Below are 72,089 nucleotides of genomic sequence, written 5' to 3'. Positions count from 1 at the left end.
GGAAGCTTCTTGCTTTTGTGCCACCCTCTCTCTTGGCCACCTATCGGGAGAGCATCAAGGGAAGAAGGGCTGTCCAAAGAGAATCTCTCAGATGCCACCAGCCCAGCCCCTTGCCAGTGAGGTCATTAAATTTCCCTGTTTACTTCTTTTATGTGGAAATGGATTGCTCGGAGGTCATGGAGGATGCTGGGGAGAAAGGGGAGATTCTCTGGCTGAATGAAGCCACACAGAAAAGATTAAATTAGAGGTGTGAGCACAGAGTCTGCATGGATCCTGCCAAGAAGTTTAATTAAAGCCTCTTGCTGTTGCAGGGTGACCCAGTTTCATTCCCAGCTATCACATCAGATGTAATGCTTTATGAGATGATCTACAACAGCATTTCTATCTTTTTTTTCCCCTTGTTCTCCTCCCGCAGAGGAAATAACAAACTTGTATTGCAGGCAAAGATGTACTTTTTGTGTTGTAGGCCTGGTAGAAAACACTGACGTACCACATGGTTCCTCTGGATTTCAAGCTGTCAGTAGCTCCTTTAGTTTCATATTCCTGTTTCCTTTACACATAAAGTTTAAGTGAGGCACAACTCTACCTGGAAAATTTGGGTACCTCTCTCTTCCATTATGACATGCCTTATTGTATTTAGAATTACGGAGTCTTGATTACTCATTAAATCACATTCCCCACATCATATTTCTATGTGGGACACAACTGCATTACCCCTGGCTCCCCAGTGTGGTCATAGTAAAATATCTCTTGATTCTGGCAGCTTTCTGTAGTTCACTGCAAATCATTTTCGTCTATGGCACCACTATATCCCTCTACAATGGGGGAATTTTTTCCCCACCTGCTTTGATGTGCCAACAGAGGAGGCAATGGAAAATGATTCACTACATTTGCTGAACTGCTCCAAGAAATTTCCTAGAGCCATACAGACCACAGCCTTTCATCCTGTTATTCTTCCTAAGAATTAGGTGAGACATAAGAAATAGCAAGGTGGAAATAGTTGGGCTGGTAATTTTTGGATTTTAACAGGGGATTTTTTTTTTTGGCTGGGAATAAGTTTGTATAAATTACTTCTTCCAGCTGATTCCACACAACTGCTTAAGTTTAAATGGCTTCATCATTGTATGAGATTGATTGCTAATTGCTTCTCTGTCCTGAACCTTCCGCCAGGTTTGCTTGATGCAACCAATTCATGCCAGAAGAAGAAAGTGAATGGCAGAAAGCTCAAGGGTTCTGCAGCTCTTGCTATGGATGTCACTATAAATCTGACAGAGGCAAGAGCAGAGGGAGACAGGCCTAATAGATGGTAGAAATTGCAAAGGGCAGCCCATTGCCCTGGTGCAGTCTGGCCTCTATGGGCCAACCTGTATCTTTATAATTACATACAACTATCTTTGTGAAATGGAGGAAGTCTTTCATTGTTTTTAGCAATTCATTCTTGCTGCTTTGTGCCTGTTCTGTTTAATCAATATAATTAGAGCTGAAGATGTTGCAGGTGCCACTGATGTAATAATAGTGGATAACCACATAGCTAGCATTAGTATTTATAACTTGCAGTAAATCTCTATGCATATTAACATGAACTTGACATTTTGCTCTCATGTTTGAGACCTGATCTATGGGATCTATATTCAATGAGAGAACTGCTTTCACTGGCTCTTGAAACAGGCTTAGATAAGGCTGTGAGCTCTGCTTGCATTGTTCCACATGAGAGATTAATAACAGTAAGAGGGGTTTTATCACAGCCAGATTATCAACGAGACATGACAGAAACTATTTGTATCACTGAGAATGAAGAGGTTTTGAAAGCTAAAGATAGCAGTGAAACAGAGTAAATAGTAGGGACAGCCTTTTCTATCTAATATCCAGAGGTTTTTATGCATTAACTTACTTGTACCACATTGTTGACCCCAACTGCCCATATGGGAACAACACAAAGCTTCACCAGGAGATGTTCAGATTAGATATCAGGAACAATTTCTGTATCACTGATGGTGGTTAAACACCAGTATGGGCTTCCTAGAGAATGTTGATGCCCTGTGCATGCTAATGTTCAAGTAGTATTAGGATAATGCCTTTAATAATATGCTTTAACTTTTGGTTAGCACTGAAGTGGTCAGGTAAGACAACTTGATGGTCTTTCTAGGCCTCTTCTAATTGAACAGTTCCTTTGTATGCCCCCTTCCAATTGAACTAATTCTAATTATTTAAGTGCCAGATGCCTGATTTAAAGCAAATTGGGCCTGATCCCAAAGCCTGTTGGCAGTGATGGGAAATCATCCTTTGAGTTCAGCTGGCTTGGTCTCAAAATTGCAAGCTGGTCTCTCACAATAATGTTTGCACTACAGTGTCACTGACCAATAGTGATTATGTATTACCAGTCCTCTCCTTCTATTTTGGATTGAAAGCCTAGGCTATGCTTGCTAACACTTGTGGATACTTGTAAGGACTCCTTGTGTATCTGGCCTCAGTTTTCAGTACGAACTTGTGGCAGTATTGTTATTTTGAGGCTTCCACTTCTAAGTGAACATGCTTAAAATGAAATGGTGTGTGGAAAGAAGCTCATTATGTAATTGTGTGTTACAAAATCATGTTGTCACTCCCATTTGGTTCCAGCCCATGATGGGAACTTCAAAAAGTAGATTCTAAGGCCACGGAGAAAGAGAGAGGAAAAATCACAAAGCAATTGAATAGGCAGCAAAACATGGATGCTTCGGAAATATGTTTGGCATGTGCTGTGAGTCAGAAAGCCAATCTGCACATGCCTTTCCAAGCCTCCATGCAAGTTTATTGAGTAATGCATGAAAGCTGTACCATGATGTCACAAAATGACTTGCCTGTATGCACATACAGTATGTGTATCTGTGCATTTGTCTAACTGTCTCCTTAGAACTTAAAGTACCCCAGGCTGCAGGAATGATTTCTGATCTCCCTTAAAACTGTAATTCTTTATTCAAGGCATTTTGGCTGCACTAAGCCAGGGAATTGAATCTGAGGACTGGCTACAGGACCCCTAGACAGTTCTTGCTTCCAAATGACAGCAGCACACTCTGTATCAGTTTCCAAGAATGTATTTAGAATGTGAAGCAAATTAAAAGATAATAGCATAAAATTCATTATTGTTGGAGGAAAAAAAACCCATGACTGGAGTAAACTGAGAGTCACTGGAGAATGATGTGGGTGAAAAGAAGAAATGAAGTACCTGAGCACTCTCTTAGGATACTGACAGCTCCATAACAAATTTTTTGTGTAAAAGGCAAAAATTGTGACTCATATTGTTTCCTGCTCTGGCTTTAATTTCACCAAACTGCTTGACCTTCTTTTTTACAACAAATTTTGTATCAGTTTATTCTGTGCTTGTAGAATGAATTGCAGACATTCCCAGGAGCTGCTGTATAGCGAAGTGCCTGATCAACACATACTATTGTGGTAATTAGAAGACAACTCAAGTACAAATGGAACCAGCTCCTCTGTTCTCAAGCCTTCCATGTTCCAACCTGCTACATTTCCTGCACTCTCAATACCCTGCTGGTGAGTGATGCCCATCTCAGGGAGCCAGATGTAGGCAGAAGGCTTTTCTTTCACTTTGGATAAATTTTCGGCAACTGATTTTTTGGAGTCTCACAAATGAAGGCAGGCTTTTTCCTAGCCATGGAGTGAAAATTCTCTTGTTGACATTATAGTTAATAGCTCACCTTTAGGAATAAATCAGAATAACAAGGTGGAGCGAGCCATTTTCCACATTCTCCATCTTAGCAGGATGTTCCTCAGGAGGGAGATGCACTTCAGTGTGTTTCTGCTGCTATCCTACTTTCTCCTTTGTTGCCCATAAGGCAATTAATTGAATCATGAGATAATTTGGATGTCGCTGCTAACCTCCTGAGCCATCCATTTTGTGTAGGACATAGTGAGTGTAGGTCGACTTGCTGACATTATAGCCTGTGACTCAGGAAGATATCCCTTTGCTCATCAGTGAGCTTGAGATTGCCACATTATATAGTTTTCATGATGGAAAAGAATAAGACATTATTATAAGGTACTGTTATCTCCTGTCACATTTAATAAAATCAGTTTAGCATTCTAAAAGCCCTGTGAGAAAGGCGACAGTATAAAAATTCATGAGTGCAGATGAAGAGATGCTACTGAATAAGACCTTCTGTCCGTCATTACTCTGCAGATCCTTTTTAGGGAAGGAATGAGTAAGCTGGGGCTAGGGGACCTTGCTGTGTGATTTGCCAGGCATTTCAAAATGTCAACCCTACATGTAATGGCCAGAGATGAATGCAAGTTGTATTAATGAGCTTTGTACTGCAGCAAGGTGGGAGTATATGACAACGAAGTAGCTCTGCCAAAGATGATAGATGTTGATCACCAGGCCACAGAGGCTCCTTGCAGAGAAGTGGCTCTCATTAAGGGGGATATCTTCAAAAGGTTTCACAGCATGAGTTTTCTCATCGAACCTCATGTGTGCAAGGACAAGTTAGCAGCAGCCTCAGAGGTCCTGTTGAGCATCCCTGAACAAACACTAAGTAGAAAGACCTGACAGTTCCATAGGAGGGAGATAAAGCCTCTCATACTTGAATCTGGACTGCATGACTGAGGTGAGATCTCTGCGGGCTGAGAAAAGTCAGTGACTTCTTTCTGTTGTTGCTATTGACAGTGATATTTTCTTGAGGAGGAGCAACTCATAGCATCATTCCTGCTGAAATGGCTTATATTCTTCTGAGACACTTCATTATCATCCCATGGGAGAACACGAAGAAGAGACTGCCACCAAACTTTGTGGTACCTTATTCCAGCAACTGGACTGCAGTATTACTGACATATGGCCCCACAAACTGTGGAAGCAGAGGGTCTGATTGTTTGATGGCCCTGCTAGGCAGGGGTGTTGGAACTACATGATCCTTGAGGTCCCTTCCAACCCGGGTCATTCTGTGATTCTGTGTGATTCTGTGACTGTGGCTGTGATACCTGTGAGCTGACAACTACCTCAGCACACTCCCCATTTAAGCAAGAAGACTGTGACACTGGGATGTGAGGCTGCTTAACTCACTTGCCATGTGTGAGCACCCAGCAGTTACTACAAATGGGTGGAGAGAGCTGCTGAACTTCACTGAAGAATCTGAAGAATCTGGCACCTGCAAGCAGAAGGGTTTTTTTTGTTTTTTAATTGGTTTCCATCTGTCAGACTTGTCAGTGGTGAAATTGGATGTTTGCACAGAGAAAAAAACTCCTTCCCCCTCACCCACCCCCAACACCTCCTCCCTTCCTGCTGGTTTGTCTCCAGACTCCAATGCGGTACGTGAGCAAGTTTATTTCAGCATCCGCTGTCAGCAGGAGTGGAGGAGTTGTGAGAAGAGACATCCCACAGTTCTGATTACTAGCGGATATTTTGTGTCTCATCTGTGCTTGGGAATCATTTCCTTTGGGTACTGTTGAGTCTGTTGTGATGCTCTAAGCCTTTAGGTTCAAGTAGCTTCTGAGATGTGCAGGTGCTTTATGACTTTGTACATATGAGAAAGATAGAATGGGATTATCAGAATGATCTATCCTTCCTCAGAAAGTCCTGGGTACCACAGTATTAGTTTCTACATGATATTTGTCAGATAGAAAAGAGGACAAGCCAAAGTGTTTACTACAACAGTGGATGAAAGGGAAAGTGGGAAACCACATAAGGATGCTGCTGCTCTCAGAAGTGAAGAACATGAGGCAGCAGTTGTAACACAGAGAGCTTGTATCTCTTCTCCCTTGTACTCCAAAAACAAGTGTATGCTCATCTGTACCAGCAAGTGGGACTAACAAGAAAAGGTGTCAATAGAGAGGTCTGAAAGTGAACAGGATTCTCCTGTCTCTGCATGTTTTTCTTTTAATGAAGGAAGATGCATTTAACTGATGCTCTACAGTCAGCCTATGAAGATAAACAAGATGCTGAGATGGATCCATACAGACGGTTAAGGCAAAGGAGTTGTTTCCTGAAGATACACAGTGGCTGATAACATTCAACATTTGTTGTTTCCAGCTTTCCTTCAGATACCCATCTCAAGAGCTTCAAGTGTTTGAACGTGGCCCCTACAGCAAAGCTTCAATTCTCAGGGAGTTTGAGGACAGCAGTATGTGAACCTCAGTGAGTTCAGCACAGCAACCTGCAGCATCTGTGTTAAGTCATCTCTTCTAACCATGTCTCTCTCTCTCTAGTGGAAGAATATAGCACAGACAAGTGGGAAAAATTTCGAAGCAGGTAAAATCAGATCAAATCAGAGGAGGATATGGGAGGAAGAGTTGAGCCTCCCTGACCCTGGGGTATTCTATCTTTGAAATCATGAAGCTTTGCAGGCTTGCTCAGGCTCTTGTGAGTTCTTCTATATACTTTCTGGATCCCAGAAGCATGGACCACAGGTAGCTACTCCAATGTCTTCTCCACAGATGACTTCTCCTCTCATATCTTTTCCCTTACAGTAAGTAGAAGAAAGACTTAAAACTGAAATAAAAGGGAATCATGACTTCAAGTTATGTGGAAAATGCAACTTGCTTATTTTAAACAAAAAGAAAAAAAAAAAAAAGGATTTCCCCTTGTATACTATTGTCACCTGATAGAAATCTGCTTCCACAGAATTGCCTCAACTAGTGAGACAGAATAAATTGGTCTGGCTTTGTGCAAAAGGGAAACTGAGATGACAACATTATTAGTGTTCTCAGGTAAAACCTGTCATACTGAATTAACAGTTTGTAAGGGACAGGAGGGACTGTTCCCTCATGTAAACCAGAACTGAGACATCACCTACAGAAATAATTGCATTAGCTTTGAATCAGCAATGGAAATAAAGAATAAACTATTATCTACTTAAGTTCTTCATTGTTATTGGTAACATCGTTGTGCAGACTAACTGAATTTCCTTTGTCTTCCCATTTATCAGAGGGTTTATGAGACACACTTTCTTCCTTCCCCCCTCCTCTTGTAGTTGTGAACACAGATAGCCTCTGCCTCTAGATCTAAAGTGTGAGCATTGGTTCAAGGTGTCTTTGTCCCAGGTTACTTAATTCCTGGGGATGTTAAGCTTCTGGCAGAGGGAGTGGGTGCACAGGGGAAAAAATAAGGTTCCTGCCCCAGTATCCTATATCACCTTTTGAATTTTGATGAGACTGTCCTACAGAGCTAGACCAGGCCATTTCTAGTTGTTTTACCATCACTCAGGCTCCACACAGACAGTAGCTGGCTTGACACACTTACTTGACATCACACCTCCAGTCCTCAGCATCTGTGCCAGCAAGCCAGCAGGACAGAGCAAGGATGCTGCATCATGTGTTACCTTGTGCTTTCTATGTATTTATGCAAATGCCATGTATTTACTCATAGTATACAGCATTGCTTCCTCCACAGCTCATTATTTATTTGAAATGAAATCCACTTTCCTGCATCTCAGTTTTTCTGAGCACATCCAGTTAAGATGAGCTACATTTTCTAGCAGCACAGAACAGTTTAAGGGAAAATGAGGACTTTTAGCTATGAATATTTATGGTTAGGGTTGAATTGTATTTCAGACTGCTATTCATTACTGCTGGTAGAATAGTGGATAAAACCTAATATTTAATTTAATTGATATATATTTTCTTTTGTGCCTTGATGGGGGAACAAATTTATCTGAAATCTGTGCACTGTTAGTATTTAAATCTTTTTAAGGTAACAATCTTATTAAAGGAAATGAAGGTAGGAATAAATCTCTAAGGCCAATAAGCCAGTATTTCTGTTCACAAAGAATCAACATACAGAATTGACTCAAGCCATTTTATAGAACGGATACTTTACTGTGAAGAGGAAAACAAATTATCTTCAATATAAACATCCATTGGCGTGTAACAACAGCTGCTCAAGTGAAACTTTTACTTGATCGCTCAGAATAGAAGGAGCCAGTTGGAAAGAAGTGAATATTTGTGAAGGGGATTTTTATCAAAACTGATTTTAAGTGCTCACAATTCTTTTCCAAATGTTACTTTGGAATGACTGAGAAAATACCTGCAATTGAAAAGTTAGATGTGAAAATGGAGGCACTGGACCAAGATGGACAATCTCTGGAGCTTTCTTTGGCAGCCGGTTAGCAGGATTCTACCCACGTCCTGCCTTCATCCCAGTGCACTGGGTGCAGAACAGCTCACTTTCCCCTCCAGTTCATTTTGATGATTGTTCTCTTCTTTATTTCTTTGTCTTTGCACAAATAAATGGCCTCTGGAGAAATGCATTTTATACCTCACAAGAAATAGGCTCCATTTCAAAGAAACATGCAACATCCTCAGGTTTATTATTTGTCACCAAAAAACATCTTTCCCATCTTATCTGATTCAGTGTTTCATTTAAGTCCTGTAGCTCCTAATTCTCCATTACCCCTGGTGCCAGCTGCTAGGAAAGTTTATTGGGCTCATCAGAGTCTTGCTGTGACTCACAGCGCCTTCATACATAAAGCAGCCTTTTCATGTTGATCAAGACAACCGATCTTCAAACCCTACAATGCCTCCTGGAGAGATGGATATAAAAAATGGACAGACCCTGAGCCCCGAGGCAGTCCGTAAGGAAAACGAACAGCACAGAGGGATGAATTGTCATAAACGAGAGGAAGTGAAATTGTAGTTGAAGTAAAAGCTTTTGACTGGTTTGTGAATATGTGAATATCAGGCATGAGAAGAATGCGGGTTTTGTTTTCTTTCTTTTCCAGTGTTCTTCACTAGACGACGGCGTTGCAAATACAACTGTCCTCTCTCTGGAAAATGTCTGCAAATGCTGTTGATGACATGATGCATGACACTGAAAGCAAATAAGATTATAGCTGTACGTTTATTTCTCCCATCTTTTCTGATGACAGTTGGAATTCATTGAACCTTCTATCCTCCATATTAAACTGATAGAGCATAACCTTCCTTAAAGCTGAGCACTGAAAAGTCGCTACCTTTGGGGCTGCCATGCATTTCAACTGGGGCCAAATCAACATCTCCCTGTAGAGAAATTTTCTGGCTCTGTCTCCATATACAGAGATACATTAATTTTGCATTTGCCTTTCAGAATGACAGATGGAGCAAAGATAACTTTCCATAACTTCAGTTTTGGTGTTCATCTGTTGGCAGCTTTGCCTTCCCTGTTCACCACAGCTGTGAAGTTCCCACTAACAGTTAGCCAAATTCTTTCTCCAGCTCGCTGATGAAATGTTTTCCCAGTGAAAGCCAGTGCTACTTCCACAGGAACTGGATTATAACAAGGGAAAATCAGTGGGGCTGATGTATGCAAGTCATACTGGCACTGGAGCAAGAGGTAAAATTGCTGCTCATAAAATGAAATGTTGAAAATGAAATGATCATCAGAGAGACGGCAGAGAATGGAGTGCAATACTGACCTTCAGTGTGACACTGTGTATTTGCTAGGTTAAATCTGCATAGGTTAAATAAAGAGCTGGTGCACCATTCAGAGAACTGACTCTTGCTTGTTTATCTGGGAACATTGCTCTGGCTTTGATGAGGAGCTGGTTTTAACTGCACGTGAATGGAGTGAGAGTGGCTGCAGAGGAACAAGAAGTATTTTTCTCTGTCTCCTGAAGTTCATAAAAACTTATTAAGATACAAAGTGAAATCTGCAAGGGTGCTCTGTGAATGCCAGTGAGCTCCTTATGATAAACAGTATATCAAAAAGCACTGAAGCATGCTGTGATAAACGACATCCTTCCTTGCAGTTGTAATATATACAATAAGCAAGAGATATCATCCTGTATTCAATCAAAATGAAGACCAGAGTCTTTGTTCCTTTCACACATCAGCTACAAAATGTGATTTTTGTTTTAATCTGATCAGCGCCTCCGGCATTTAAGATTGGCCGTGGAGCTGCTAACATAATGAACTGCTTTATTTTTCCCCTGCTAAATGTTGTTTTAAAAAAAGCAAGTCATAGAAATGAGAAACAAAGATAGACTGGGTCACTTACAAACACAAATTGCGTTTCTTTTCAGGTCTAAGCTGATTTATACCAGCTGTGTACATGGGCCTTCATCTGGGTTTACAAACGCTCCCCAAATTGGTATTTGATTTTGTATCAAAAGTGCATAGGTTTGTGTTTACAGGTCTTGCTAAATCACCCTCCCCAGGAAGGTCAGACATTATCTGGACAAGAATATTGGCTACCTTGCAGTGGTGCCATCAGTCATCAGCTTCAAAATGCTTCTATCTGTGCTTGTCCAAATCAAGATCAAGCTCAGAGGAAGAAGAAGGGTTAAAAGTTCTGAGTCAGAAAACACCACTGGCTACCTAAGATGTTTTTCTGGAATGGTCCTGAAAACTCTAATTTCGTGCTTGTGACAATGGTAAAGGATGCATAAATCTTACCCTGATTCAGTAATGAAGTCTGAAGGAAGACAAAAAGTAATCCATTGCAGTAATAGAGCTTTGTAAGAATGCATAATCTGTGTGGGAGCAGCACTGAGAATGCTGCTGATGGTTGTGGCTGCTTTTCAAGTGGACAGAAGAGGTAGAACTCTCCATGGCACTGTTGAGGCCATTCCCATTTAGTAGAACTCATTCCTGTTTGGCTATTTTTGTGATGTAGAGTACAGTTCTTCACCTGTTGCAGTGTGTGTGTTTTCTGTAAGGAAGCAGACACCAAGCGTAGCATCACTATTCCAGCAAGAGTACTTTGAAAGCTGTCAAATGCTATGCCAAGGTTGTTGCTGTTAATGAAAGCAACAGGAGCTGCTTTTAAATGGTTGAACGTTGGCATGTTTGGCTGATATACCTCTTGAAATGGAGGTTATATATAGCTCTCAGACAGTGCTTATGCTGAATGAAGGAAAAGATGAATCAGAGCTGACTGGGCTGGAAACACTGGGGTTTGAATCGTTGGCCTGCAGAAAGATCTCATTAGAGACCCTGAGTGAATCTATTTTGTTCTCTGTTCCTGAAATCCATATCTATAAAATATGAGCAACCTTGAAGCAGCAAAGAGATGGAGTTTGTTAGGTTGTTAGCACGGTGCTAACACTGTTAAACATTGCTAATGGCTGCTGTTACATCTCAGTAATGTTCCTGAAATGTTGGGGTGCTGGTAAGTCCACAAGCGACTGTGCAATACATGCAGGCACAGGATAGCAAAATCCATGGAGTTTGCTCTCAGAAGAGCCCAGCAGTCTATTCCTCAGCAAAAATGATCTTGAGAAGCTAGTCTTACATTGTGCAGTCCATATTCTGGTTATTAAGAGTACCTATCACATTAACACCACCTTGGCTGTGTAGTATTTTTCCCTTCACACAGTTCTTGAATAAAAAATAGCTCTATAAACCTCCCTCGTAGCTCTGACTCTGGGATTCTTTCCTTACATATTTCTCTTTGGCAAGGAAACAAACCATGGGCCTGTTTGACCTAGTGCAAATACCTGCCCGATCCTGAGACATTTATAGGAAGAAAATGGTATGTGAATGTTTTCATTGGAATTTATGTAGTTAAGTAACAGTGATGAGTTGCAGAGGGCTCACACCAGATTAATTATGTTGTGTTTGAGCTCCTGAGGCTGAAAGCTGCATTGTATGCATGCTGGACATAGCCTTCCTAACAAATAGCTTCCAAAGACAGAAGAAAGAATAAGCAGAAGAAAGGAGCAAAGAAATTCTGGTCCAACTGTTTCAGCCTTTAATGTGACTGAAGTTGATGCAATGGCAAAGTGTAATGTGTCCATCCTTTGAACATCGTGCTGCATTTTGGTGGGACAAAGGAGGATGAAACAGTGCATCTGAGATACCGATGTTAATCACAAGTGAGGTGTTCATTATTCTTTCTGTATCTTTGGAGATCTTGAAACAGATCATCTGGGCCACATGTTCATAATCATTCCTTTTTGTACCTCACTTTATAGTGAAGCTGAGATTTTGCTTAAACAAGTATGTGGCTGTGGTATTCACACCTACAGTGGTATCTTGGCCATCTCTGAGGCAAACTTAAGTTTTTTGGACTCTCCTTCTCTTTTTACCATCCCAGTGGGCTCATCCTAAGCCTGTTGACACCAGTGTTTCTCTGCTGCACATTGCTGAGTGAGCCCAGCACCAGGCTGCCCAGCAGTCACTGCTGAGTGCTCACCATGCAGGGCTGCCCCCATAGTGAGCCCCAGTATTTTGCTGGGTACAGCCACCATCAGCACTCAGAGCTGTATCTGTGCTCATGTACTTGCGCTGGAAGGATTTTGCATGTGAATGCCCACAGTCTCTTCACACTTTGCTTCATACTTCACAGCCCACCTGGGACTTAGAACAATAAGCAGAATGTTCTGCCTTACTGCTTAAATACCCTCATGAATATACTCCAACCTGATCTACAGTTGAAATGAATTCAATAAGGCAGAGGAGGATTTAGAGACATTTTAAATAAATTAACTTTTGGATGGATGTTTATTAAGTTTTATGAAGCCATTTACTCAACTGCAATGTTTGTTTCAAAAAGCATCTGAAATTTTCCTCCTGTGAACTATGGATATTACCTTTATAATTGAAACGAGAAATAAGGGCCAAACTGAAAGAATTCCTTCTTGCTTGAAGTAAAGCCCTTTTCCCTTTCTAAAGCAGGAAGAAACTCATTGGCTATCCACAGTGTTTTGCTTTTCTTTGCATTGGTGGGGTGTGCTGTGATGCCTGATTGCACAAGGCTGTGAGGAGAGGTTTCATTGGTGGAGCACAGCTCATTGGTTTCTGAGAGTTTTGCTTTTTCAAGGCATCAGTTCTGAACTAGGGAATTCATGAGTAGAAGGCAACATTTTTCACCTCAGTTTGAACCAGGTCTGGGTATTCTGAGACTCTGCTGGGAGCATCCTGCTCTGCATGAAAATCTCATGCAGAAAAAAGGACATTGCTGCATATTGTGGGTTTTCACTGCTGAAGAGTTTAACTCCAGCTCTGTGGGCAGCTGACTGAAAACACACCTCCTAGCAGGGCAGGGCTGAAGACCAAATAAAACAATCCATCAAATAAATGTTCGGATTCAATAATTGATGCTGTAGGGACAACAGAAATCCTGTTCTCATTTGGAAGCAGCACTGAAATGCTTTTGGAGAGCCAGCACATCTCAGAGAGGTTTTAAAAGATGAAGTTTGTATCCATGAATGACTCAAAATACTTAGATGTTATTTCAGTGTTGTTTTCCAAGAACTTTTTGTGCTGCTAGAAATCAGAACAATCATGTGGAATGGCCCAAAAGTATGAAGATGTTGTGGGTTATCCTGCGCAAAAGAAAGAGGACGAGAAAGATGTCTGTCTTGAAGGCTGGAAGATCTCCATTCCCATCCCTCAGGCTTGTCACACTCTCAAAGCCCAGGGTTCAACCTGAGGGTGCAGGATGTGCAGGTTGGGCTGTGAACCAGCACAGACTCCCTTTACTTTTACCAGATCTAAGGAGATTTCACAGGGCTGGAGCACAACCAGCAGCCTGTTCTGGTGAGCAGGGTGTGTGACCCAGGCACATCAAGGGAAATCAACCCAAGCCTTAAATTTGGATATTTATTTCTTAGGTTCCAATTAATGACAAAATAAAATAAAATACCATACAGTACAAAGGCTAATATCAGGAAATAACCATTTCATTACAGTTTGATAGTAAACACAGTATCAATAATAGCATGTTACATAGAAAGAGTGTTTCCCATTGCTATACAAATGGATTTCACACCCTTTCCCTTCCCTTTGTCACAGGAAATCTTACAAAGGAGACGCTGACACACTTTGAACATTCATTTTTTTTTTCCCATTGCACAACAGGCCACAGAAAATAAAGCACATCAACAGTTTGTAGTTCAGAGAACAACAACAACAACAAAAAAAGGTGCACTTTAAGATATGTTTGCCATAAATACAGTATGTGCAGGACTATCAGGTGGCACAGCTGGGGAAGGACTCTCGATCACAAAGCCAGGACGCAGCACCATGAATTTTAGCAACTTCTGTTTCCCTACTGAACAAGTACAAACCGAAAACAGAAGTCGTTCATCTGTGATGTAAAGAATCAGAGCTCCAGCAGATAAAGATTTGTTTAAACAGCTACCAAACAACACAACCAGGAAGATACCAGACTAACAACGCGTTGCACACAGCGCTCTCAGCCCCCCACTGTGGGCACGCACGAATGGTAGCTGCACACATGCTCAGCTCAAGTCCACAACACAAAGCTGTCCGCAGCAACAGCAGACTTTTGTTTCACTGAATGTTTGATGCTGTCAATGCAAAGGTCCTGTGATGGTTGTGTTTCTAGTGTATGTCCTGCTAACCCTCCTCATCAATTTTTCCATTCAGTTTTCTTATTTACGGGCCCTGTCACTGAAGCGAGATCTCACGCGCTGAAGCTCAGCAGAGCGTTCAAACACCTCTGTGTATGGGGCCTGCGGTGAGAAAGTCCTGTCTGGGGGAAACTTCTAAACAGCATAATGACTTTGGAAATCTAATTTCACACACTGCCAAATAGACGGTCCTGACATGAAGACTGTGAAGATAAACGAAACCTCAAAAGTATATTTGAAGAGGTCACTCGATAAACTCTCCTCAGATGGGAATCGCTCTGAATCCATCTGGCAGCACTCCACATCTGTGGGTTCAACAGATTCTTTTTCAGTCGAAACAAACAGTTTGAAACACTTACAGGAAATTTGCATAGATTAACAGCACGCTGCATGAATGCTCACCACTCTGCCCCAAAAAGAGAATTCAGACAAGACAGGAATACAAAGATGTGAGGATGCATTTTGTTTAATGGCAAAAGCCAATTATACTCCACAAGGTTTAAAGCTAAACCCTTTTGTGTTAGCGGTTCAACCACTGTTGAAAGGTGTGTAAAGAAAGAGAATCGTGTCCTAGAAATATGCTGGGCATTTGGTACCTCGGTCTTCATGAGAGTACCATGCTTTTCTTCACAAAACCATGGGGTCTTATAGTGACTTATCCTCACTTCTTTGAGCTCAGGGAAAACAAAATTATTTTGAGTTTAGCAAAACTATGTGGGGGGTTAGGGGTGGTGGGGGAAGAGTATGAAATCAGCAGTAACTTCCAATACTCAACTCAGGTAATCAGTTTTGCCCAATGGAAGAGGTAGCTTTGAGCTGCAATCCCAAGTTAAGGCCATAGACTCTGTCCTGCTCCCACATTAAACTGTGGGAACAGAGCTTTAGAAACCAGAAGACTGCTTGGATAAATCTCCCATTGCAGGCAGCTCTTCCAGACTTGAGCTGTCCAACAAACACTTCATGATAAATTCATTTTCACTCCAGCTTGTTCTCATTTTCATGTCAAATCATAACTAAAGCCACCACCTTCACAGAGCTGTGATCAAAAGTTCCGTAAGCTGCCAGCGTATCTCAGTGATAAAAATCAAAACTAAACATCTTATGTGAGACTATTTCTGAACAGTGTTTCCTAAGATAACCAAGCACATTTCAGCAGGTTGGTGTTCAGTGAGCATATTAATAACATGAAACATTTCAAAGGTGAACACTGAAAAGCAACTGAGACACGCAGGTTGTTAAATCCAAATGGAAGTCAAAGCAACACACAGTTACAGCTTCCATGGGAGGTTTCAGAAACCACCTCACAGCTGTTGACTCTATTTAGAAGAACCATTAAAAAGTTTGGGTCCTCTTCAGAACTATTTAAAGGTTGTCTTGCCTGGAAGGCTGGCACTAAATGTGTGATATTAAGACTCCTCTTCCTCTGCTCATCGTACCTGGACTTTGCTCGTGCAGGAGGAGTGAGAGCAGTGAAGATAATTGGCTTTATAGGGTCTATTATGGATGATGTCCATGAGTTATTTATTTGTTGGCAGCTCACCTTTGTCAGTCAGCTGGAAGCTGTCAAGGTGCCACAAGTGCTGTGTCCCCCTCTCAGCTACAGTCATCTACAAACATCGTAAAAGTTTGAGCTGTAATGGACAGGCATTGGATGAAAGTAGCAAAAGTGAATAAACCAAGAATATACAGGTTCTGCTATTCCTATGTGATTTACATAGCCCATGGTGCAGGGATGTACTGATCCTCTACAGCTTCTCTTGCAGTCTGCCCAAGCCATTTCTAGCACACACACAGTGATGACATTTGCTGGTTCCTCACAAATTTCCTTGCAAAGAGAAGCCAGTCTCCTCTGTCCTTTTTCTGTGTATGTGTCCCTTTACTGTTTTTCCTTGTCAAAGAAGAATCAACTGCACATGAGCAACAAAAGTGCTTTGTCAATTGTAAACTCTGCCCTCTGTTTTGTACAACCAGGGCGAGAAATTAAGAGAAGGCATGACAGGACAGAGCCTGTAGTTTGGCGGAATCAGAAGGAACTAAAGCCCGACCGATTTCTGTTTTGAGCCCTTTCCTTTGGAGTAGTTTGTAGTAGGCATTAAAACAATCTCCTGTCCCTGCTAGGTGTGGTTGGAGGTCATGGCTGGCAGATGAACCATGCATCTAGCTCTGTACCACTGCCAATAAATGCCTCAGGAGCAGAGTGCTGTCACTCACAATGAACAGCAAATGCCCCAGAGGTGTTCTCTCCATGTCCTGAGCCCAGCAGGGCCTAACTGATGAGATGCTGCTGGTACTGAATGTATCAGGAGCTGATCTGCATTGCAGAGGACACTGTGAAGATCTGGAGGCCCACACAGCTGTACATGGGGCCAAAAGCAGAGCTAAGGGTCACTTCCAGTTTGTCATCATAAAGAAGCAAGCCCCCTCCGCAAGTGTGCAGGGATTTGCAAAGAGCCTCCTTTCACCAGAGCTCCCCCTAGAACTCTCTTTATGTAGAATCTCTTCATTTCTGTGTTTTCAAACAGAATCAACCCAACTTTCCTTTCCCACAGCCATTCTGAGCAGCAGAAACAAAGTCTGTCACCAGCAGAGAACAACCCTTCTAGCAGCAACTGCAGATAAGACTAAAATCTAACCTTATTACCAGGGCTCCAGTCTGCCCCTTGCCCCACTATGGCTCACCTCTATTTTAGAGCATGTTTGAATTCTTGCTAATGGTTTGTGACTGCACCACTTTGTAAAGGCCAGACCTTTAACAAAATGCATGGTTTCCCTGATAGGATGTGTTTGGCTCACCTTTGTGTGACCATAATTGGCTGTTGTGGAATGCCTCTGGCAAGGAGAATGTGAGCAGGGACAGCTTTGATTTACTTTCTACCTCTTTGTGAAGGGGGACATAAGGTCGCTAACAGTAAAATCACAGCACAGGTTGAACAAGATGATGGGTTGGTTCCCAGGTTCATGCAGGTCACCATCTGCTGCTATGACAGCCCAGAAAGCCCTTTAGCTTGTCCCAGAAGCCCTTGATGCCAAAGGCTCTTGGGCAGTTTGTTACATCTATCTCATAGTTGGCTGTTAGAGGTGGAACAATGCAAAAATAAACATCATGCTACCTATCCTGGTCAGCTGAGAAATTCCAAATTCAAAGCAATAATCAAGGGGAAAAATACGAGGAAGAAAATATATACTGTATGTCCTCTTATTTTGATCCTGACTTTTGTTCAGAACATCCTCATAGTCAGGATTCAGCACAACCCTGACTGAGCCAAACTGTCTGATTTGCTGTAAACAGGTCTCAGCCCTGTTCCTCAGACTCGTTAAAAGGAAGTTTGTTTTAGAGCTAGACCCTGTGTTCTTCACTATCTGAGGATTTGTGTATACAGATCAGTGTGCCAACAGTTTTGGTAACAAAAAGAAATGAAAGGTACAAAAAGAGGCCCCACTACCTACAGCCAGTAGCCTATGAGATGTCAGCTTGTGAAATAAATGGGAAGAATCTTGAAGTCCAACAGGACTGGGATGGTTGCTCTCATATCTGCAGGCTGGAGCCCTCAGCAGCCTGCTGTTTTATCTCCTCTTTAATGCAGGCTAGCTAGCTGTTTTCCCTGGCAAAAGAAACATGAGTTTGGCTGTGTGGCATAAGTAAGATTTTCCATTCCTGTTCTTTTTCAACACTCCAGCTGGGCACATTCTCTACATTCTTGACTTTGCCAGAGACTCTGTTACTTATAGGTGTTGCAATACCAATACCAGAGAGAGTGGGGCTCCCTGCACCAGGCACTACACATGCCCTGAAGTGAAAGATGCCTCCAATTCCCCCCAGGCTATCCTCACCCTATTCTAAGTAAGGCATCATCTGTTGGTATTTAAGTTCAAGGAGCCAGAATGGCTCTCTTGAGCACCCAGGTCTTATTTGTAAGAATTTAGATGTAATTCTAAAACACCCATTTGACTCCCTGAGTTTTCACTCCTTGCTCATTGAGTATCCATCCCATAGATGAGCATGTCCCTTTGCCAAAAACAAACCTTTCATTCTGAAATTGCTTTCTCCTCCCTAGACTCTGCTCAGTGCCACCAAGAGGCATGATCTCAAACCTTTGGATGTGAACATGGCATCTCTGCATTGAGATAAGGATGAAATACAGTATGAAGTAGCCTAAATTTAACATATACTGGCTTCCCAGTTAACACTGTACCTGGATTTACACCAGACTGAACTTACAAATCGTGTAGACATCACTCACAGGAGGCAAGGCCAATGCTTTAAAATAACCTCAAAGTTACTGGCAGAAAGAAGCCTATTTCTCCAACAAAAATGACTTTGCTAAACACGCTTTGTGTTACATGAATTCAGAGACCACGTATGAAAGTCACAGAGGCCTCTCTCAAGTTTAGACTCCATGAAATGCATTTCTCTTCCTCCTTTGGCTTCAGTATGTAGTTTCCCTTGTGACCTGGCTGGAAAAAGTGTGGTTGCTGGAGATGCTGTTGGATTTCCTGGTGAACGCAAGTCGTTTTTTCTTCTTCCTCCATGGCAGGCACACGAGGGTGAGCGTAGAAAGGAAGATCTGTCGGAAATTTGCGGACACCAGGTTGTATAGGATGGGGTTGATTGCCGAACTGACGTAGAAGAGGACATTTGTCAGCATGTAGAAGTAGTGGTAGAAGTTGAAAAGGAAACTGGAAGAACAGATGAAAGATAGAATTCTAAGTGGAGTGTGGAGAATTGGAATAATTCAAAGTCACAAGTGTGAGGAAAACATGAGCTTTTCTTGTTGCTAACTTTTCCCTGTTAGGGGCATGATCTTGCCAGTGGGAGTCAGTGCAGGCACCATCTGGTTTCAGCTGAGACTGGGCAAGTGTAGGTCAAATGCCTTTACAAAGGTCTTGCCCCAGTCTCTACCAGTTAGAAACTCATTTATGCCCTGGGACTGGTTGGGATACTTGCCTCATGTTCATTTTTTTCTTTGAAAATATACATGTTTGAAATTGAGAAACCAGATGGAAATTTGCTTCTGTGTAATGCATATACACTGGTTTGACTTTCCTGGCTGCAGTTCTGCTATACAGAGCCTGCAGAAGAGCCAAGATCTTGTAACAGATGCAGATATCTCCTCCCCCAGGCAGTGAGAGCTGCATCAACTCATTCAGTGGGTCCCTGGGTTAGAATCTGCCTATACTCTGGGATGGCATTCTCAGCTAAGGGTGTAAGCTGGTAACAGAATGCTTTTGGAACATATCCTCACCATCACAAGATGATGTTTTCATCTCAAATATTTAGCTTTATTTTTATTTTTTTTTTCTTTTGGAAATATCTTTCCTCGGGAAAACTGAGCTCATCATCTCTGTGCTGGTAAAGGGTTTATAAACAACATAGATCTCATTTTCAGAAAGATGTTCCCCAGGTTCATTTATCTCAGTGGAAACCGCAGACCTTTTTGTTAGTCTGAGCACTGTCTAACAGAAGATAAATAGACGAGTGCTGGAGTACATCACTAGCTCCCCATGGCCCCCTCAGCAATGCCAAGTGCAGTGTGGCCCATCCAGCTCTTAGAAGCTGAGTTTCTCAATGTAGCTGTGAAAAATTAACTTAGCAGAGATTTGTTCAGGAGCAGACGTGCCTTTATAGATGATTATGTTGAGCTGCTGCAAGCTCTTGATTAGCCTCCATGCAGTTTGTTCACCATTCATAATATGCCTGTAAATTCAACATTTTCCTAAACTCACTCACAGCTTTTAAAAGAAGAAGAAAATAAGGGAATGCAACCGGAATACATAAATTCACACTAACTACTAGCAGAATTCTCTACCTCTTTGGCTCAAAGCAAAACCAGCCACTACATAATTGCTTGCTGCTTTAAGTGCTTTACATATAGGAAAGCAAATAAAGAAACAACAGTTTGCCTCCGTGTGTGCCTAGAGCTCTGTATTCGTAGATTTTGGCTTTTACTATGGGTGGATGTACATTTCCATTCAGCAAACTGCTGTATGACAAATTACTATTATTTATGCTCGGAGTTTATGAAATTTTAATATCTCATTGTTGCTCTGCCTTTTGCTGTCATGGATTTTTTTCTTTTCCTGCTCATTGCTGTAAGCAGAGCCATACCCAGAGAGAACAGGGGCATAATGCTGTGGGAGGAGAGAGACATCTTACAGTGAGAACCTCTTATGTTATCTCTCTCTCTCGGGTTACCTGGGTTTAGATCCCTAGACAGTGTTAGCACTATGCATATTTAAAATGAATAATCAGCTCTGTAGCTGCCTTGCCAAGGAACTGGGCCTGATGCAGCAGAGAAGCTACAAGTAGCTGTTTGTGTGCCTTTGCCCATCTGTGAACACCAGTCTACTGCTCAGTGTGTAACTGCATGTAGGTATGTATCCCTATGCAGTCTATGAGTCTGTGAAAATGTCTATGAGACATTTTCTGATCAGTGAAAACTGCTGGTGTTTAATTTTATTGCACTCCCTGTAAAACACAGTGAGTGTCCTATCCCAGATTCCGAGCATCCCAGTTATTTTCCCATCTGTGAAATCTCTCCTGTCAGTAAGGAAACGTGGCACTGTGCAAGTAAATGGGCTGTTGACAGGAACTGCTCCATCTTAGGGCTGGAGATCGATATTTCCACCATAGAGACAGCGATCCCCTTTGGATGCATAAACCCTTCTGCCAAATGTCGTTTCATTAAGGGCTGTCAGAGGTGAATATCCATTGCCGTTGTCATTAGGGATGATTCTGGTTCAAACTAATGCTTCCTTCAGCTTCATCAGGGGGTGTTAGATGTCAAAGCAACGACTCTTAATTTGGCTGCTAATCATGGCAAGAAATCCAGAAGTAAAATCAACACAACAATTAAGAGGTGGAGGCTTTATGCTCCTCTTCTCTCCAGTCCCCACCCCAACCCCCATTCTATTGGTGCCCAGAGCTGAGCTCCAGCCTGGCCCCACAACCCATCCCAGCATAGGGATATTTGCTCCTCAGATCACAACTCACTCTGTCCAGTGGTTGGAGGGGACGTAGCAAAACATGAGGCGCCGTATGTGATAAGGGAGCCAACAGACCACGAAGGCAATCACCACTGCACCTGCAAAGCATGAAAGAAGCCCATTACTTTTTGTGAGAAGTTCTTTCTCGAGGGTGAAAAGGGACCTGTCTGTATGGGTGTTTATCACTGTAAACTTCTTTCTTAAAGCCCCATTTTGTTCACATCTTGCTGTTGTGGAAGATATTAACAACCCTGAGGGACAAACAGCCTGAGAATACCTATAAAAACAAGTATAACAGAAATAATAGAAAAAAACAGCTATAAGCTGGGGACAGAGAAAATATGAATAAAAGAAGATATAACAGTGATAAGGGACTGCTGATGCCCAGATCAGATGGAGGCCAAATGAAATCAGACTGTATTTGCACCTATCCTTGCATTTTAGGCAGTTATGGCACTGGAGTTTTGTCTGCAATACCCACAGTGTCAGTTAGTGTGTGTTTTTCATCCAGGTAGACACAGTAATCTCATTAGTTCGCTACATGGAGCCACTGGCCACAGTCCCCACAGTGCTGGGGATCCTTAAACAGCCTCAGGAGCTGCTTTCTGGTGGCAGAACTTGTCCTTTTATTCTACATTTCTGCAATACCTGAGACAGTGATTACAAGATGGTCTGAACATTACTGTAATAGAAATTGTAAGTTAAAAAGAGGAGATGATGTATGTATCTTTTTGCTTTCAAGATTCTAGCCAGGGAATGTCAAACAATGGAAAACAGAACGTAACAACTCTGAAGCATAAAAGCTCTGCTGGTGCTGAGCAATCATCAATTGAAATTAAAAAGCAGATATATCAGGCAATCAAGAGAAAGATTTGTTTCCTTTTGCAATATGTATCTCAACCTCTGTATGAAATGACAACGTTCTGGCAGAATCCCAGCAGGAAACAAAGAAGTCTCAGTTAAAACATAACGTAATAAAAGCCAAGAAGAAAATCAAGGCTAAACAAAATAATTATGTTAATTTTTTTTAACCCAAATTTGCTCTACAGACAGTAAGGGCCTCATCACTCTTGTCCTCTATGTGACCTGTAAGGACTAGGAGGTAGCAATGCTCTCTCATCAAGCTATGTACCACCAGTGCAATGTGAATTTGGAGGCTGTTTTTCCTTCTGCTTTCTGATTGAAAACACTCACACTTTATTTCAACCTCATGGGTTATCTCATGTATTATACACCTCACTAACAATGAGGATGGCTACGTTATTCTGCAGCAGCTTGTGTGATGTATGAAAACAGGAACCCTGCAAAAGTCATTTATTCAGTAAAATTTCAAGCATCTGAAAGAATATGTTTTGGAAAGCAGGCAAGAGGGGCTGGTTTTATTCTCTCATCTAACTGAATTCATTATTTCATTCTGACTATTTTTTGGCTGCTATATGGCCATTGTGATCACAGATGTAATTTGTCGCTATAGGGTCTAAAAGACACCACCAAGTGGATGAATTTGACCTGCATCACATCCAAATAGTTTGCAGAAACCTAAGTGCACTGACAGGTCCCAGGTGTTGCCTCACACCTGCAGCTCTTCAGGCACTGCAGGGCCTGGATTCTTTCTAATGCCAACTTTAATGGTCCTGCACATCGGCCCATTAAGTCTCCCAACATGTTAATTGAAAGTGTTTTCCTCCTCGTAAGGGATCTCTGCTTCTGTGGTTCTGAGAGTGTGAAGCCAGATAGCACAGAGGCAGGGGTCTATATCAACAAAAACACACACTGAGAGAAATAACCACTTGACCTCAGCTAACAGATAGTCAATTAAATAATCTGTGGTAATTCTGTAATATCCCAAGCAATCATTCTGCAATTAGAACCGTATTAAACACATGGCTAAGTACAAAGGAAGCACTTGGGGGCTGATTTTGAAATACTGGCTGAGCAGTGCGCTGTCAGGCTCTGTGCAGTGTGGGTTAGGAGGCCCTGACCCACGTTTGTCACTCTTAACCCTGCCGTATCAAGGGCAATGTTGCTGCCAAAATGATTTTTTTATTACTGTTATAGGCTCCCAGAGCCTATTCTCCATCATCTGAGGCTTCACACAGACTGGATTTCTTTGGTGTTGTAAAATGGGGCAGGACAGCCTGGTAGAGCTGAGCACCACCTGGGGAAGGATTCAAAACAAGGCACAGTGGGTCTTCATTTATCTTCTAAATCAAACTTGTAATTTAAAAGTGTAAACCTGAATTACTGCATCCTGTGATTTTCTATTTTGTCTCGTGGCTCAATTCCGTGCCTGTTTGAACAGCATCCCAAGGAGGAAGGGCAGGAGTATCACACAGAAAGTCTGCAGAGGGAAACAAAATCTTGAGCAACGTCTTCTTCATTTTCTAAGAGAAGATTTAGACTGTGCCAGTATTGATTTACAGACTAAGCTGGATGACAAAGCAAGAAGAGAAGCTAAATTTTATTAGACTACACTGAGTATTTTATTTCACCGTGTGTGTATCCTGTGGTTGTGGCTGGGAGGTGGCCATTTTCCAGGGCCAGTGTCCCCAAAATCTGGCAATGTGTGTGTAGTCCATTACATTACATTAATGCCATGGGCCCTGGCATTGCCTGGTGGACAGAGAGGAGAGATGCTGCTCAGAGAAGCTCAAATCCAGCCTTTCCTCAATAGCTTTTTTCAGACAGTTTTGCCCAATTTATTTCTTTTTCTTTGTGTTTCAAAGGGAGCTGAAAAACAGACAGCGTGTCATAAGTTTGGAGCAAAGACAGGAGCTGTCTGGGTCTGGGCAGACTGAGCAGAGCAAAACCTCTCATCCTTTTCTGAGTTTCAGCATATCAACAGCTGTTCATCTCCAATGCTGCTCAAGGGATGCACGCTCTGGCCGGTATTGAATAAAGTATAAAGCAGGGTAATGGGGCTCATTAATTTGCATTGATGTTGGCTTCTAGAGAAGCAGTCTCTGCGTATTCAAAGCTCTGGGGGTTTTATATGCTTGTTTAGCTGATGTCATTACAAGGGAATTTATCAGAACGGGGGATAAGTCTTACCGTGTGGTTTGATATGAGAGATGGAGAAAGTTGGGCCAAGTGTAGATGCAGCTGGCAGTGCCTGGCTAAACCTCAAGGCTCTGTTTATTCAAAATGATGCAGTACCTGACAGGTTGTCTGCAATATTTACACCATCAGACCCCAAAATAGGGGTTGTGTCACTTACAATGTGAGTAGGAGCCTAGTAAAAGTAAAACTGCTTGTGCTGGTATTTGGGTCACAAGGCTGTAGAAGAAAGCATTTCCATAAAAGTCGATAACTACCAGCAGAGAGTGGAGACCACCAGTATGCACCAGTAGAGCCCCAGGGAGTGAAACAAGGAGAAACTGGGAACTGAATGAGCCTAGGGAGCCCTCAGCTCCTTCAGAAACTGCTGAAGTCACATAGCCTTTGCTGGGTGCAATGCTCTTGTTCTCTTGTATATGTTACAGAGCAGTGTAATCATTAGTTTTGACTCCTTAATTTACATTCTTCAAAGGCAGGGATCTGCTTTTATTTTCCTGTATTATTTGCAGACAGCAGAGTGAATAGAAAAACCTTTTCAACACACACACACAAAAAAAAAACCAATAAAGTATTGCACTCTGACTATATTCTCCAGACTTGATTTTCAGAGGATTCGACTGACAGATTTGAAAATGAATGTGAATTCCTGTCCCTGCTCACACAGGACAACGTGATTAAAACATCTGCTGGCACCAGTGAGACCTGGTTTCATCCAAAAGGAGCAAGGCAGAATATGAAGGTTAAAAGTCAACCAAACAATGGGGCTCAGCAAGCAGCACATCCCTGCCAACACACTGCAAACCAGGGACTCTTCCCAAGTCCTCTTCTAAGATAATTAGTCATAGATGTTGCTAGATTCAATCTGAGCTTCATTTGTGTCGTTCATCCCAAGGATGTCAGGGTGTTTGGAGGAGAAGGAAGAAGAAAAAAGAAATGTTCCCCTTGGAAGGACAGATAAGGGCTCTAAGTCTTCTCCTCACCCCACTCAATACTCTTTCTACTCACAATGGTCAGGTATAACCCAAGGTGACTTTGCAGCCCCCTTCTTTATTCTCCTGTTGTTTTGAGTCCTACATGTCCTTTATTCCTCCCTGAGCTGTTTCTGCTTTCTGGGGGATCCTGGTGCTCTATTTGCTTCATGCTTCTGAAGTCACAGAGGCCTGGCCAGATTTCATGTCTAAAAAACACATCCGTTAGCTTTTTAAACACTCATACAAGACAGAACCTAATACCTGGAAAACCTGCTTGGCCAGCCCTAGGGTTGTATTCAGAGATGCAGCAGCTGGAGCCTGAGTTCCTATAGCCCTTGGAGCCTGAATCCCTGCAGCCGTGCAGAACTGGCACACAGATCTCCCTCTCCCCACAGGCACAGCTGTGCTGCATTTCTGCTCCTTGGAGGCTGTTTACAGAGTGCTCTGTACAACACTCTTTATGCCACTTGGCAGCCTGTAAAGTAAACCTACACATACAAACACCTCCAAGAAACATATACAACTATTATGTGGCTCATTTATCCTCCTGAATTTTAGTGTGACACTTCAGCTGTTAACCACAACTTCTATCCACGCTTAACGTCATGGGAAACTTGCTGAACTCCACTTGCAGCAGCTCAGATTTTTGTTAGGGTTACAAGCTGTCATGAATTTAGTTCCTTTCTTGCAAGCAAAGTGATTCATGGACAAATATGATTTCCTTATAGAACAGGAATTAGGAAAGACAACTCTTGAAGGAGCAGACTTTCAGACTGTGGTTCTTTTGTAGACCTTTGCAGCTGCAAAGCATTTGCTATTTGTTATTTCTGTTTGCGGGACAGTTACACTACATCTCATAGCATTATTCTCTTCAGATTGGTGGCTGAAACTTGGAACATCTGAAAAGAGAAATGGACAAACTCTTCAGCACATTTGTTCTGGAGGAGAATTATTCACACACGAAGCAATGAAACAAGTAGGATGCAGGGATGCTTCATTAATACTTGGCATTTGCCTGGCATTGCTTGAAGAAATGCAGAGGCTCCAGAACCATAATTTTAACATTCTCAGACTTTCAGTTAAAAAATACAGCGTGACTTCATCTCCTAAAACATACCATACTGAGGCATCAACCAACCAACTGTGGGAGGCTTTAAACCCCTCTAAATGCTTTATAATTGCTTCAGTTAAGCAGCTTCTGTAACAGCAAATGCTACCTGGGAGTGTTCACGCTTTAATGAGCTTAGCCAACATCCACCCAGGGATGCATAACACCTGCACTTCATGCCCATCAGTTTGCCTCAGTGTTGCTGTCATTACTTGGCTGTGCCCTTTAGTAGCTCTTCCTTCCCATTCGCTGGACGTGGAAGCTGTAGAGGAAGCTCCATTAAGAGGTGTTCCTCTCTGCAGTTGCTGGATGGAGCTTTGATGGAGACAATTAGTCTGTGCCACAGAACTGTCCACTTTCAAGAAGAAATGTTGGCTTAAAAGCACTTCCAGACTGAGCCAAGCTCAAATATGCCCCTGGAAAGACTTATATTGGATAAAGCAGGCAATAGTCTGGGCAGCATGTATGAGGTTTCATCTGCTGAAAGCTGCTTATTATGCAGTGTATATATCTGCATGTGTGTTTGAGTACTAGTGTATAGTTCAGATTTATTTAGGTAGCTTTCATCCTTATCAAATGGGCTGAACAGCACTGCTATAGTGCAACCAAGGATTAACAGTAACCACAAAAGGGAAAAACAAAGAATCCAAAACAACAACAACAAAAAGTCACAAAATAATGGAGGTGGCTTATTTTGGAGATGCAGAATAAATACTGGATAGCTAAAGGAGGGCATAGCATCTCTTTTTGGAGGTATTTTTAACAGCAGCATCAGTCAGATGTGGCCCAGTTATCCTTACAAAGGAGATGGGAAGCCACCAGTTCCTGGAGCTCTCAGGATGTGGATCCTCACACCTACAGAAAGCTGACAGCAGAGATGGAATTACAATCAGAAATCACACGCTTAATGAATTAATGAACTGGCTCACAGGAAGCAGGGCTGACATGTTCCTCGATCCTGATCTGCCTAATTGTTTTGTACATGACCAGAATCAGAGCCAAGAAAACACATACAAGCTAGTGAAGAGGAGGAAAGGGATGCAGAGGACATTTGAATGAAGCTGCTGGCCTGACAATTTTAGCACCTATTTTAATGTAAATAAGTACAAACTCAGTAAATCTGGAAGAAGGAAGGAAAGTGTTTGCAACTCTGATCTCTTTTCCCACTGTCATCCATAAACTCATCAGTCTGGGTAGATGATTTTGGTTGTGATGGAGCCCGGCACAAATCGTACACATCCTTGTAGAATGAAGGGCTGCCATCAGTATGTAGGAGTTAACTTGGACCCATTGGTGACGGATATTCTTCCACTGTAGGCAGTGGGATTTTTGGTGGGTTCTCTAAGGTCTGGATTTCCTTCCCCATGGAAAAGATGGCATTGGCCAAAGCACTTCAGCCACCAAGAGCTTTGCCATGAATTGAAGCAGCTGGAAGGCTTTCAGCTAACCAGCTCTCACCATCTCATGTGCATGAGGGCCCTCACAGCACAAAACCAGAACCAGTATATTTTAATGGATTTTTTTTAGGGTGTTATTTTTGAACTCCTTTTGCTTTTTCATCTGCCAGTTTAAGTTACCAGATTCTTTGTTTTTTCCTCAGATTGCTTGATTAAGGCATCCGGAATTTCACAGCACCACTCGGTTCCTGAGTGCAGGATCATTTATTTAACCTTTGTGTGAACTGAAGCTCTGAGAATTAAAGAAAAGGAAGGGAATAAAGCCAGATATTTAACGCCTAAGTTGCTGCTGATGGAATCATTAAAATGCTGAGCCGGTTTTGCTTTTGAACTCATTCAAAAGCTCTTCCTCAGAGAGCTTTTGTGTGAGAGCAGGTCTATTCTTTAGCTTTACATATTGGCAAGCAAAGGCAAAAGAAAAGGATTATTTGTTACCACTCTAATTGTGGTTGTTTGGAAGAAGAATAAAATATTGAATCTCTTTCTGTCTCCATCCATGGAGATCACAATTCTGCCTCATTTCTCTGCGATGTTAATTCTCATCCATCAGTTCATAAACGGCCATTTGTGCTCACAGCTATAAATGTTGTCTGAGACACTGCAGTAATTATGAGTACAAAGGTGAACCCTTTATTGCGCCTGAAATTTGGATGGAGGCGTTTTCAATAACTGGGCTGAGGAATTCATCCAAAATATGTTTGCAGCCGCTTTGAGGCCTGCAAACTTTAATAAAAATCTTCCGAGAAGCTTTTTATTTGTTTATTTATTTATAATTCTACTGCACCCTAATGCTCCAATTTGGCTTTGGGACAGAATGCAATGTCTTGCCTGCGATAGGAATAGCTCAGGCAAAGTTTGCACAACACCGCATGCAAAATCTGGCAGGGAGCAGACAAAATGCAACTCCAGGGGTGCAGACGTGTCCCTTGGGAACCCTGCTAAGGTGACAGTGGGACTTTGGCTCCCAGGAAAGCATATAAGTAAGACTCACCTTCCCCCAGAGCTGTGTACTTGACTTTGGGAGATGCAGGGGCCCCTCCAGCAGAGCCAGCAGTCAATAGGGCTTCATATTCAGCCCCGTTCAATATAATCTTCATAGTAATGTGTTTATATGTTCATATGCTCTATATTACATGTTTATATGCTCTATATGTTGGTCTGGGAGGTTTGGGGGAAAGATAATGCATCATCTGCTGGTCTAATAAGCAGAACACCAGGGAAGATTGGGCTGACCCTGGCTGTGTGCAGCACAGGAACAAGGAATGATCTCTCTGCAGGCGATACAGCGGTCGCCCATCACTGCCTCACTGCCTCGCTTCAGGCTTGGATTTCTCATCAGCAGAAATAGCGACATTTTAACATTGCTCCGTAATTGAAATTGTAAGTCAAAGTTTTGAAGAGGAAAACCAGCCTGATTTGATTAAGATTTTTCTTTTCTTAATCTCAGCTACTCGATTTTTTTTTTTTCTGTCCAAAAAAAGAAGGAAAATTGCAATCTGAATCAAAGCTGTGACTGCAAGAAACTCATTTCTCTGTGTGTACCATCAGGGGAAAACCAATTCTCCACACTCCTCTGGCTAAGCAGAGATCACCAGAGCAGCCCCTATATTTGCCTGCAGAATGAGGAGGATACCAATGCCTTGCTTCCAGCAGCAGAAAGGGACCTGCATGCCTACATGGCCATGAGCAGTGTGCCCACAAGTGACCTGCACAAGGTGCCCACTCAGGATGATCTGTTCAAACCCAACCCCACAAAATACCCTTGGCTTTAAAACTATATCAGTTCCCTCACCACACACAGAGCCTGAAGCCAGCACCAGCTGGAAGGGAGGTGTTCAGGTTGGAGGTGGCCAGGGATAGAAAAAGAAACAGAAAAGCTTTATATTTGCCCGTTCTTTCTGTCTCAGAGAATATATATTTTTTCCTTCAATTCAGAATTTACATGCCTTAAATTCTCCTCCATTGAGAACAATGAATTAAATAATGCTTAAATCTCTCTCTAGCTTCCTTCCTCTATAACGAATTATTTTTTTTTATCCTTTAAGGGAAGATTAAGACTCAGAAAAGTGTCTCTGAGAGAAAAAGAAAATTAAAGATAAAATTCCCTAAGAAACTCTTGTTGTCTCAGCAAGAAAAAAAAGAAGGAGGGAGACTGGTAGAAGGAATAAATTTGTTTCCAAAATGTGGGGCTTTGGGTTGAGAACTGGATAATAATGGCAAATTTCAAAGCATTTCTCAGGGGTAATCTGGATTTTTTAAGAAGTTACTTTTCATTTCAGATGTTTTGAATGAAAGCATTCACCAATTTCAACCTTGCCCTTTAGATCATATCTACATAGACACTTCTAGCTGGCTCAAAACGCCACTACTTACGCAGGACCCTGACACCATGTTTCAGGGCTTGCACACGGCCAGGCTCCATGGACATGCTGAGCATCGTCTGCTGCCCACCAATGGTGCAGACCTGGTTTTCCTGGGCAGCTTGTTTGAACATGATCATGAGCTGGTTGGCAATGATGGTGTTGAGCACCGAAATGACGACCATGGGAAACACGAAGGAGATGAATGTGTTCACCTGTGGAGGAGAAACGAGATACGGTCAAGGCAGGGGAATGGTCAGCAAGGCAGGAGATTGTGATTCATTTCTCACAGCAAGAGTAGCATCCTGCAGTGGAAATATTTTCCCTTCTCTTGCACTTTGCCTTTGGTTTTGAAGGCTCACTGCACAGAGAGAAAGCTCAGACACCGCTGTCATGCATTCGTTTAGTGGTGTCAACACTCAGAAAAGGCAAATTCACTCACACCCAATTACAATGTCTTTCCCTTCTCAGGGCAGCTCATTGCCAGAAGTGTCATGACCAAAAGATATCATTATCTTTTTATCTTGCTAGTGGCAGAATGCTTTGTAGCTTTCATTGTGCAGAGTATGACTCCTAAATAACAGTATGTTATTATATTTTTTCTTTATTATGAGCTCTACTCGGGATATTTCAGCTCTGGCCTTCCCTTGTAGATTTAATGACAGCTTTTTGTTAGCCAGTAATCAAATTGTCCAATAAACCTTATGCCTTAAAGGATTAAAATTGATCGAAATAAACAAGTGGAAGTTATAATGGTTTTAGTACAAATTATTTGATTACTACAGTTTTGATAAAATTAAATGGAGGATCAAATTAAGCAGTGATTGAATCAAGTGGAAGTCACTGTTCGTGTCAACTAAAAGCAGAAAGCCTTCGTAAGGGAGGGCCTCCCTCTCTGCCTTGCAACTCGATGGAGCTCAGTTTAGCAACGCAGCCTGGGAAGAAGATTAGCTGTGTCCAGGTTTCTGTTCTACCCCCAATATCTAGTTCAGATCTAGTTCAGATAGATATAGATACCTTTGCTCCAGAAGGATTAAAAAATACAAAGGTAAATGGGAAAATGAAGAAAAAATCCCCAAGCCCCCACAATGCAACATGGGGTGCATAAAACAAAGAACTAAGAACGTAAGCGTACGGGTAACAGGTGCACTGACAATCAGAAGCACTTAAGTTTCCATGTTCATAAATTTAAGCAAGATGTAACTCCTCTCTTGCTGAAGACAGGCAGTGCTGTTGTTGCCAAAGTTTTCTTTTTTAGATCAAGCCTCTGTACAACTTTGTGCTCCAGAGCTCAATGCATTTAGCAAAAGTACCAGCTGGGTTTCATCTCCAGCAGTCCACGTTGTGAGAGCATTGACTCTGTTTATTCCTGTAATAATAATAGAGCTACACCATGGATAATTTCCGGAGGAAATTCCCAGATATACTCCCCCATTGCAAGCTGTTAATGGTCTCTGTTATTAAATATATAGCTTTCCAAGCTCCCCTTGTCTTCTAAAAGACAGCACATCTCACAGCCTCCTGCATACAGAGAAGAGTTATCTCTTGGAGTTGCTTCAAGATGTTAAGATAGATCCTTAAGTGGTAGGCAGCACGTTCTCAGCCAGCACAAAATAAGAGTTTCTCACAGTGAGAGCGATCTGTGCTTGTAAAGAACCCGCTTTATTTAACTTTCACAATGCAGCTGCGCTGAGCTGGCACACACAGAGGTGAAAAGCCTTCCTCGAGCTTAACCCAGCTCAATGGAAACGAATCCTTCAGTCCCACATGGCTATTTGTGCTGCTTTAGCTGCTGAATGTCCTCTGCCACCACCAAACAGCATTTGCAAACGAGCAAAAGGAAGCGCTTCACTCTGCCACCTAAGATTCAGAGTTCATTGAATTTCACTCAATAGCTTTGCCCAAGCTAAAATTTAGTCTTGTCTAATGGAATCACATAGAAACCAAAAAGTCTGTTCTGAGCTTTCTTTCAAGTTTTGATTCGTTCCCTAACTGTACTGTGAAGTTTTTGAAGAGCTTGAGAAACCGTCAAGAATAGCATTATGAATTGCTACAGTATAAGTGCAAAAATTGAATACAATCCATGAAAGGCTCCACTTAAAGATTTCGATCTGGCCCTGATTTGTACCAAAGCCTTCCTGTACTTAACAAAACTCAAAGAGATGGAAAGCTTTAATTTGCGGAAAAAAAATTCATTTTCAAACACAAACACTTGAAGACAATAAGAGCCAGCGAAGCAGATCTCCCCCAGCACAGCCCTTGTGCTCTGTGCTGTCCCTGGCTCTCAGTGGGTTGTGCACAGGGTATGGCAGTGCTGGTGCTTTGCCTCCAACAGCACTTTGAAGCCAGCAGAAGGGGAGGTGCTGGTCTGGGACAAGGCTCCCCAGGCTCTGCGGAGCTCCACTCTGACACGGTTTGCTTCTGCCAAGCCATCCCTCGCATCACGGCTGCTGTGGTTTCCCCGGGTTACCGCAGGAAGCAGGCATGGTTCGCTCATTGCAGGGATGGGGAAGGTGGGCACAGAGCTCAGCCTAGCAGCTCCCCAGAGGGATGAAACAAGGGATGTGAATCAGATATTGTGTGAATGTTGTGCTGCAGGGCGACTGATGGAGGAGCACGGACCCCAAGGCCCCTTTGGAAGGAGTTTTTATCTCCTACTTGTCAAGCCAAGGAAATCCAAAAGGAAGACTCTGCTCCAGCTGCAGCAAGTCACTTCTGCTGCCAGCAATATCCAATTGTCTGAGCCCTGCAATGCCAGTTATTGGCTGCTTATGTGGTCCAACACTGCTTGGAAGCTGTTAGCAGGTATTAGAAGTTGTTTGACTGGGTCTCGGACCACTCAAGTGACTAAATGTTAAAAATCATGGAGATATGGTAGTGAATAAAGCACCTCCACTGCTAATAGTTTAACAAAAGAAAGCCAGGTACCAGAATGGCTCGTAGTATTTCCAGTGAGAGTTTTTATCTGAAAAAGCACCTTCAATGAGACTACAAGATAAATGTTTTTTGAACTTGCCTTTCATATATATATATTTATACATGGGCTTTTTCTCTAAATAAACAGACAGACAAAGCAAACAAAGCTTGAAATGCAGGCAGCAACCAGAGATCCCAAGGAACAGAGACAGGACCCCCACCAGCATGGACCAGAACCCAGACTAGACAAAGGGACATCTGAGATATAGGGCAGCATTAGCCCTTTTATATGATTCCTGTTTCATGGCAGAGAGCTGAGATGCTCCCTCACTGCCTGGATTTCTCAGTGCAGAGATCTTCAGCTGTCTCAGAGACCTCTTGAACCTCTGAGGACACACATGGAAAATGGCTGTGAGGACCCAAAAGGAGCTGGCATTTCAGATTTGCCTTTCTGGTTTCCTGGCAGTGCTGATGGAGAGGCTGAGGATGCAGGGTGTCATGCTTTAGAGCACATCAATTAAACGTCTCTGGGATTTAACAATTACTACATTCTGGTTTGCCTGATTTCTAATGGAAATGAAAAGTAAATTCTCCTCCTCCTGGCTGTGGAGGCTGCATTGTTAGCATATGTCAATCAGAAAAGCACATCCTTCAACATTCGGCTGCCAAACAATCCTGTGTGACTACATATAGTTGAAAAATCTCTAGTTTTCTCACTTGGTGGATGGAAATAACATTTTTTAACCACTCAGTGGATAACTTCAGGAATAATAATCACACTGCCCCATTTGTGGGTGTAGCAACCTATGGAATACAAAGCAGGACTGGGAGGTGTGCATGATGCTGGCATACCAAAAGAAGCATTTGGCTTTGCCACCTGTGTTCGATGTTCACAGGACATATCTGATTAAATAATCCCTTTTTTTTATTCCCCTTACAAGTTCCTATCTAGTTAAATCCCATCTTCACACAGATTTCCAAACAGCCATGCCAAGTGTTGAGCAGTGAGCAGCTCCATGCCATTCCTTGGATACAGTGGGGCAGGAGAGACTGTGCCTGTAAGTGGTGATAGAGAGCAACAACTGTTCTCATAGCCACTACCTGGGACAAGAAGGAATATGAAAGCTGGAAAACAGCCTAGAAAGGGAGTTCAGCTCTACTGAACAATTTGGAGGCATTTCAGTAATTTCAGTGTGGCTTGGTTCAGAGCATACTATTTAGCATTAGATTTTAGTACAAAGTATCTCCTGTCTTTCTTGTTTTGGATCATTAATTCAGTAAATATCTAAATTAAATCTGTGGACTCAAGATGAAACCTAAAAGTGTATGAAATTGAGAGAACAAAGGAAGAAACCAGAGCTGCTGGAGCAGGTACAGAACACTGAGCACAGGACTGCTGGTCCTTATCCCACATAGTGCATCCTGGCACAGAAGCTCAAACAATAATCAGACAGGAGCAGGGCTGGGTGCTGAATGCTGTGTAGGTCTGAAGCTCTAACAGGGCACTTAAGCAGGAGCTTGATCTTTGCACATTTCTCTTTCAACTCACACAAGCTTACCTGTCACGTTTTATTTCTGGCGCTGCAATGTGAAACAGCCCTGACAGTGTGATGCTGTGTGACACCATCGTCACTTGCCAGCACTACATCAGCCATGCAAAATGAACCTCCCTTGTCTCGTGACCAGGCTGGGTGTGTAAAAATCTGATGCTGATCTGGGTGGTGGGATGTTATATCCCATCATCACCATGGCAGATGGCCAAAGACAAGACATGGCCATGGAAACCTCTGGTTATTGTCACACCTTAAGTTCTATGCTTCTATTCAGCATCACACAATGTGATTGTGTGATTTGCTCTAATCTCATCTCAAACTGCTCTACTGTTCACTTCTTTGGACTGCAGGTGTGGAAGTCTTCAAATGCATCCTTCAGGGGAAAAGACAACAGAGGAAAACCTCAAATACAGACTCTTCCTGCTCAATCCGCTTTTCATTAAATAACTCAGTGGGTTTTGCTGAGCTCAGCTGGCATCAGCTGCAGGAGCTCAAATTGGCCAAACCTTTCTTTTTTAGAACTCTGCAGGAGTCTCTTTCTTCTAGTTAGCTTTCTTCTTGCTTTGGATAGGGTCTGCAAATAGGAGACTGCAGGTACCAGCGCTTAGGTGAAGAAAAAGAGCACACGAGCCTGAATATAGACTGTCAGATGGATCTGACGGATGCTCCCAAGCAACCAGACCAGGTCTTGTCCACATGACATTACTGCTCTGCACCCACTCATGTCAGTGAGACTGAATTAATCATGTGGCAAGGACATATGAGCCTCAGTTACTGATACATCCATTCACAGTCCTTATTCTATCTGTAGAAGAAGAACTACTCCAAGGCAGCTCCAAGGGTGATATAAAAGAGCTGTAGCTGCTTGCTCCTACTAAGAAATTTTAGGTTTTGTATGGATAGATATTTTGATCAGAATAAAATGCATGTTACCACGCGGCTAACAGTGATAGCATGCACTGTTTTCAGTCTACGCTGTATCTCAATCCACCTAAAATCTGTTATTGTTAGCATCCTGTGCTTGCTCCAGAGCAGTGGTAAAGCGACACGCCTTCTCTCTTTGGATCCAGGGGCATGACAAGAGAATGACCAGTCAGTTTGGAACAGAACATTAAAAATAATCAACGTGTAAGATTTTCAAGCCTGTGTGAGGTCCTGCACTGATGAACTATAACAGGAATGCAGAGCAGCTAATGATCTTGAGAAGTGAACTTAATCACACACTCTGCAGGAGTTAATCAGATACAGAACAGATGGAAATAAATTGCATGCTGACAAAAAATCCATCAAATCTCCATGGCAAAAACATTCCTCCAGCTTTCCCATTCATAAATCTTCCTCCATGGAGAAATCATTTGTTCATAAAGAACAACATCTGATGCAGAACAACTTAAAAGTGTCTCTTGCTTATGGTGGGGTGGCAAAGATGTCACAGCGCTGAGTAATGGTGGCATTCCTGATCTCGACTGGATAGCTGATAAGATCATTTAACCTCATTACTATGCATTGTTATAATCCTGTGACCTAAGGTATTTTCAGACTTATCATAAGTAATAGCTGAAAGGTATGAATCACACATAAGTTTTTGATATAAGGCTTATTATTCCTAATTGTACACAGGGGTAATATCCAAGTATGAAAGCCCCTGGGGACCTCAGAGCTACTCATTACCTTGCTAAATGTCAGAAAACCTTCACTATAAATATTCATAAGAGAAAATTTCCTCCTCTCCTGATCTTTAGGGCACCACTCTCAGATCTGAATGGCTCTTGTGGTTCTGGCTCCAAGTGGTAGAGAAAAGCTGTGAAATTCAGGAAATCCTGAAAATAACGTGCTGGAGAGATGGGAATGTGGGAAGGTTTTAAGGTTTGCTGAGTGTTGATGCAGAATACTTTACTGTACCATTCACCTCCCCATAGAACTGAAGGGTGGAAGAACATTTCTTCAAGTAGAAGAAAAAAATAAGACAGTTGCCAAAAACAAAACAAACCCTAAACCAACCAAGATGACCTCCCTATTGTGGCACTTGATGAAGGTGATGAAGTTTGGGGCCCTGTTCAGACTAGAGATTACTGCCAATGACTTGTGTGTGTAAGGTAAGATGTCAAGGTTATGGTCCAGCTTGGCTGCCCCTCCCTGTTCATCCTGAGGAGGAAAGAAGTGAAAGGACAGCACTGTTGGTCCTCTGTCATGCCATCATTAACCTGAAAGATTCAGATCTCCAGCTCTTTCTCCTCCAGGCCTTATTTTCCTGCCATCGCGTGCATTGAGCTACCAGGTAAATTAATTAAATTTACTCAGTTTTCTTGCAACAATAATAAAGTCAATTTGTTTGCTGTCAGAATGCTCACTGGCCCCAGCTTTGCTTCTCAGATCGAGTTACCCATTACACAATTTAGGGCAATATTTTTGGTTGAACAAAAGCTCAGTGAATAATGTTCACAATTTTCCCTTTGAATGTGCAGGTTGCTGCTACTGCTTCCCTCTCACCCTCCTCACCAGCTATATCCTATTGAAGGGGAAGTAATGCTTCAGCTTCAAATGACAGGCTGGAAATATGCTTTTAATAATTTACCACTGCATTTGGATTTTGGTTCTCGCTATCTGCTGGTATTTGGGTTCCTACTTGCTTTCGCCAAAGGGACATTGCCCTGTAGCACCTATCACAATATATCTCTTTTCTTCCAGCCCTGCTGCTTGTCAGCCCTCTAAATATTTCAATAAATGCTCGTGTAGTGCCTCATGCTTCTGACATCTGAGTCATAGTAATCCAGATTTTGCCGTTATTTTCTGTCCATCTTCTTGCATAACTTTTCTACAGTGCAGTGCACACCAGTGGTGCTCACGTGGTGGATTCTCATCCACGGGAAGTGCCTGCCCAGCATGGTGCTCCCTGTTGGGGGTGTCTAATGAAGTCCTTGTCAAAACCAAGAAAATCATCCTCTTTCTCATGCCACGAGTGCAAGCATTCAGTATATCCAATGCTCCTGCTCCTGCAGTGTAAGTTTTGCAGCTGGGACAAGAGCAGAAACAGCTGCTGCAGACTTAATGAGGGTGCAGACTATGCCTATGTCTTGCTGGTGTATCACCATGTAAATAAATCACAGCAGCTGTTTTTGCAAGCCTTGCTTCCCTAATGCCTGCTTGTTATTCTGTACTTCTTCAGTTCACGCCTGGGATAGTCATTGTAATGAATGAGACTATTATACTTTGGATACTGTCTCACACAGAGCATGTCAAAAAATAATCAAACCATGGCGACAGTCAATTATCCCCCAACTTTTCTTGTTCTGTCATTTGGTAATATTGAGTCATTTCAGCCCTGATAATCAAAATGGATGGCTTTAGGCTCTGCACATATTAAATCAATTAAAGGGACCAGAGCAGCTTGGGAATTTCTAGCCAGAGTTTTGGAAGTAAGCAAAAGGCAGAAGCATGGCAGCATATGTAATAGGGAAAGAATTGTAGCTGCAGAATCAGTGAAGAGTTAAATTTAATGGTGGTGTCTTTTTCTCTTCCCACACTCTCGTGGCAATGTATGGCAGATGGATTACGCTAGAGAAACATGTGGGACTGTTCTGCTCTCACATGGTGTGAGCACTGAACAGTGGGGTCCTGCACTGTGTGGTGGCACCTCTGCTGCTGGGGGCAAGGTGGGGAAGTGGGGATGCAGCCCACAGTGAATGGATGCAGGCCAAGGTGAAACAAGCTCAGTGACAGGCAGACACATGCTCAGAGTGGAGGGCAATTAATAAATCATCTCCAGCCCCCAGATGATCCTAAAGATTTGAGGCAGAGACTTTGCAATAAACCACGCCAACCACTGCACACTTCAGCCTGATGCATGAGGCACGCAGGCCACAGAGGGATTCAAAGGAGAGTTAATTTAGAATCAAATGGAAAGAACAAATCATTCTCCTCCTGAAACACATGGGACCTGATACTGCTTTTACAATCTTCGCCAGGTGAGATGGAGGTAGAAAGGGGATAAGAGACATTATAGATGTCTGAGAGACAAGTGAGGTCATGGCAAGGAATGCTTTGTCTGTTGATTTATGTTTCATGAACGAAATTTCTGAAGCTGCTTGTAATGTTTCATATGTGCTGAAAAGTCTCATTTAATATAGGTGGTAAAATAACAGCTTGTCTACTTAAAATAATTAGTAGTTGACAAATGGGTTGAATTTTAAATCCACGAGAAGCTTTGGTTAGCACTAATAAATGTTGATTAAGGTAGCAATTAAAATCTAACAATCTCTCTGGGGGTCTGAACTTTAGAAGTTTGGAACGTTCCTCAGTTTACTAAGAAAATGTGGCAGCTCCTCCCCAAATTGCAATATTAAACCATGGCAGCACAGACAATTTATCTTTATTTTTTCCAGTTTACACAAATTAATTGCAAACGGAAGCAGTGCCAACAGACAGGGGCACAAACCAATGCCTGATCCACACAAAACCAGGCCTTTGTACAGTGATGGCATTTGGCAGTGTGGGTTTTTAGCATTATTGGAACGGCAGGACTTTGCCCATAAGGTCTTTCCAGAAGGTTGGGTTCTGCAATGAAGAAATTAAATCTTTTCTGGAGTAGGGTTGGAAAAAAATGATTGGGAAAGGCTGTGGTTTGAATCATTACATCCAGCAAAGCCCTGGGCACTCTCCTGAGTGAGTTAATGTTGTCAACACCCTCTTGAAGTCCCTATTTCCATGGCAGTCCTTCCCAGGAGGCAGTACTCATCCCTCTTCTCATCAGGCTTTGAAGTGGGATGGAGAGATCTCTATCTCTCCTTCAAGATGTGCTGCTGCCTTGGAAATGTGGTTGATCTCTCAAAACTAAACAAGGTCAAGAAGCAGCGAGTGTGCGCAGCTCTCCTCCATCTCCCCGCTGCTCCGAGAGACACAGCTATGCAGCTCTTAATCAGGGTGATTAGATGAGGAAAAAGCGTCGACCAGGTAGTATCTTGAGGAAGACTAAAATTACCTCCCTCTGCTGTGCTTGAACTGCAAAACCAAGGCAAATCAAGCAACACCTTTTTTCTTTTCTTTTTTGAAGGCTTAATTCCCTGATTTGTGATCATGGGACCATTCAAGAAGCTCTCAGAGCTTTTATGATCTTGTTGGACCTGAGAAAATTTCAGTCATTTCTCTGCAGTTTTATTTTTGAAGGAGCAAAGTGCATTTGTATATGCACTTTGAACATCACTTCCTTGCTGGCCAAGTTCTTTTTTCCCCCCCCACTCTTGCTATGGGTAAAGCCTAAATAGAATACACAACCACATTTGTCTTCCTTTGCCACACACTGTCCTCCATTAATTACATTTCCTCCCACACATCACAAGCTGAATGCCAACAGAACAAGAATAGGAATACAGTGTGAATTGGGAGCGACTTTGTCCTCCCATGTTCCCAGCATGAATTGGAATGCATTGACACGTCTGCCTTTCTTGGGCAGCCTGAATGACCAGATGTGTCATTTTGTCGTTATATTACAGTCAGTTTTTTGGAGGTCTCTTCCTGCCTTCTGGGAGCAGCTGAGATAAGGTGTCTTTCCTTCAGAGTACATACATTGGCCACTGTTGAGCAAACAGATCAGCGTGGAATTTGTGCACACTGCAGACACAGCGCTCAAACCAGGCAGGGGCTGCTCATGGAGAAGCAGGACCTTGTCTCCTTCACACAGTGAGGCTGGTGGCCCTGAATGTTTTTGTCCTACCCCATCAGAAGAGACCTTGTCTGCATGGGGATCAGCAGCCTCCATCCTGGATGACTTCTTGTTCTCTAATGACCTGCATGATTTGCAGGTGTTTTCTCAGCCCAGCTTGTGTGATCTGAATATGGCTATTGTTTTTTAATACAGCACTGTGTGTTCCTCAGCACATCTGCAGGGTCCATCCATTGCTAAAAGTATTGACAGCAAGAGAGAAGTGGAGAGATGAGGATGTGAAATGCTGGAGGAGGAAGGAAAAGAAATCTGTCCAGAGAGAGAGAAAAATCCCATTCTCTGTCTATCAACATGTATAGCACCTTCTCTTTGCTTGGGTGAAGATTACATACAAATAGCTCAGATAAAGGCAGAAAGGGATGAAAAAAAATGAAGGAGAGATAAGCAGAGATGCTCAGAGCTATTTTCTTTTCAAGGGAACTTTGAAACGATTGTGCATTTACAATTGACTGAGCAGGTTGCATGACTGGAGGTTTGAGACAGGTCACTCTCCATGAAGATGGATACAAGGGCTGACCTGGCCAGGAACTGAAGCCACAGCCAAACACAAGAGATCGTTGGGGAGTATTGGGTCAGCACTGCAAATGAAGGGATTTCATAGAAAAGGAGCAGCTGCAAGAGGTTCCCAGGTGGACTTAGTCAGCTTGGATGTCTCTACCCCAAGCCGATCCCTCCAGGAGCATCAAATCCAGCTGGGAGGGATGCTTATGATGCAGTGAGGGCATGGGGCTACTCTAGTATCATTGTTTTAGGTCTTGAAATGCTGGAAACCATGGAATTCCCTAAGAAAGATGGGGTAACTATGCATGTACAGGCTTACAGACTACTTTAAAAGGGATCTACTTGATATTTCTACAGCAATACTATGTGCTCTGCTGCTATGACTGTAGAATTACATGCCTTGTGCTGAGGAGGGAGAGGCACATTTTGCCATTTTGTGGGGGAGATGAAGCAAATGGAGGAGCTGCAGGAAACCTGACAGCTCTGCGGATCTCAGGGGATCTGCCACCTCAGAAACTGTGGAGGTAAGCATGCATAAGGTAGAGAATGAGAGTATATGATGGCTTGAGGGGGAGCAAGGGAAGGTGGAGGCAGGGAAAGCAATTGCAAACCTAATGTGGCTGTAGAGGAGAGCGTGCACAGGAACCTCCCTTTTCTGGTACCAGTGACTCTGTTGGCAAATTAAAATCCCCTGTACTGAGTAGGTCAGGCCCCAGTGTGTCCCATCTGGCTTCAGAACTACAGGTTCCAAGGCCAGCAGAACTCCAAACCCTCACAGCTCTTCAGGAAGTGATTCCAGAACAACATGTACCAAGGAGGTCATGGCGCTCTGCTGCAAACCATAGCAAAGCCAAGTCCCAGTTGCACATCCATTTCTCAGAACTGATTTTTATTTATTTTTTTAATATTATTTGAAGTGCAAAATGAACACGTGGAGCTAAATGCTACAGGATAAGACTGCAAATGAGACTAATAGGACAAATGTCAGATTCATTTCTGGTGCAGCTGCTGAGGAGTCATTACTGCATGCAGACTTTATGTAACCTCTGCTTTGAGGCTTAATCCAGCCACCAGATGAGTGGCGGGAGGCAGATATTCTGCCAGTGGGTTGGTTTCTTTGCTGTTCTTAATTTCTTTGAACCTTATCCCAAAGCAGCTGGTTGTAGCCAGCACTGGGAATTGGCTATAAGTCTGATGGATGAGGCCAGTGTGAATTGCTGGGTCAATTAACTCCTTGGGGCCCGTAGGGGTCTCAGAGGCCTGTAAAGTTATAAACTGCTCTTCCTTAAATTTAGATTATGATTGCAGGTTTAGAAGAATTTCCATTTCCCCATGGCTGCTCAGCCTCCTGTATAGCAATTTGCAGCCTGCTAACAGTAGGGGTGTTTTTCACATTTGCTTTTCTCAAAACCAAGAAGGTCCATGGAGGGATGCAAAATATGCTGACCTAGAAGCTGGAGTGGAAACCAGCTCCTGACACTCTTACTTCTCCAGTGCAGGAATCAGCAGTGGAACCCCTGCGGATGCTCAGCAGCCGCTTACCCTGCTTGCAGGGACACTACCACAGACACTGCTTGTGCTTGTCTTTCCTATGCATTAACTAAAATAATTTCCATTTAAAATATAAGTAATTACTTGCAAGAATCACTTATCCCTAAGGTAAGTTTCTCAGAAACAAGAAGACTCTGTCTCAAATAGAAACCTTTCTTCCTCAAAGAGCTATGGAGGCAGAGCCTGTGCAGTAGAGGAGGTGATTTAGCTAGATGGAATAATCACAGTGTCATGAATGCAACCAGGATTTCCCTGTTAATTACCTAACTGTTTAATTAAGGGGTGATTTTTTTATTAAAATTAATTCTCATCTTTGTGAAGTACATGGCTTATAAAGGGGATAGCACAGAAGTGTTTATCACTGCTGCCCCGAGATGCTAATCTCCTTATGTTATGACTTGTAATCAAGATAAATTTTCTCTGCCTTATCTACCAAAGGTAAGACTTTACACTGGTTTTGACATTTAAATTGCCTTAAATTTGCAAGTCCAATATTGTCATAAATATTCATAGCCAACAACTGAGTATTTAGTCCCTATTTTTTTTCCTAATTTCCAACTCACTCCTTAGATACTGGTTTCAGATCAAGCACACGGAAATGGAGCACCTGGCTGTGCTGCCAGCAAGCAGGTTGACACACCACATTTCTTTCTGTTGCTGCTGCAACAGCCCACACAACAAGGATTTGATGGTGAAATCATCCTTTGACTCTCTTCCTTATGTTTATTTGCAAAAAGCTTCTTACATTCAGAAGTTATTGGACAGCTCTGCCATAGTCCTAGCATATGCCATGTCCATCACTGCAGGAGGTGACCAAAGGTCTGTGCCAGATGCACTGTGGACCACCCCCAACTCACCCTCACCTCGAGGTTTCTGTGACCCCTTCTGCTGCCTATTGCCCATGGTGTAGCACCCCTTCCCTTCCTGAACCACCACTTTGCACCACAGGGTCATGCTGACTCGCTCATGCTGGCCTGTTAATGGGCAAGCTGCATTCACACTGCCCTCCTGATGTGCAGCTGAGGTGTCTGCTCTATGTGAAATAAAAGTACAGCCTCCTAGCCCAGGTTTGGGTCTGTTTGCTTGTTGTTCGGTTCGCTGTGCTCTGCACCCAAAATACTGACTCAGAATGGATTATGGAAGCACTTCTAATATTATTTTCCTCTTCCAGTTGAAAAGAAATTGCATCTTCAAGTTGTGAGGATGCGAGGAGGAGCGTAAAAGATCTGAGATGTCCATTTCAAAAATACTGAGGAATGTAATTATTTGGTGGGACTGCGTTTCCTGTACTCAGCACCTGGCAGCAAATTCAATGTCAGGGCAATAAATTTAAGCTTTTTCAGGTTCACCTTCCATGAAGGACCCTCCTGTTGGTCACGTAAGGATGAGCACCAGAACATGTGAGGATCAATCACCACAGCTTTGAGCTGTTTTGAGGGGCTCCGCTTGAGCAACAGTGGATAAAGAAGATGCCAAAAATCCCATACTCTGTTCTCTCAAGCAATTCATTGCAATATAGGAAGGGATGTGTCAAGATGGTAGGGAAAAAAATAAAATGACAGCAGCCTTAAACTTCTTGATTTCTGATTCAGTGAAAACTGAGAGTCTTTTAAGTGACAAGTTCTCATAAATAATTCCATCTAATGGAAGACAGTTTGGTAATTGTGATACCTTAATTTATCCCTTTAAGTGTAGAGAATTCTCATTAGCTCTCCGTATTCGTGCACTGAGATGAATTTTCATGGAGAGAATAGAATAGCATGTGTAGTGCTGAACTGGTGGAAAGAAGCTGAATTTATTCAGCATTTTATGGACAAAACCATTGTGCTGTTCATTAAGCAAAACTGTCCATTCCCTTCTGGGTACAAGAGAGATTTTATTATTCCTGTTATTCAACTTAATAAACGGAGGCAGAAAACAGTGAAATCTAATCTAAACCTCTTCTTCCCAAGAATTTTCACAATGGATTTCTCTGTTTTGTAGTGGAGTTTAAAATAAAGCCTTAAATTGACCTGTGAAGTCTGACTTCCCATTCTTCACTATAGCTCCCACGTAATATTGCTTTGACTAAAAGCAATAAAAATATGCACAGGGGAGCTGAAATGCCAGGCTTGCAGACTGAATACGTGGATATTACAAATGAATAAAGCAATATATAGACTTTGGGAAAAGAAGCATGCTACTTCATCAAGGCAGGGAGGAATTGGCCTGCTAGCAATATCTGTGGTTTAAATGAATTCCTGGAAGCTTGAAAGAGTGACTCTTCTATTTGTCTTATGTTGTGCACTCTGAGACTGAGTCAAGGGAATTAAACATCTGGGTCCTTGATTGTTCCATTAGCACTGAAGGCACTGATGGAGAAACAGGGATGTTGGAGCAGAGCACATGAGGATGAAGGCGGGTGTTTGTTGCACACCAAAGTCTGATCACATGAAGTAATGCGCTGTAGTGTAACAGCCAAGCAAGGTTCAGCCAAGGGTATCATAAGCAAAGGAACAAGGGTGAAAGCACATTGCCCTGCTGGTACTCTCCTGCTGTCTACACGGCTTCAAAAAAAAGGTGTAACCAAAGATGTGAATGTCGCATCCTTAACGTTTGATGCGCTTAGATGGAGCTGGCAAAGATAAAGCTCTGCAGGTAAAACTTGTGGCAATGGGAAACACTCCTATGAGTCATCCCTTCTGTTTGGCTTGTATCGAATTTCCAGCTCAGGGAAGCATTACTTGATTTTAAGACAGAAAGTAAACGTTTGCAAGAACTCAACTCCCTGCTGGGAGTTGTTTACAATCAACATGTGAGTGATCACCAGCAAGGAGGACAATCGCCAAAGCAGAGCCAGACCTCAGCCAGCCCAGGGAATTTGCTGAGCATTACTTTATCACAGCTGCAAATGTTTTTTCTTTGGAGATTTTTCAGGCATGCTGCTTCCTCCTTGCTTGCACACAGACAGCATTGCAGCTGGTCACCTGCTCAGCTCCCCACCAAGGCATGTTTCTCCTGCCTTCTATCTCTGCCTTCCTTGATGATCTGCATCTCACTGTGTTGGCTGTTGGTTACCTTCATTTCTCTCTAATCAGCTCTATTTAATAGTATTTTTTGAATTTGTTTTTTATTTGTTGAATGGGAATTTTCCTGCCCCAGCCCCAACCTCACTGCCACCTCTTCTCCTGCACTTACAGCCCTCATTTATCTGAACTTCTGTTTCCTGCACTGCTTAATTTGGAAAAGCATAGCCCTAATGACAGCGTTATGCCACCTAAATGGTGCGTCAAAGCGTTTCACAGGGGGGGATCTGTCTGGAGCTGGTTGTGAAGTGTGCCAAGTTCTGCAGGGATCATACTGATGGAAAAGGGGATTTCTGGTGTTTAATGGTACAGAGTCCCTGCACAACCTTGGAAGAACAAGAAAAGCCTGAACCATATGTGGAATGGGAGAGGTATCACCATTTGATTGCTATTTGGTTTGTTATCTTCAGAGCCAATTAGAAAGCTTATTAAATACTCTCCCTGGTGTATACCTGGCACAAGCAAGGGAAAACATCTGATCCTTAGCAGGCTAAAACATGGGCAAGCTAGAGGAGAGATGCTTGAAACAAAATGCATCAGAAGAGAATGCCAAGAAGACAGCACCAAACTTCTAGGGGACAATTTACACCTCTGTTTACTTATCTATTATGCATTAATTGGAATGCTTCAAAGAAGTGGAACCTGGCGCAGTGTCAGATGAAGCCAGACCAGAAATGCTTTGACTCAGTACAGTGAGACTATAAAAGCTGTGCAAAAAATATAACCTGTTTGTATAATTTAAAAGCTTTGTGCATTTAAGGGTATATTGCACACTGTCGTAAGGACCAAGAAATGGGGGAAATGGTGAACTGTGCCACACTTTTAAACACTGATTTATTTTCAGAAATGCTAACATATTTCTTCTCAACATCTTAAATAAAACAAAACAAAACATGCTGACCTTCTGTCTTATTTCAGAATTGTCCCGAGTCAAAAAAGAAGATGGTTATAAGCAGAAAGGGAAACAAAGTGTTTCACCTCAACTCAAGCTCTGTGCTGTGAATAAAGGTTCACAGAGTGCTATAGGTCGACCCCAAACTAACTGGTCTGTTTATCTCATCCTTGATAAATTCCTCGCCTCTATTTTTTCTCATTTTGACCCAAACGCATCTTTTCCTTTGGAAGTGAACTATTTCACTACGAAACCACCAACCCCATTGTTCTGCTGAGTGGAGAAGGCACATCTCCAGTGGAAAAGACAGGATGGAGGAGAAGCTGTGGCTCTGGCCACTGGGAGCAGATGTATCCCTGCAGCCTTTGACCCCAGCTTTCCTATGACAAGCACTAAGGAATGAGCAAGAGCAGTACTGAGGATTGAGCTGTGCTATTGCAGCCCAAGACATCGGAGCAGCATCTGGGGAGCACCAGCAGCTGGGGAGCTTTTCTACCCTTGATACACCCCAGGGTTATTTCTATACTCTGCAGCAATGCTCTGCTGGGTCATCTCATTGGAATTAGACAGAGACATTTCCAGAAGCACATCTTTGCAAATGACAGCTGACTCCTTGGTAATGACAGATTTGGAGACAATTATGACAGGCAATTGTTTAATAAGAACTGGCATTTTTCATGAAGATAATTACATCATTGAAGCACGAGGACATGTCAGCTTAGGATCTCCGTTGTTCTGGCCAAGCCCTTCTTGCTGGTTATCAGCCCCATCTGCATTACCCTCAGTGACTCATTCAGGACTGTTCATACTCGTGGCAGGCATCATTCAGTGCACCACCAAAATCTAGTCCATGAGATCAATCTGGCATTCCCATAAACACAAATCCCCAAATCTCCACTTCAGGCAGAAAAATTCACATCAGACTTCAGAATAACATTGGACATTGCAGGTGGTCATTGAAAGACTTCATGGCTTTCTATATTGGCTTCCCTGCAGCTCTTCATGTTTTCTTTCTTCGTGGTGTGCCACTGAGAGGCATCCACCTGCTCTTCTGCTGCAGGGAGCATTAAATATCTTCATTCTCTAGGTGAAAGATTAGTTGTTCTCAATGTGGGCATTTTCCAGCTAACAGATTAAGCCTCTCCTACTGGGCACAAAGCATCGGGATGTTGTCTTTTGAGATTTAATGAACAGTTTGATGTTTGCTGTGCACTTGGGCTCCTCTCCTCCTGCAAGGAAGTGCAGCTATGAGGGATGGACAAGAAGGGGGGATGCTGCCCTCCTGCCAGCCCTCCTGATGGAAGGTAGAGCAACATCCACACCCAAAGGCTTGTATAGCCACTGGGAACTGTTGCAGCCACTGGTTTATCCAGAAGCCTTCATGCTTTGAAAAATAATTTCCTCTCCCTCCTTTTGGCCAGCACAGTGATTTGCTGCCCGATGGCTTAGACAGTGAAAGAGTGGAATATTTTGGAAAGAGTGAAAAATATAATAAACAGGGAACATGTCTACTTCCCTCAAATCCTGCTTAGCCTGATTTAAGGTTTTATTATGGAGGCATAAATGTTGACAGTAAAATTATTGTTCTGTGCTGGGAGTGGTAAAGCAGATTTTTAGACACAGAGAGAAGGGAGCTGACTGCTCTCATAAATAAGTCAATGTGTTACTCCTGCTAGACTGGAAGTGGAATGACAGCTCTTTCACATACTGATGCTCTATTTCTCTGCGACCTGCACTAAATTGAAGCGTGCTAAAAATATCCCGCAACCATCCCCTGCAAAGCACATGCTTCAAGGCTGGGGATACACCTGGAACAGAGCAGGTTTGGGACAGTCAACTTGCAGCTCCTTGCCCCCCAAACCCAGCCACTCTCCTCCATTACACCACCACTCCCACTTCATGGGCTCAGCTTGCCACTGAGTTCCAAAGTAGAGCACTATCTGGGGATGAAAGTTTCCTTGTTCCTCAAAATGCCCAGGGCATGTCACCATCCCTCCGGGAGGCCCAAAGGAGGAAGCCAGCCAGGTGTCACCCACACTTTTTCTCCCCTTTGTCTTCAGTTTAATGCAAGAGATGCATAAGGAAAGAGAAAGCATGAGCATGACGTGGTGATTCATGCTTACCTTCACCCATGCAGTGAACAAGTTACCAATCAGCTTTATCCTTATCTCCTTATTTAAAATGCAAATTGACATAGAATGATGGATTCATTAAGGTTGTAAAAGAGCTCTGAGATCCCCAAGTCCAACCGCATCCCACCCCACCATGCCCACTGCCTGCATCCCTCGGTGCCTCATCAGTTCCTGAGCCACTCCAGGGATGGTGACCCCACCACTTCCTGGGCAGCTGTGCCAGTTCCTGACCACTAATGCTTTAAGTAAATGAAAACAGAAAAGTTAGAGGGCAATGATATTGTTGTGGCAGCATGAGCTTCCTGAGCCACATGTAATTACTTGGGTGGATGAGGCTCTAAAGGAAGAGCTGAGCAGCAGTTTCCAGGGCACTTTATGCACCGCTCTGTGTCTCTTCTCACTTACAGTGATATAAGCCAGGAACAACTTCTTTGGGAAATGACTTTCCTAGCAGTGCAGCAAGGAGAGCCCTCTGGGCAGGGACCCACACTCCTGCCTTCCTGCTACATCACCTGCCTTGCATGAAAATAGGGGGGGGAATATAACGCTGTCTGTTAGCCCTGATGCTGACTTGCACCTGAAATCACTGCAGGGCACAGAGTGGTGTGCTGCAGGGCTCAGCTCCTTGCAGTTGCTTTCCCTAGGGCTGCTCCAGCTGCACGCACAGGTTCTGGGGAGGCACAGCCTGGGCTGTATGGCGCACAGAGGCTCTGGAGATGCAGCACTCTGCCAACACAAAATGTGTCACTGTGAAGGGCTTGGTTACAGTGCTGCTCCTTCAATCACTGCAAAAAAGCACAAACGTTCTGCTCTGAAAAAGGAAATTCACTGACTTCTTCTTGAGCCAAAAATAAGGGAAAAGGCTGTGCGATTCGTTTATTTGAATAATAAGCATTTCAAAGTTATCTAAACAGCACTAAAACCAGGGAAATCTCTGTTTATTTTATCAGTCTGTCTTTGCCACAGGATTGATGCTGGTGCTCCAGGCAAACTTGTCTCCTTCAACTCTGGGCAATTTAAACACAAGACTTTGGCCGGCAGCTGGGAGAGGCTGGGAGGGTTGGGGGAATGGGGTCTGCTTGAACTACACCAGTTCTGCTGAATGCTGTAAGCAGGAGGAGCTGGAAATGTCATCTCCCTGAGGTGTAGCTCCTTGGTTTGTGCCAACAGGTGAAGTGGTGCAACACTGGCTCCATTTGGGGTCAGTGGTGGAAGCAGTGGGCTCATGGAGACACCCAGCTTTGCCTGACCACCACACCAGCCCCACATTGTTGATAAGTGGAGGCAGCCAGGCAGAACAACCTACTCTCCACCTGAGTGCTTTCCTGCTGACCTGAAATGCCCCAGTTGCATTTGGCAGAACAGCACAGCTTCATAAGGGGATGCTGCACCTGCAGAGCAAGGACTGGCAGGTAGAGTCGTGGCTCTGTGTGATGTAGCCAAATATGCTTGCAAAGCCTTCCATTCTGACATCAGGGTGAGTTTCCCTAGAGCATTCTGCAATGGTTGGCCAAAGGCTGGGAATGGAATCAAGGAATCATAGAATCATAGAACTGGTCAAGTTGGAAGGGACCTTTAAAAGTCATCTAGGCTAAGTCCCCTGCACTAAAAAGGGAGATAGATATACAGCATCCCTGCACCTCATGGAGCTCAAATAACTCCTGTGTGACACTCAGTGAGAGACTTTTAGGAGGGAAATAGAGAGGCACACCTTGCTACAGACACCAAGATATGCCCTCACTGCATGGCACAGGGCTGCAGATCAGCCTCCCGGAGAGCAAAGACAATCCGCAGCTGAAAAGCAATTAGTGCCTGGCAAATCTGCAGCTGGGCTTCAATGCTTTATCCACAGTACCCTCAGAGCATGAGGTGAAATCATCTCTCCAGATCGATCCGTATGTCCTTAGAGCAAATTGCCCCCCTGACTGCTCAGGGTTATCCCTGTGCATGGCAAAACAGAGCTGTCCCATCCAGGCACTGCCAGCTGCCCCACAGCAAGGGGGTGGGTGCTGCTGTCCCATCCCATAACACTATGTGACAGCAGGATCAGGCCTCTGCAGCATGGGGGGGCAGCCCCTGTGAGCCCCCAGAGCAATTTTTAGCCAGGCTAATGCTTAAGGGATGGCATTAAACACAGCAATATAGGACATGAGAAAACCTCTGGAGTGTGCCTGGTAATTTTCCCTTTCCCAACCAGAATTGTTTCAGAGTAATGAAGGCAGAAGGCAGTTTCTTCCTGCTGTAACATCCCTGAATGTGAACAATCTTTCCTGAGAAGTCTCCACTGATAAAAGGGGAGGAAGGAAGAAGGGAAGGGGAGCACTCATGGAAAGTGGAAGACCTCCTGCATGGTCTATTTGCGACGCAGCCATCCTCTGGGGAAGATATCTTTCCAGTCCATTCCAGAGGAGCTCAGAGCACACAGGCAGTAATGAGGGGAGACCTTATTTGCTGGAAGAGACGAGACAAGAGCCAACACCCTCAAGAGCCCCTTTGCATTATTTAGCACCATAGAGCCCGCAGCAGCTTCTCTGCAGAGCTGGAGCACAAGCGTGATCCACAGCAGAAAGCAAAGCAGAACAGATCCCTGCCCTGGCAACTCTCAGAGGTTTGGCCACATTTCTCCTCTGTGACACATGAGAATGGGACAAGAATTTGGGAGCAGGAGTAATCTGATTACAAAGGGTGGGAAGGAGACATAAGGACTCAGACAGGAGAGTAGACAAAAACCTATTAATAAAATTCCTAAAGAGCCTACAGCATTACACCTGACAAATTCATCACACAAATACATAAAGGAATAAAACATCTCCAGATAATTGCAGGGCACGAGAACATGTTCAATGTCATCTTAAGCTTGGCGAAAATTAATTTTCCTGACAGCTTGTTTAAAATGGAAGCAGGCTGTGCAATTAAAAGAAATCCAACCCACGCAGACGGCGTGCAGTGCGGTCGATGGAGCTCACCTTTACCTTTCTGGGGGCAGCTGGGGTGGTGAGGCTGCATGGCTGTCCGCTGGGTGAGGGCTGTAAAACCTAACATTCCCCCACTGCAATTCCATGCAATGCCCACCTGCTTTCCTGGCACTGTGGCTTGCATGCCCTGGCCCTATTTTTCTCCTCCTTTCCTGGATGTCAGTGTTTCCCAGAGGTCTTCATGCTCTAGGCCCATTCCTCTGGCTGTTGAGATGAGTGCAGGGTGTCAGGCACTGATTTTGCACAACAGCAGCTTTAAGCTCAGGTTCCTACAGTCAGCTCTCCTTGCGCTTGTCTATAAAGCACCAGGCACAAATCAGCACTGTATTAATCGGAGCAACAGAAAAGCCAGGCTGTTAATCTTCATAATGTGCCTCTCAGTGGGGATTTCACTTGAATGTTGTTTGCATTAAATATGATACCAACTGCTGGATATGCAGTTATAAATAAATTAAAGGCCACAGTTAAGTCAAATACTGTCCCAGTGCTGAGTGCAGACTCTGGTGTGAGCTCTGTTTACAACAAAGAGCACAGATTCAGTGCTGGAAGAAATGGCAGCAGCAAGATCTGCCCTCAGTGCTCTGGAAAACTCATTCTGGGGACTCTTAACCTTCTCATGGGCACTGCAGTGTCAGCCCAGCAGATCAAGGTAGCAGGGCTGAGGGCCAGGGGAGAATATAGGGAGCATAGTGTGATTCAGACCTGGGACACGGAGGTGCTCCCTGCAGAGCTGTGGGGTCAGGGCAGACATTGGCACAGTGCTGTGCCACGTCCTGGTGCCCTCCTGGCCACTGCTGCTAATCCATCCCTAAGCCCCTGAGCAGCTTTCAGAGCATGCAAGCTTATTGCTGACCAACCCGCTACTGAAACACCACCCTCAGACTCTCTGCTTACCCTGTGCTCTGATGGTGAAATTCTGATGGTGAAATTTCCTCATGTGGCCATGAGCAATGCATGCACATCCTTTTGCACAGCGGCACTGTTGGGTCCCAACAACACTCCTGCAGAACTTTGTCCCCTTTCAAGGGATCTTCCACTTCTTCAGGCAGCACCGTGGGTTGGTGACTGCGGTCAAATAACTCTGCAATGGTTTGAACCCTTCCTCCTGCAGTGCTTTCTCACACGAGGATGAGAAAGTGTGACAGTGTCGTGTAAGACCGTAACTGACAGTGATGGAAGGAACAAAGTGTGGGCTGCAGGGAGGGGCATTTCTGTGAGTTTCTCTTTTGAATGGAATGAGTAAATTAAATGTATAAATTGTCCTCTCGAGGATAAAACGCAAGAAGGAATCAATAGAATGATGCAAACAACGAGCTAAACTTTCCTGCTGGCTGTGTGCGTTGCATTTTAATGAGAAGGTTTGGAAAGAAAACACAGAAGAGGAGTGAAAAGCAAATTAATATTAAATTGGTATTGAGCACACTCAGATACTTGTGGGCTCACAAAACCCATTCTATGGGAGAGCAGGGTGCTACAGCCCTACCACCGACTGAGACCACATCCACATGACTCAGCTCTGCAGACCTGCATTGCTTTTGATGGTGTTGCAATGACTGGGACGTGGCATCGCAACAACCCCATTAATCAGCTGCTTGGAGCCCTGATCAAAACCAGGGCTCTGCTGAGCTCAATGTCGCCCTGCGTCAAAGCGCTCTTGGCTGCTGTGAAGCAGTTCTGTGCTGCAGAGATCTGCTTGGAGAAGATGAGTTGGGAGAGCAGACCCTGATCCTCAAGGCTGAAGGAGGAAGGCAGTGAGTTAGTTGCGGGGTGAGAAGCAGAAGCGAGCCCAGCAAGTGAGCATTGCTCAGGGCAAGAAAGGAGCCACTGGCTTGTGGTGGGAAGGGAAACAATATGGTCATCAAGTTACTCCAAGTGACTGCAGTGAAGGCTCACACAGAGTTCCAGTGTCCTCATCTCCTTCCTTTTAAAGCGGTTCCTGCAATAGAAATGCTCCCTGAAGGAGGAACCAATCTCCAGGAGCAAGCTAATAGGTTTGCTTCAGAAGCACAAGTTGGCTCTAACAGCAGCAGCCTTAAATTTATTCTTTATTATCTAGAGGGAGTAGTAGTTGGCAGGAAGTACCAGAGGGTATTTGCAAAGAGAAGGGAACACGTTGCTGAAATCAGATTACATCCCCAGCTCTGTCTAGGCTGCCTGTTCCTCTTCTGTATATTTAGAAATCCGCTTGGCAAAGAGACAACTTTATAAAGGGAGATTTACAGCACAGGGTGCTGTATCTGGGGAGATGTGAGCCTGCAGGCTGGCTGCAAACTGTGGGTGAGGAACATGGGGTGAGGGCGGGCGGATGGTACTGCTGCCCCCAGGGCACTGCCCCAGCCCTGCAGCTGCTCTGACAGCCCCGAACTACTGAGATCCAAAGGGCTTTTCACCATGTGTGGCTTCACAATATAGAGATGCCTTCAGGTTCCATTCGTGAGCACTTGTGATGCTTCTCCTCCCTCCCATTCAGATATGGAAAACTTTGTGAAAAGTTATTTTTAAAAGATTTTAACTAGAAAAGCTCATCGCCTGCCTTCAGCTGACAGTCATCTCCAACCCCTGAGAAATTAAAAGCTTCAAAGCAAGTTATCTTTCTTGCTCAAGCAAGAGTTCGGTTAAAAAGAACTTTGCTCACTGTTACTTTATTTCCTCGCTAGAGATGAGCTGCCATGGAGCCGTGCCCAGCGGCACACAATACACTGATGAATGTTGAAGTGGGAAAGCCACAGGAGGGAGGAAGCAAACAGAGCCTGCACACAACACAGCCGTGTCCAGACCCATCCCACAGCATCCTCTGTCCTGTAAGAGAAGGAGGGACAGCTTTGTGGCAGCCCAGAATGGAGGAGGTCTATGCACACTCAGTGCACTCAGGACTGAGCACAGGATATGAACATCTCTCACTGCTGTTGCCCTCCCATAGAAAAATCAACAGCTGACACTTTGAATGCAGAGAAATACTGGGGATGAACCAGCGGCTCAGCAATTTCTCCCTCCCAGAGAGGTCTAGTACTCCATCACCACCACCTATTTATTCAAAACCAACCCCTGGCACTTATTACTTGAATAACTCATCAGCTCGACTGATTTATTGTCAGCTTATTTTTTTCTTTTTTTCCTAATCCCACACCTGTGATGCCTTGAAATTAGTTTGAAGGAACGGCACCCACAGGAGGCAAAATGTGTGGGCTGATGTTATTAAATTTGCCAAATGCATCACTTGGGGAAGGGCAGGTCTTTGTGAAACCTTCTGCTCTGATGTGTCCTTGCAGAGGGTGACAGGGGCCAGCAGCCAAGGTCACACTAGACGGGAGACCACAGGGTGGTCACATGTATATGAAGGCAGAAAAACCCCTGGTCCCAGTAAGAAGCTCAGAGTTTCTAATCTGCTTTTCTTTGCCACACCAGTGTGAATGATGAGAGGGATGTGGGCAGTGGAGATAAGGGAGTGCAGGCATTGGAAACGCATCCAGCTTCACATGGCGTGAGTGCTCCATGCTGGAGAACAACCAGGCAGCTTGGGAGTGTAATAACAGAGCTTCACCTGCTTTCTGAAATGAAAAGAGGGATGCTAGGACCAGGGCTTGCCATGTTGGCATCTCACAATGCCTGCTTTAGGGCTCAATGGTCACAACACTCAGACCCCATCAGCTCAGGGTCCCACCATACCCTCAATTTCTCTGGACACTTTGCTCAGCTGCTGTTCTCTCCTGACAATGGCACACACCACTTTCACAGCTGAGAAATGGGACGGTGACACCACTGGTGTCCAGAGCCCCCACCCCTGGATGCGGCCATCAGGTGTGTTGGGTAGGACACAGGAGGCACAAATGCCATCTGCACATCTCCAGCAGATACTGCACAGAAGTGATAGAAAAAGCCTTTAAAGGGAAGGAGGGGAAGGAGAGAGAAGACTATTAAATAGCTGTTTTAACTGATCTGGAAGGAGATTAAAGGCAGCTGCATTTTTTCTTTTTCCCTGAGAAGAGGAGCCACTGGAATACCTTCATCTCTTCTGCTCTTACAAGGCGCTGTTAAGAGGAAAACATAAGAGCTGAATTGATTGGCCATGTTTCCTCACTTTTGATTCCCTCCAGCTGACAACTCGAGAAGGGGGTTGGAGAGGGAAAAAATATCAAGTGAATTAAAATCAATTGGGGGGGAAGAAAGAGAAGAAATTATGTAAGAACTGGCAGAACGCAGCAGGCCAAGCAGTTACGTAAAGCAACAAACACAGGAGCTTGCTCAAGTCAGATCCAGCTGTACGATGGAGCATGTGTAAATGGCCTGGGACTGGGTGGGCTGAGTTTGCTGGATTAAAGTCCTATGGACACCTGTGCAGTCTGTGGTATGAGGGACTTTTAAAACCTTGCATCAGACATAGTCCTGCCACAGAGGAGCTGATCTGTGCTGCTGCTGAGTGGGCTTCCCTGGTGGGCAGAGACCCTGTACCTTTATCTATTCATAACAGTTTATCAGCCAGGCTCCAGGGGTAGGATTATCACCATGTAAGTGACTGAAAACAGCCCTCCTAGTAAAAGCAATAGCAGGAATTTGGCTGTGACTTAAGGAAAAGAGACCAGCCTCAGTTCCTCTAGCCAGCATTAGAATGAACGCAGAATTCCTGAACTGAAGCCATTGACTAATCCTGGATACGATATGCCAGCAAATATGGAGAGAATTCAGCCCTTTGGTTTTACTCATTGCTGCTTTTCATGTGCTATGAAGAGACGCTTGCCAGGTTTATTTTCAGGGCCCCATGGACCTGCCAGGCATCTTGCCACATGTCCTCACTGGAAAAGGTGTAAAAGAGTGTTTGCAATACTGTGTGTGGGATGCTGGGCCCCTTGGATAAATGGGGGTTGAATAGGTGAACTTGGAATCATGCTTAGGGCCAGGGAAGCGTTCAGGCCAGCTGTCTTGTGTGAGAGATCTTGCACGCAAGAAAGAGCTCCTCCATCCTCAGCCCCAGTGTCTGCTCCCTCCTTCTTATCCCATCAGATCTGAAGCCTTTCAGCACGTTACTTCAATGCAAGAGAAAATAAAGCAGAGTACCTGTTATTTCATGTGCTGTGTTATTTACTGTACCATGAGCAGACTTCATAAAACAACAGATAATGGACCTGCAGGGTGGGAGAGCTGCAGCCACACAAGAGTGGGGATAAACCACCAGCGTGTATCAGACACCCTACACAGGAATACAAACAGCAAAGGCTTGGAAAGGGGTAACCTGAACCACCCTACTGAGGCTAAAAGGCTGCAGGTGGCCCAGTCAGAGCCCGGGGGACATTCTGGGTTATGCTGCACCATGGCACTAAAGGAAAACAGTATTTGCACTGCCACCCAGACAGTAAAATTTAGGTCCTTTTGGAACAGGATGGACAGTGAATGCTGGTGGATGTGGGGCAGTCACTGAGGGGTCTCCTGTTCTGAGAGCAGAACCACAAGCAGCCAAAAGCACGAGTGCTGACCCGCAGGGGAGCAGAGCCCACATGTCGCTCTGCCTCACAGCTCTTTTATCTGGTGGTACCATAAAGAGCAGCTGTTATAACCTCCTCCAGCTGAAGTGGCATGAAAACATTAATTTACTTGTATGGAAATGGCTTCGAGAGGTGCTTAATTTGTATGAAAAAAAAACAACCCACCATAAAATTGGCTGCAGCATGTGTTAGAGGATGTGTGCCAGTTAAAGTGTTAACTAGACCTAAATGATGTACTATAATGGACTTATTCCTGTGACCAGATCCCAAAACGATGCCAGCATCCAAACCAGACACCCCTAACAGACAGAAGGAACAGGCAAGCTTGGCACTGAGGAGAACAGAATAAACCAGCCTGACTTCAGCAGCTGCAAGGCTGCTGATAAACAAAGCTGGGAAGCAGAGCTGCTGTAAGGAATTAAATGCCAGAGGTCGCACGGAGCTCACGCCGTGATGGCACAAGGAGGGATGCTCAGCACCCCATGGTGCTGATGGGTGACACCCCACAGAGCACACATGTGTTGCTCTGCCTGCTTAGCAGTGTGCTGCACTGAGCAATCTGTAATTACTAGAGGAATGCCAGTAATTACTTCTTAGAGTTGCGCAGATCAAGTGGTACGTGTTAATATGAGCAGAAATTGTGTGTGTGGCGTGTTGTTTGAATGGTTAACTCTTGTTCCCTTTTATAAGGAAACTTAGTTGTGCACACAGTGCAGTTCCCTTTGGGGATGTCCATCAGACCTTAAAGACTCCAAGCAAAGAGTCAGAAACTTTGTCAGAAAGAGCCTTCAATGAGAACGTCCAGTGTTCACTCTGAGGTGGCTCCAACCCAAGGAGGGACATCTTCCTGGGCTCCGCAGTGTGAGCACTGAGCTCTGAGTCTATAAATGGTTACATTTGCTGTGTTTAGGGCCTGGCTTGCAATTACTCACCAAATGAAACCTCTTGGAGAACCGATGGATTCAAAAAAATAAATAAATAAAAAAGAATTTAAAAAATCCCAATTTACTTTAGGCAGCTGGCCAAACAGGAAGAGCGAAATATGTTGAGTGATTTAATACGATAGATTCGCCAGCTCGAGCAAATGTATCATTGCTCTGATTAATTTAAAAGCAGAAAATGAACGAAAGAGATGTAGAGACCTGCTCTGAAGCATCCTCAGCCCTCTGCACAACTCAAGGGCTCTGGATATCTGAACTGTGGGACCTCTGTGCATCACTCTCACGCATTACCATTGCCCTTTCCTTCACAGGTCTTCCATTATTCGTTGGGTTTTTTTAAAACCCCTGCACAGCTTACAACATGAGAATGCTCGATCACACGCTGTGCAATGGTTTCCCTTAATGCACTTCAAACCCGACTTGCAGCTGCTTTGCTTACTCACTCTGCAGCCCTCACTGACCCAGGGCCCTGCTTCAGGTTGGGTGCTGAGGAATGAGCCCCAAGCCATGATATTAGTTCCTATCTTAACAAATCTACATTTGTAGCCAGGTTCCCAAGAAGGAAAAGTATTCTGCTCCCCTGCCTCCCCCACAGCTGCCTCCTTCCTTTTACTTTCAGTACATTCACAAGTGAAATGATGATAAAAAATGTAAGGAAGAGGCCACAGGCAAACTTCATACACAATGCATTAATGTCTGCCTGTCTTTTACTCGGGTAACAGGATAAGGTAGATCCTGAATAACAGCGAGACTGTAAAATATGTTGAGAATTGTTCAATCTCCATAGACATGGCTAGGAAATAATCTATCCTCAGCTCTATCGTGTTAACACAAAGCATGGGTTTAATCCTTAAAGGAAGATAAGTAGAAATAATGCATTCCAGCCACATTGTTCTTAAATCAGACGGCTCACTCCTCCTTAGAGAATAGAGAATTTGGGTTAAGCACACTGGGCTGCCTCTAAGAAAAGCTATAAAGCTACAGGGGAAACAACCTCCATGATCTGAAAGTGAAAGTTAGGTGTGAAGACAAAATTCGGAGGGAATTCAGAGCTTCTACTGGGGCTGGATTTTGGTCACTGGAGCAGTAGCACAGTGGGAAACTCAGAGAGACATCCAGTAACATCTGCAGTCTGTGGGCTTACTCCTGTCTGTATCCTCACCCACTTTTAGAGGGTGAAATCATTGTTTCCATTTAAATTCTTTACCTGCAGGAACATTTAGAAGGCTTTTGGCTCCAGATTAGACCCACCTGAAATTCATGTTTCATATAGAAGTCTGAGAAGCTATCATACGTAAGCCTGGAGGCAAAGGAGCTATGGAGATTGGAGGCTCTTTCTGCCGTTCCTTCCACTTCTCTTACATTTTTCAAGCCTAATGCTCCAGTGAACAAATGCCTCAACCCCTCAGAGTGCTGTGAGTGGTGATGCTGAAATCCTTTCCACTCATGGGAGTGTTAGATTAAGCAGTGCATGGAGACCAGCAAAGCCTTTCTGAAGTCGGGGAGGGGGCCACTAGTTAGACCAGCTATGATTTTCTCCAAACAGCCAAAATAGCAGCTGCCAGCTTTGCAGTTGCTGTTCCTGTTGGCTGCCCAAAACTTTCTGAGATCAGTCTGCTACTTCACAGATGAAATGAGCTGTGGGTCATCCTAAGAAGCTGGGAGGGAGAGTGGAGCAGAAAGATGGGTTTATTTGCCCTGATGCTGCTCATCCCTTTCCAGCCGAAGGGGAGGGGGTGTAAAGAGAGGCTGAGGATCTCTGCATGCAAATCCCTGCGATGTGGGACAGAGAGCCCCGCTATGGGACAGGGCAGGCTGTGTGCGGGCAGCAGGGACAACTGCTTCGGATGGGGGGGGGTTGTTGCCGTATCCCGGGGCCCAGATTATCTCACTGTGGGGTTCACCCCGGTGCTCAGCCTGGCGCTGGGGGGCAGGAGCCGTATGGGGCACAGCAAACACAGCCGACATCCCCCCACCCATCAAACTACAGAGCTCACCTACACTCTGTCCCATTCTGTTCTGTCGGGGCTGCTCCGCTCCCCCCCTTCCCAAAGCCGGCTCCCCAGCCTTATCTCCCCCACCCACTCTGTCCTTCCCTCGACAAAGTTTGGGTTTTTCCAGCTCGGGGAAGGAGGCAGCTGCCCATCCCCGACTGCTCGGGGTCCTCACCTGGATGACTGTCTTCAGCGTAGAGGTGTCCACGATGGTGGTGCAGATGATGGAATCCGGATCCTGATCCTTAGCATAAATCTCCCCCATGGTGAAGATCATGGGGATGGCGAGGAGGAAGGAGGCAATCCAGATGCAGCTGATGAACTTCTTGGTGCGGCTGCGGGACATGATGCTCTTGGCTTTGAAGGGGTGGCAGATGGCCATGTAGCGCTCCACGCTGAGGCTGGCGATGTTAAGCGCTGTGGCATAGGTGCAGGCATCCCGGAGGAAGTAGTAGCCCTTGCAGACAGCTCCCCCGAAAGCCCAGGGGTGATGGACCCAGATGAAGTTGTAGAGTTCGATGGGCATACAGAGGAGGAAGATGAGGAGGTCGGAGAAGGCGAGGCTGGCCAGGTGGTAATGCACGGTGCTCTGCAGGTTCTGCAGCGACTTCTTGCGCACCAGCGTATACGCTGTGATGGAGTTCCCCACGGTGCCCACTAAAAAGAGAGCCAGGTAGATGATGGTCACCATGACTTTGGAGTAGATATCGGTGTTGACGTCCAGATCCTCCTCGTCGGGTCCTTTGGAGAGCAGGTCGGAGCGGTTGGAAGCGTTGGGGTGGAGGTGTTGGGAGCCGCCGGGCACGGCCGGGGCCGTGGCGTTGGGGTGCATCCCGTGGCCGGGCCGCCCCGCCGGGGCTGCAGGTCGGAGCCGCCGCCCGCCCCGACGTACCGCTGCCCCCAGCGAGGAAACTTGGCTCGTTTTAATGCGGCGGGGAGGAGGCGCCTACCGCTGCCGGGCTGCTGTGCGTGTGTGAGTGTGTGACACACAGACAGACACAAGCGCCGGAGCAGCCTCGCCGCTCTGTGTGCAGCCCGCAGCTTTGGAATCTCCTCCCTGCAGCTTCCCGGAGCCCAGATGTGCCCGGGTACGGCAGGAGCTTCCCTGAACACACACACGCACACGCACACACACAGACACACACACACGCACACACACACGCACACCACCGCCCGCCTCGCACAGCCGCGCCGGCACACGCCGCACCGCCGCCCCCCGAACTGCCTTCCCCCGGCCCCGGAGGCGGCCCCTCCTCTCGGATCCCCCTGCCCGAGCCCCGCCGCCAAGCGGCTTCGGCAGCTCCAGCCCGGCGCCCGAACTGGAGCCGATGGGGAGGAGAGGATGGGCTGGGGAGAGGAGGTTGCGGAGCCCCGGGTACTGGGCCCCCCTTCTCCCGTTGGAACCCCACTTCTCCATCCCATGCAAAGTCAGGCACAGAGGCAGAGCTGTAAGGAGAGGGCTGGCAGGGGACTAGGAAAGTGCCCTAGCCCTATTTACCCCCTTCAACTCTATCCCCAAGTCATGAGAGACACCAGCAGTGCACCCTTGGATATTCCCGTGCCCTGTGAGCATCCCACACACTCTGCTACTTCTAGGAGGAATGCATTTAAAATGCATTTAAAACGCATAAAAATATCTACCTCTGCCCTGAGACTTCTCAGCCCTACAACTCAGCAACATCAGCAGCGAGCTGCTTTGCTCTGATCCCCATATGTCACTTTTCCTTTAGCTCCACATCCTCCAGTCTGGGGATGAACCGTCCTCTATGAGCTGTTCTGTTGCAGGGGGTGTGAAGATGCCACGTTGATGCTGTGGGTGATAAAAGGATCCCCTGCAGCAAAGGGCTCCCCGGGATAGGGGTTATTGGTGGTTACTTTCTCAAGCTCGGGGTGCTGAGCTGGATGTTGTCTTGTAAAACCTCAGTGGGCTGTTTACTTGATTGTCTTTATGATAAAGCTCTTTACTATTGCACAGAGATCTAGGAAATCCCATCCAGGGATTTCCCATCCACTGATTTGGCGAAGGCAACCATAACTTGTCTGAATTTATTTGCTGACAGATGTTGTGTTTCCAAACACCGGTGGGCTCTGAGTGCACTGACGCCTTGCACACCACTTATCTGTTTGATGCAAGACATCTAATCCTGCAGTCAATCAAATAATCTCTGCATGCCTACAGTGGACTTTACACAGCCAGCCACCAACAACCAACGTTCCCCCAAATTTCTCTTATATCCAGCAAACAGCGTCACCACAGAAAGCTGACCAAAATCAGATTTATTTAGTCTCATGTAGTCATTTAAATGTTTTCTAGCATTCATCCCACACTGGCTTAAAGAATGACTAATAATTTCTTAGCACCAGTGTTCCTTTTATCTACAGTTTTTTTCTATGAGGTCTCTGTCAGCATATAGGAATTTGTCAGGGTTGGGGTCCCCAGCTGCTCTCACCCCCTGTTCCATGTCCTTGTGCTGCTGTCTGAAGTACAGCTGCAGTGGGGGCTGTGCTCTTTTCTCAGGTTCCCGATGTTCCTACTCCTTAGCCCCCCATTTACAGTAGCTTATGGTCCTGTGATCCAAGCCCAAAGCCATGCTTCTGCACTAAAGCACTCCTCCCTGAGGCAGTGAAAGAGTTCCTTTGGGATTCTTGTCCATAACAAAGAGTTATTGTCCCTAGCCCTGTAACTTCGTTTTGGCCTTGTGGAAAGCAATTGCTATCCCCATAAACTAGATACCCATCAGCTGGTCTAATTTTCCAGTGTGTTTGTGCACGTTTATATCAATAGCTGTCTCTAGAAATGCTCTGTTTTGGATTCTGTTGCCTTGTGTTTCTGCACACAGGCAACGCAGGCACTGCTGCTGACAAGGAAGATACTACATCTCCTCTCTCTGTCCCAGCAGCTGTTCCCAAGTGCTGCAGGTACCAACTTCTCCACTTTCTCTCTGTGCCAAATGCTGGCAGAGAATACCCAGAGGTGCTGCTACAAGAGAATTCTAATTGCACTCTGAAATATCAGCTACCTGGAATCAATGTAGCTGTTGATTTACCATCAGCACTTCATCAGGCTGCTGCAGTTTATGTCAATTGCCAAACCTCCGCTTTCATAAAATCTCATTGGAAGGTACCTGTTTTTCAGCTCTTCCTAGCAGATGAGGCTGAATAGCAAGAATATTGACTCATTGCTCCTCTATCAAGTCAACTAGCTAGCTTGCACCTCTTGTAGAGTCATCAGAGAACATGAGTGCGTGACTAGATGTGAAATCATGATGTGGCTCTCCAATGTACACCAGTGCTGGTAAATTTACCAACAGTTTATCCTAGCTGAGCCTGAGTATGCTGCCTTCCCAGAGTCTGCCTGCTGACATGCAGCTTTGCCATTCCCCATGCAGAAGCACGGGTCACCAAGCAAAGAAGAAAATAAAAGAAAGCCTGATCATGTGGATCAGGAGCTGGAAAAGGGTCAGCGTCTCTCATATCTTTATAGGAAGGTTTTGTTCTACCTTCTGTCCTCACATCATTTTTACAGAGCTGGATACCTACCTGTGGTGCAGAGCTGAGCCTTGAAAACCCTTCCCTTGGAATGGGCAGAACTGTAGTGCCAAGCAAAGACACCATCCAGCAGAGAGCATCTCCCAACACACTATTAGTGTCCCCATTACTTGTGCATCACTGAAGGATATGCACAGTCCCTCTCCTTGTGTGGGTTATTGAAATGAATGCCAAACCATCTCTTCTCTCCTTCACTTCTGCTCCCTGCAGGGAGGTAATCCATATCCTCCTTCAAGCAAAAGCAGAGCTGGAGGTGCACCCTTCTCTACTTGTGAGCTAAAGCTTCCAGCCTAAATCCCTGCTGTTTGTTTCTGAACTAGACGACCTTTTAGCTAAGCTGGGCTCGTTTTAATATATTTTGTATGTGTGTGTCTGTGGCTTAGAACAGAAAAGAATGATGGAAACCAACAGGCTCTTGATCTCAAATGTTACAGCAAGGCATTTACTTAAAATCTTGCAGGAAAATATCACCTAAAGACCTTGCCTATTAAAACTTCCTGGACTGTGAGCTGAGGGTCCCACAGTGACCAGGATACGAGGCCCCCAGATTGCCTCACTCCCTTTTATGTTGACCCAAGTGTTTTTCTTCTTTGCTTTTCCCTTTGCAGCTGGGACCACTAGGAATTTTTCATGTTAACCCTATTGCAGTCTGATTTCTCCGGGTGGGATTTTTCTGAAGGACATGAAAAGCAGCAAAGAGAAAGCTCTGCAAGAAACAGACGTTAAATGACAGCATCAACCTTCTCCTTTTGCTGAGGTCACAGCTCCCCATCATATATATCTGTTAGAGCAGACTACTGGTTCAAACCTATAAAGTCGGGTCCCATTGAAATCAATGGGACAGGTGCTCCCTTCTTCAAGCATCCCTAAAAGTCAGGGGTGTCTAAAGTGGGTTGGTAAGATACAGTCCTGGGGAGCACAAGGAAGAAAGGAGTGATAGAAAATTGGGCATATATCAGCTTTGTTGACTACAATATTGACTGCATCATTACTTACAAGCACTGCATTACCCAGCGTATTGCAAAATGAAGTATTGCTAGTTGGGATAAGCAATAAAGGATTCCCAACTGTTGCACGTTATTTACTGTATTTGGCTGAAACGATTTCAGGAGAGTATTTTAAATCAAAACTGTTGATACATGGGATATTTATTGCCTCTGATTTTCATAGCAGAGGAAACTGCTGAGACTCTTCAGTGTGAACACATTGGTGTGTGCATTGGCAAAGTAGAGGGGTCACACCCAGCACAGAGCAATGATCTCATACCCCAGCATTGTGTCCCTGGACAGATTTAAAAGAAAATAGGAAAGTGGAAAACAGAGCACACTGGGATACCTACAGTGATGTTGGTAAGAGAATTTCCCTGAAGAAGGATCAATCTCTGGGAATGGACAGCTGGGAAAGGAGGTGTCTGCATTCTTTGTACAGGTCTTATCTTCTGCGTGCTGGGTGTTCAGATTCATCCCTTTACTTTAGCAAAAATTCCTTTAACATTAACAGATGGCCTATAGGCATTACAATATTTCTCTCAGACAGAGCCAGATGCGTTGACTGGACACACACAGAAGATACCAGCTGCTTCAGTTCAGAGATAGAAGCAGATTTTGGATCCCCTGAGTTGTGACTGCAACAAGCCCAAATCAGATTCCTTGTGGCAACACACTTTGTTTTCATATATAATATAAATGCCCAACACACTGTGCTTGTGCACTGCCATGTAGTTTCCCTTTGAAAATCTTGTTTTACCCCAGGAAGAAATACAGTGAAATGAGACAGAGGAATCCAAGGGGAGTGTTTGCATTTGCTGCAGTCCCTGAGGCTTCAGCCTGGCTCTGGCTGGGTTATGATTAGAGTTAGGGTTAGGGTTAGGATTAGGGTGAGGGTTAGAGTTAGGGTTAGGATTAGTGTCAGGGTTAGGGTTAGAGTTAGGTTAGAGCAGTGCAGGTGGGCAGCCCTATGCCTCTCAGGGATGCCATCTGCCTTCCCAGCCCTGAAGTTTCCAGCAGCTCCACTCAGCAGTGCATTGTGAGGGGTTGTCCCCAATGCTGCTCCCAGTAGAAATTTACCTGGGACACCCCACAGAGGCTTTGAGTCACTCTGTGCCACTTCAGCAGACATGAAAATTTGATAGTTTTTTGCCGTCCAAAGCACACTGTGACCTGCTGTGAATGTGTTTGGTTTGTACTGTGCAATCTGCTTTGTTCCTGCTATTTTTCCCTCTAAGAGCCCACATCCTCCTATTTTTTTGTCAGAGTGATGGAGCCAGAGCTGACATCCCTTTCACTGTAGAAGAAGAGGATGCAGTTAGGATGTGAGACGTCTTCACCCTCCACAAATGGTGGAATGGTCCCTTCTGGCTGTTAACAGGAATGAGAGGCTGCAGAAGGTGTTGCTCCTTGAGCTCCATCCCTACTATTACAGCAATGTGTAGTGCAGTACCTGGGTGTACATGAGTCCCATTTCTGCCCTGCTGCTCCACATGTAACACTGCTGTAGGCTCAGGACCTGCTGCTCTGCTGGTGAGCGTGAGCCTGAAGGGAAGGGTTTATTCCCATACCTGCAGGCCAGCAAACTGTTGGGAACAATTCTCTGCAGACTTCCTGGGGGGATTTCACCCCAAACCATAACACAGAGCAGCCCTGTGACTGCTCTAAACTAAACTGAAGGAGAACAGCCAGAGGAGGCAGGCAGGAAGCTGAAAAGAGAAAAACAGCAAACAAATGGCCAGGAAGGCTAATCAGCTCAGCCTGAGTTAGACAGGGAGCTCATTCAGTGCCTTTCAATGTGATACTGGGGCTTAACTGGGGCTGCATTCACTGCCTGAGAGTTTTAGAAAATCTGATCACAGCTGTTCAAGGAACTGCAGGTACAGGAGAGGTTTGGGAAAAAAAAGACAACTTACATGAAATAAACCTTTGGTTGATGTGCTGAGATGCTTACTGAGCGCAGGAGCTCTCTGGACTACAGATCTCATAAATCACAAACAAACTATTCTGACTCCAAGGGCAAACATTTCCAACCCATTTTTGCACCGTGCAAAAAACAATGTCTGCTCTTGCAGCACATTCTCCTTTTTGTATCTTGAGGTTTCCCCTCTTCTGTTGTTTGCTCTGCCTACACCACCAGTATCTTGTCAAATCCGAATGCAAAGACAAAAAGGTGATTCTATGGCATCTTTCCTAGAATTGTTCTAGTGCTGTTGGAGCTGAGAGGTGAAGGAAGGTTTCTCACCTGGCAGGCCCTAGTAACGCTGCAAAGGAAATGCAGCACATGGTTTTTCTCAGGTTCATCTTGAATAACTTTTAAAGAAGAAAATCTGCCTTTCATGTAGAAATAAGGACCCCTTCTCTGGTGCAAAGAACATGTAAAATAACAGCTTGTTTCTAGCTCAGATTTCACAGCATCTAGAGATGCTGAAACCAAAATCAGTTCTCTTTCAGTGCAGCACAAGACTCTCTGGCAGTGCTCAAAATAGCAAAAGCTGCACACCCAGCTTTGAATCCAGGGCTGAGTGCTGGAGGAAAACGTCTAGAAAATGATTTGGGTGGAAGGGTGCATTCATACAAGAAATTGCTGAACAGCAGCAGAGCCAAACTAATGACAGGGGATGAGAAATAGGTTAGAAAAATTAGATGGAGTGCTTTTCACTCAGTAATGACCATTTAATGAAAGAAAGTCATATTTCACTACATGGTAAACATAGATGTAATAATGAAGATAACTGCCACTAAAGTGAGATGAACCGGCAGACAGTGGCACAGAGTTCAATTAACAGGAAGATTTCTTGAAATGGTTTGATTCTTCAGAACTTGCTCTGATTCTTCAGCTAATCCTTTAACAAATTCTGCAGCCACCAGTCAGCTCAGCATAGATGTTAAAGCCTTTGCTTTTCCTGGAGCTACACGGACAAGAGGAATGGTTTAACCTCAGAGCATGGGTAAGTGCTCCTCTGCCAGCCAGCAACGAAGAGAAACAGAATCTGCACCAATCAAGAACTAAAAATCAAAAGCCACTCTGAACTCCGTGTGACAGAATCTGTCCCCAGTTTTGCTTGCATGTGTTTTAGAGTCGAGAAGAACACAGCCCCATTTGCTTCTATCCATACCATGATGGAGATCTTCACTTTCCAGGATCCCCTCCAAGGAACTTAGAAATACATCAGTGCCCCCAGGTTATCTGCTTTCTTTGATATGAATGCAGACACTTTTTATGATGAGCCTCGTGTACCAGATAGAATAAGAAATAGGTCGTTTGGAGAATATACTTGATAAAGGGCAAGCATGAGAAATAAAATACACATCCTATTGCAATATATTAGAGGTATTGGAAGAAAAGGGCATTTGTAGATATTGAGTTAACTACATGACATGTTTCTGATCTCCAAGTAGCATAGAAGGAAATATTTTTATCCAAATCATTCTCACTTCAAGATTTAAAAGGGATTATGTTTACATATTTAACAAAAACTGGTTTGGACAAGATATTTTTATGGTAGATAAAGGCAGCAAAAGTGTGAATCTTGCTCTCACTAACCCAGATGCAGGGGTTGTGTCACAGAACTTCTCCTGCTGCCCATGATGAGAATTAATAGAGGATATTTAGCACATAACTCTGCTTTAGCCTCTGCAATGGCAGTTTGCAGCTTTATCTTGTCTTTCGCAACCTCAAGGAGTGCTTGAAGAGTAAAGCTGAAGATAAGGAATCCAAGCAGTCGCTTTTTGCTTCAGGGATGAATCCTTTTCCTGCTCTGTGGCTTCTGAATCTAATAACAGAGGATTTGGGTGAAAGTGATGCTCCTAGTGGGGAAGAAGTGCAAAGATCTTTTGCTCACTTACTGAAGGGCTGAGATTCTTCTAGTGCTAAAAGTCTATTAGAGAAATTGAAGGAAAACTTCTCTATAGATTCTGCTTTTGCTAATTGCTGACTTCCTTGCAAACACTACGCTCACAGAAGGCTCAAAAAATCAAGAAGTTGTTTTCAGTCTTCATTTAACCCTTCAAATGCATTAGCAACTGAGAACTTGTGGTTAGTGCTGCGAATTCTCCTGTAAAACAGTTATGCAGTGAATCACTCTTCACTGTTGAGTCCTGCCCACCCTCCCACTAGGCTCACTGTGTGATAGCCTACTATTACAGCTCCTTCAGGGGCTGCTTATTTAGCAGAGCCAACCCTGTTCTTCTCCTGTCTGACAGGAGAACCTGTCAAACAGAGCCTGTCAACAGAGCCAACCCTGTTCTTCTCCTGCTCTGCTCTGCTCCATGGCAAACAGCAGCTGCTGGTGAATATGTCTCTTCCAACCCTTTGACATCCTCACAGACATGGCTTCACCTGTTCCCACATCAGAGGGCCGTGTTGGATGTGCCTGATGGCTACAAGGCCAAGTTAGAGACAAGGAAATGTGCTCCAGGATTCCTGGATCACTGCTTTCTCAGATCCACAGAGGAGATCTGAGTCCAGTGGTTCTGGATCATGCAAGACAAAGTTTCCCCATAAGGTGTGAGTCCCCCTTGCTTTAAGCAGCTCCAGATGGGTCATGAGGACATTCCCCCAAGGTGAGGACATCCCATCAGGGTTGGTTTCTCATTACATCCATGGCTGGAAGAGACTTTGCAAAGAGAAAGCAGGAGCAGATCCAAACCTACTGCAGCTCCTTGTTCCTCCATCCTGGTGGAAGGGTCAATCTGGCCTCGCCAGCACAGCTACAATTGTCCAAAGAAGACGGTATTGAACATTATTAGACTGTGCTGAAGAGGATCTACAAATGATGGCAATAATCACCATCATTCTCATTGGATCGCACAGACAAAGCCCAGAATAACATCAGAACTCCCCTTTAAGCATATTTGATTTTCTCTACAGGAAATCACAAATTTTGCTGTTGTTCTTGAAAGGTGTTACATAAAACCCAGTACAAAGCAGGTTAAATTTCTCTATTGACTTTTTGTGGAAGGTAGATAGAAACTGTGCTTTATTGGGTGTCTTTTCTTTGATATATCACAGACCGGTGGCTGGAGCCCCATCCTGCCTCCCTGACTGCCCAGACTCACTCCAGAAATCAGGAATTTCTGATTTTTGCCACCTCTCAGCTAACTCTGGGATCTAACTAACAGGCTGGATTCACATTGCATCACCAACACATTTCAGCCTTCCCATGTAACCACCTAAATCAAACTGAGTGGAGAATGGAGAAACAGCAGGGCCAAAATCAATGCCCTTCCTCTAACTCAATATATACGTACCTTGCTATCTTGAGTTAATTATTCCAGCTTCTGTTTATGTGTTTGTTGTTGTTTGCTTGTTTGTTGGCTTTTTCTTTTTGGTGGGGGGGGGGAGGGCAACCTAGAGAATAGCAGCAGATCCTCACACTTGGTTTTGGCTTTGAGCTTGGTGTGGCCAGCAAACACCTCAAGCATAACGTCCCTTACAGTCTTCTGGTTTCAGCAGCTCCTGGGTCTGCTGGCAGCATTGCAGTGTTTGGTAAATTAGGCTTGAATGTGGTGAAGTGATTTCATGATTATTTACACGAGGCTCAAACAGCAACCATCATCCTGGAATGTTATCACTGCATCGGCACAGACAAGTGAAGCAAATGTTATGTGATCAGATGCAAATAAATGTTCTTGTGTTGGAATAAAGCAGATGTAGCAGCTCAGTTTGCAATAAAACCCCAGGTAACGTGCTATTACCACTCAGAGCTGCTGTTAGAATCAGGCTCAGCCCCAGCAGTGCAATAAGGTGCATAATTACCTGTCTCTGTGCCCATTCTCTGGTCACAGCCTCCCTAACTGCAGCAGATCCAGGCAGCGCATCCAGCCTGCACTGCACTCCCTCGTTATTTTGAAGGTATAATTAAGTCCTCTTGTACATGAAGTTAGCCTTATTTCAACAGGCTGAAAATATGTTGTTCACAATATCTATAAGTACTATACATCATACAATATGGGCAGCATAATTGAATTTTAGTCCATGAGAGAAAGCATAGCCTAAACTTTCTCTTCCCCATTCTGCCCACTGAGGATTTTTTCTCTACAGCAAGAAGATTTAACTCCTTACATTAATTATCTATTCTGAGCAGGATGTTAAATGCTAAACATCTAAATTAAGTACAGCAATGTTTGCTCTTCAGGCAGGAACTCTCTCCCTTGAGATACTCTTTTGCAGGTCTGTTCAGTGGAACCATGGTCAGATCATCCAACAGAAACACTGGGTCCACCAGGCATGGCCATGGAGCTGCAGCCCCACACATGGTAACACACAAGTTTTGTTTTGGGGGGCCAGCTCTGCCTGTGCTGAGGTGATCTCTGTATGTCCCCAGAATCTCCAAGACAGCTTCGTGGTTTAGGGATTAAATTTTTCTGAAGTACATTGCTGTAATTACAAATGAAATGCTTGAATAATTCCAGAAATTGGTTTGAACTAGAAAATACTTCACCTAGAACAATAATTTGCTAGAAAGTAGGGGGAGGGGGGGATGGAAGGGAAAGGAGCTCAAGGATTAGCAACTTGTTTGAGCATAGAGAGTGCTGGGAGACAGGGGTTGAGTGTGAATATTTATCAACAATAATTTACCTTTATTGAAGTTACCCTCACAGATGGGAGAATTCAGAAAATAAAATCTATGAACCTATTGGGCTAAATATTAAGCTTGAATTTATGTTCATACTTAAACACATAACGGAAGATTTAGTGATGCTCCTATAGTGCACAAATGCATCAGAGTAGTGGTATCTGCATTGAACATGAGCCCTATTTTTGTTTCCATAGCAAATTTTGTGCCTGTGGTAGAATAACAAATTAAAATAAAGATGAATAAGGAGTTGCTGGAAAAGGCTGTGATGTCAGAGCCACTGACAGGTGTAACATTTTGCTTAAGTCTTTGGTCAGTGCTGTGTTCATGGAGCAGAACCCATCCTGGATCACAGTTTGGCACTATGCAGGTGTTAGATGGGGACTGACTTATCCACCACCTCCCTCCCACTTAGAATTCTAGCATGTAGTGTCAAATTTGATTGAAACTGGTGAACATATTGGCTATTATGCATACATGCATAGCTTAGTAAGTTTTGGATGCAACCTAAAAAAGCAAAGCAATCTTAAGCAGCAGACTGGAAATGGAATCCATACAATATTCTCACAATTGTTCTGGAAGTTGGAACAAAAAAGAGGAAGCTCAGGTCCAAGGAAGGAAATGATGACTGGAGCAAATCCATGGATTCTTAAAGAATTGCTCTGTTTTTGAGTGAGGAAAACAGCCTGAAAGTCCTCAGATAGGAGTTACAGCTTTGAAATGAGGAGGTACAGCCTTCAGCTATGGATGCACAGATCTGGAGTAAGAGAAAATAGAGTTGGGAATCCAAAATTCTTCTCTTTAACTTGACAACCTGCCCTATAACATCACCACTTCTGTGTGGTTTGTGCCCATTGGTTTCTTTTCACTGCCTTCCCAGTCATGACTGAACCATCAGTTCACTGAAATAAACTCTCCCTTCATGCATCTCAGATATGTAACCACAAAGCTGGGAAGGAAAATATCACCTCCAGATCATCAAGTCACTGAAACTTACTGCACACACCTTAGGGAGACATGGATATTGCAACACCCCCACCT

At 44.2% G+C, this 72,089-nt stretch overlaps 1 protein-coding gene across 1 annotated transcript; it reads right to left on the bottom strand.

Annotated features, from left to right (window-relative positions):
• Positions 1 to 13,492: 13,492 nt before the first annotated feature.
• NTSR1 (neurotensin receptor 1) lies at positions 13,493 to 61,106 on the bottom strand. Its single transcript, XM_015881684.2, has 4 exons — positions 60,108 to 61,106; positions 30,230 to 30,431; positions 21,271 to 21,361; positions 13,493 to 18,956 (listed from the first exon to the last, which is right to left on the bottom strand). Exons 1-4 carry the CDS (start codon positions 60,762 to 60,764, stop codon positions 18,707 to 18,709), a joined length of 1,200 nt encoding a protein of 399 aa, XP_015737170.1. The 5' UTR covers positions 60,765 to 61,106; the 3' UTR covers positions 13,493 to 18,706.
• Positions 61,107 to 72,089: the final 10,983 nt, after the last annotated feature.

This window comes from Coturnix japonica, chromosome 20 (assembly GCF_001577835.2).
Source record: "Coturnix japonica isolate 7356 chromosome 20, Coturnix japonica 2.1, whole genome shotgun sequence".
NCBI classification, from domain to species: domain Eukaryota; kingdom Metazoa; phylum Chordata; class Aves; order Galliformes; family Phasianidae; genus Coturnix; species Coturnix japonica.
This window is presented reverse-complemented; position numbering and strand designations above follow the sequence as displayed.

Excerpts from the sequence above, each read along its gene's own strand:
- NTSR1 (XM_015881684.2), bottom strand. The coding sequence starts at position 60,764 with ATGCACCCCAACGCCACGGCCCCGGCCGTGCCCGGCGGCTCCCAACAC. Across the intron at positions 30,432-60,107 it reads CGCTGAAGACAGTCATCCAG|GTGAACACATTCATCTCCTT; the intron begins GTGAGGACCCCG and ends TCTCCTCCACAG. Across the intron at positions 21,362-30,229 it reads ACATGGTGTCAGGGTCCTGC|GTGCAGTGGTGATTGCCTTC; the intron begins GTAAGTAGTGGC and ends CATGCTTTGCAG.